Source organism: Maylandia zebra, linkage group LG6 (genome assembly GCF_041146795.1).
Source record: "Maylandia zebra isolate NMK-2024a linkage group LG6, Mzebra_GT3a, whole genome shotgun sequence".
Taxonomy (NCBI): Eukaryota; Metazoa; Chordata; class Actinopteri; order Cichliformes; family Cichlidae; genus Maylandia; species Maylandia zebra.
In genome coordinates, this window is record NC_135172.1 from 39,606,482 (window position 1) to 39,678,080 (window position 71,599).

Sequence of the window (71,599 nt, forward strand, 5' to 3'; positions counted from 1 at the left end):
TCTTTTTTCCTGGTCCTTTTCTTCGTCCATTCCTCCACTCCAGCAATATTATGAATTACTGTATAAAATGAAATAAATGAATGAAGCAAAAACATCAACAAGAAGAGTCTACTGTGCTCCTCTTGGGAAAGCAAACATGTTTGGCACAACAAAGCATTCGGACCATTATTCTGCTTGCTTCTGAGCAAGACAGGTTTAAAAAAAGAAAAAAAAACAAGGGTAGCTAGGAATAATAAAATAATAAATGGGAAACCTGGGCGAGATGAAGACAAACGTTTAGAGATGCTGACAAGAACACAGGCTCCTGGTTTGATGCTAGCATCTCTCAGATGACTCTTGGATCACTGACAAAAATAAGCATGAATAAACTCATATTTAAAAAAACAAGTTGTTCCTGTATTATGGTTTCTACGGAAACTGCGAAAAACAACAGCTACAACAGGAATCAAAAATTGCACATTTATTTAGTACAGCAGCATGCATAAGACTCTCTAGTCCAATCATCATATAAATCTCTGGGAGTAACAATCAAGGCAACCTCACTAATCAAGGTGTGATGTGGCTGACTGGCACACACAAGGTCACACACACAACAAAAAAAACCCCAAAACTTTTTTTAAAAAGTGAGAGGCAAGTTGGCGCAATAGTCCAGCTGACTACCTTCACTTTCTGCTGTCATGCAAAAGCGCTACTGGCTGAAACTGAACACGGGTTACCTCATGTAAAGAGGCTACATTTGTGTGTATAGTCGTTTCGCCTGATCTAGAATTAAGCTGCATATCTGAGCCCTAGTCTTTTAAATGTCCCAATTCCTAATTAATGTAGCAGAGAAGTAGGTAGACGTTTCACAGCTTGCCGAGAGAGGGTGCATGCGCAGACGTTTTATGTTGGAGACTCGGAGAGGTCCGTCAGTAACGTGATTCCCGGAACGGTGCTCCTCACGGACAGTCAGTTTACTTTACTGTTTAGACCTTACCGGTGTAAAGTATTTACTAAAACGCGCACGAAAGAGTTTACGTGTAAATACGCGCGTCACTTCAGTCGTTAGATAATCAGTCCATTTTAATGCTGTTAGGTTGCTCATTTAGTGGAGTCCTACGGTAAAATACATTAAAACAGCAGAATATTTTACATTACAGTTTAAAAACCCTACGCAGATCTAATTAAAAAGTTAATCCACGCACACACAGGCGGGCTCTCGATCAGCGCCCTCACCCTGCAGCCAGTCAGAAATAAGGTAAACGAAAACAAATGCAGCGAAAAATTCAAATCGCAAAAATTGTTACAAGCGTGATACCGGAATTACAGATATTTTTAAGAACACGTGAGTGTTGGTTTTTATGAGCAGCGACTTTATGAGCAGTTACTTGCTCTTCCCAGCTGAAAATTCCTGCGCGCTCCCAGAGACACCGCCGTATGCTCATTTGGAATTAATCAAAGGGATGTGCTTCTTTATGCCACTAGCAAATGTGGGGCGATCGTGGCTCAAGAGTTGGGAGTTCGCCTTGTAATCGGAAGGTTGCCGGTTCGAGCCCCGGCTCGGACAGTCTCGGTCGTTGTGTCCTTGGGCAAGACACTTCACCCGTTGCTTACTGGTGGTGGTCAGAGGTCCCGGTGGCGCCAGTGTTCGGCAGCCTCGCCTCTGTCAGTGCGCCCCAGGGTGGCTGTGGCTACAATGTAGCTGCCATCACCAGTGTGTGAATGTGTGGATGACAGGTTGTGTAAAGCGCTTTGGGGTCCTTAGGGACTAGAAAAGCGCTATACAAATACAGACCATTTAGTAAAAAGACAGCATACTGTCAGTGTGGAGGATGGAAATTAGCTGGGACAATTCATGAAACGTGCTGACATCTGGTTATATTCAGGAGTGTGGTTCTTAACACAACCTGTCGACAAAACAATGTCAAATAACACAGACTTATGATCTGAAAACACTGCATCTAAAATCATCAAGTTTAAAACAAGCAGGCTATAGGATGAGACAAGGTTCACTGTATGCCCACATGCATGTGCAGGCCCAGCCACCCACTGTGTGAGATTAAGCTAAGGCTTTTTAAAAAGTCATATAAGAAGTCCTTATTGTATTTAGGTGGACAGTAAATCACAACACATAACACTGGGTTAGAGCAGTCCTGCTCAAATAAGGTCAATTAAACACTGGAGGAAAATGAGGGAGAAAGCTGCTTACAGTCGTATATACTCCAAAAAACAATTTCTATTCCCCCACCTTGGCCTGAAGTCTGGGGAGAATTAAATTAAGCACAGTTAGGCAGTGCCCAGTAGTATTCACTTGTCTGTAGTCATACACAAATAACCTTAAGTAACATTCCAATCTTAATCCATAGGGTTTAATATGGTGTTGACCCACACTTTGCTAATATAACAGCATCAGCTCTTATATTCAGGCAAGAAGACCTGGCTTACTCTATTTCATCCCAAAGGTGTCCTATGAGATTGAGGTCAGGATTCTGCGTAGGCCCGTCAAGTTCTTCCACACCAAACATGCTCATCCATGTTTTTATGGAACTTGCTTTGTGCAGTGGGGTGGAGTTACGTTGGAATAGGTGTGAATAGACTGCACAATAGACTGGAGGGTGTTCGCTCTGTGTTGTAGCGTCCTGATGACACCCAGTTTGTGCTCCAGTGGATGATGAGAGTCAAACCTTAAATACTGTTCTGAATATGTTGGTTTACAGTACACATAAACTCTTACATGTCCCCCGTTACTGATAGAAATCTCAGAGTCTAAGAAGGCTAACATGTCATTTTTCATATCCTTCCTAGTGAAGTTGATGTGTTGGTCCACCGAATTAATGTTATCTGTGAATTTTTACCCAGGTGTCATCCACATACCTGAACCAATGACTTGATGGTGTTCCAGGGTAGGATAACAAAGCCCTCTTTTCCACTTCTTCCATGTACAAGTTGGCCACAATAGGTGAAACCGAGGAACCCATGGCACACCCATGTTTCTGCCTGTAGTACTGACCCTTGTATGTGACATTGGAGGGATTCGGACACAGTTCCAAGAGCAAACACACTTGGTTGGTGCTGAAGGTGGTCGTGTTTCTGTAATCTCTTACAAACTACCTCCACTGCTTCAGTGACTGGAACACAAGTGAACAGACATGTAACATCATACAAGACCAATATTTCATCTGCCTCCATAATGATTTCACTTCCCTTCTCAACAAAATCCAAGGTGTTCTGGTTGTGGTGTTTAGAGCTGCCTGCCAGCAGGTTGAAGATCCAAGACAGAAACTTGGGTGACCAAGTTGATCACGAAGACAATTTGTCTTAAAGGTACACCCTGTTTATGTATCTTCGGTAAACCATATAGACTTGGTGTAGCTTCCCCTGGGTATAGCCTGTGGTATGAGGTCTGGTCCATAGTATTGTCTTCGTCTAACTGCTATCACCTTCTTCAAGTTCTCATATTTTGGCTAAAAATTTTTCTGCTAATTATTGTTGCCCCATAACTGACTAGACCTAGATTCTAGTACAGATGAAGAAGTGGCGTTTTGATTGTGCCTTGTTATTGTTGCACATTTAATAAATAAATGTTTCTTCTTAGTAAGATTTTATTATCTAAAATTTGTAATTCTATATAATAAATTTTATATAATATATTCTTAAAATAGTTTGTAAGAAATTATTATATAATTTTGCTGACAAAAGCAAAGCTGTCATGGGACTCTGCAGGCCGGTCAAAAACGACACCCTTACTACTTCCATAGGAATGCAAGGTAAGTAACGGCCAGGTGCTGATAATCCAGTGCACTTGATTAACTGATTATCAGCATGTCTGGCCACGTGTATAGAAGCAGAGGATTTGGCAGTTTGGGCTGGTCTGCAGTATTCAGGTGTATATTAACACAATGTCGCAATCTTCCTAGGAGTGGATGTTCTAGCAAATTTGTTTGGGTGTTGTTTTGTGCTTGTTTTGCATCCACAGCATTCAGCATTCATTCTTGCAATCACTGAATCGACCATGAACTTTTTTGTATACCAAAGTTAGTCTGACACCTAAATCCACCGAAACTTGGTCTTGCAGCAGGACAATAATCCAAAGCACAGTTTGGCTGGAAAAAAAAAGAATCAAGGCCCAGTTCAGAACTCAGGGGACTGAAATGCTGTTGAGTGCTGCAATATCTGCATAACTGCAAGATATTGCTGGTAAGGAGGATTTCACAATGGGTGTACTTAACCTTTGTTTTATTTCAATAATGTGTAAAGAGCAATAGTTTCCACACACATTAAATATGTGTGAAGGAAGTAAAACTGGTGCGCATATGACATTGACTTTTTATATGTTCAGTATAAAAACTCAACGTCTTCATCTGTACAACAGTCTAGATCAGATCATAGACTGTACTAACCAAAGCCTGCGGTCAACTGTCAAAGTAAGACCACCAAGTCCTTTGTTTCTTTAAGAATGATTACATGCAGGGTTAACAAGTTTAATAGCCTTTTATCTATAAATTGTTGTTTGCATGCCCACACTTTATGAACGTGGAGAAATTCGATTTTTTTTTTAAAGATATCTTAGCAGCATTTGTTTTCTGGAATTTTTTTAGGACAGTAAAGTCTGTCTAAATGTTTTCAAAGTGTACTCAACTTCTCACCAGATCAAGAAAAGCAAGCAATTTTTGTCTTTTTTTCCTTTTATATTACATTGTTTTGCAGTGGTCTACTTTAACATTTCTCTTCGTCTCTTTTTGTATCTTTACTGTGCTAAATAAGAACTGGTACTTCACTTTAGTATGCACAGGTACAATAGAAAATCACAGTAAACACAACTTTACCACTGTTTGGTTTAATTTAAAAAGCTGCCAGGGTAGAGTGAGGTAGGTACTGAGGCAGGATATAGGTTGACCACTCATACTCATACCACTACATAGACACAAAAGTTTAACTGTGTGATTTCTGGTTTCACATACATCTCCACTGAGAAATGACAAATTATTTGGGGGTGAAGTGAACATTTGAAAAATACTCTATTATATTGGTCATTTTTTTATATTTAAAGTTTAATCATCATTTAATCTCTTCTCATTGTTCCATTCAGATGGCAAAGCTGTGGCACGTCCTGCTCCTGTGTTGGGCATGGAGTCCCCTGTGCCTTCCTTCCAGTGTGAGCTTCATTGGTACACCACAGGAGTGTGAAAAGGCTCACTTTGTCCCTGGTTACAACTTGGGTGGTGAAGGCTTTGACATTGTGACGATGGAGAGAAAAGGTGCCTATGTGATCGACACTGAAACATGGAAGATTGGAAATGGTAACTGTAGGATGTACTGTAACCGTTACATGAATGGCGAGAAACAGAAGGTCCCTGTTGCTGTGGTGGACTGGAGAACCCTACCCAAGTGCAGTTTGAAGGTCTCCAGTGTGGTCTATGATTCTGTTGAAACTCTTGTCAGTGACTCGACATCATCTGTATCCAACAACTGGACAATTGGCCTTGACGTCCCGGTAGATCCTTCAGCAAAGGTTGGGGTTGGCTTAGGAGGTTCTCACTCAAGAGATTCCACCTTTGCTATGAAAAAGTCAAAACAAGACCGCTACACCTTCTTACACCATTCGATCAACTGTAAATTCTATGGGTGAGTATGTCAGGGAATATTTATGGAAGCCCGTTTCCGAAACTCGAAATTTTGAGAAATGTAACTCGAAATTTCGAGTTAGCTCTGCCAATCAGTAATCTACGTGGAATGCGCACTCAAAACTGGATCGCAACAAATCGGCGCTTTCGAGAGTATGTTTGCTGATAGTAACACCATGTGATTCAGCTAATAACACAAGGATTTCATAATTTGTGAAGCCACACTGAAAATAATCAGCAATTTGTGCATTCAGGACTGACTGTAATAGTGGTAGCTTAGCTGTAGCATTTGTAGCTGAGGGCTTCAGCTTCTGGGTAACAAAGAAATGACGTAATTCACATAGATTACTGATTGGCAGTGCTAGCTCAAAATTTGGAGTTAATAACTCCAAATTTTGAGAAAAGTAAGTCAAAATTTCGAGCTACTTTTATTCTAAATTTCGATAAAATAACTCTAAATTTTGTGTTATGGATACATTTTTTTAGTGACAGAAATGCACTTTTTTTTATAATAACAAATTTTATTTCATTTGAATTTATGTGACGTCAAACAGATTTTCAATTATGTGTCACATATAGCCTATTTTAATTTTAAGTATGTAAAACATTACAGAAAAAAACGTCAGTGTAAAAAAGCCCTATCATATATAGAAAATGTTCACAGTTATTGAAGCACATCGTTAAGTTTGAGTTTTCCTTGTTTCTGTGTTTGGATTAATTATTGTTCCTCAATATGGCTGGCAATGGTTAATGTATTTGGCAGATATAATGTAAAACGGATGACGAACATCTAGTTGACATGAACTCAATATGCAAACTTATTATAATGATTTTTAAGACAATGCTCCCTGGTGCAATATACTGTGAAAAGCTAAAAATGATGCCCTCCTGCTCCCAGTCTGTATACTTTGCTAAGCCATCCACTGGATCAGATTGGCCAGTGAGTCATATGTTTGACAACACTGTTTCTTAATAGTTTGCTGCCATTTCCTCTGCGATTAATAAAGTATTATGATTTGACTTAAAGGAAACAAAATCTAAGGTGATTCACTTTTCTGTGATATGCTTTTCTGTTCCACAGCTACAGACTGGCAACAAGTCCTCCTTTGAGTCAAGAATTTAAGTCGGCTTTGGATATTCCCCCTTATTCCTCTAAAACTGCGCCATTATATCACAATCTGATTGACACTTATGGAACACATTACATCACACAAGTGTCTCTTGGAGGTGAAATTAAAGCAACCACTGCTGTCAGGACCTGCATGGCTACAATGAATGGACTAACAGATACTGATGTTAGTGACTGTTTGTCAGTTGAAGCTTCAGCTTCTTTTGCAAATTCTGCCAGTATTAATGCCACAATTGACCACTGTCAGAGAAAGAAAAACAAGTTGGGGTCTAATCAAACTTTCAGCAGTTCATTTAATGAGCGGCGCACAGAGGTCATTGGTGGAGATATTGATGGAGGTGATATCCTCTTTGCAGGCCAATCTGACCCCTCGGCCTATAAAAACTGGCTCATTTCTCTTAAAAGTATCCCTGATGTGGTCCAATACAACTTAAAACCCCTACACACCATACTGCCATTAAATCATCCTGCCAGGGCGGGACTGAAGCAACAAGTGGAGCAGTACATTAAGAAAAATGCAGTGCTGAAGAAATGTTCAGAAACCTGTAAGATTGGGCACCGATCAAACGCAAGAGATCCTTGTGCTTGTGTCTGCAACAGTAACCAGAACATCAAGTCAAACTGCTGTCCTGCTGGGAAAGGTCTGGCAACCTTAAAGGTGTTCAAACTTTATGCAAAGGGTCTGTATGGTGACAAGTGGACTGAGACAGATGGTTCAGTGGAGGTGACATATGGTGATCAGAAAAAGCGCACTGATATTATAAGTAATGATGACAACCCTAGATGGAGAGAAACATTTGAGTTTGGAACCATCACCATCAACATGAAAAACAAACTTAAATTTGCTGTGTATGATGAGGACACTTACTGGAACAGTGATCTGTTAGGCGAGTGTTCATTTGATCTGCGAGCAGGGAAGGTGAGCGACAGCTGCATGCTGAATCATGGGACCTTCTTCTTTTCCTACATCGTAGAGTGTGCACCAAGTCTTAGTGGGAACCAGTGTCAGGAGTATATCCCCTCGGCCATGAGTCCGTCTTTGGCTGAGGTTTTCCACACCAGAAATGGGGTTCTTCTTGGAAAGATGTGGAATAAGTATGAGGAGTCAGTAAATGAGTGATTTTAAACCAAATGTCATTGTTAGGAAATGAGTCAGGGGGAGATGATTATGTACTGGATATCTGTTTGCTTATGTTTTTGCTTTTTATTGCAGCTAAAATATTTACATTTATTTGTTCAGTGGGTGTAATGCATGAAGAAGTCATGACAAAGAACAGTTGCCCCAGTTTGTTTTAGGTGTGAAGGAAGTAAAACTAGCACACGCCTTTGTGGGTTTTAAAGTAGTTAAAAACAAAATCTGTGACAACAGCAGACTCAAGTCTCCACTTCTAGATCAGTTAGTAAAGCATAGGCCGAATAATAGATCTATGCTGCTCTATCGATCAGAGCCTGCTGTTCACCGTCAGTGTAATACTACAAAATGCTTTGTCATTTTTAAAACATTCTTGAGTAGCACAATTGTTCACATGTGCGTCTCCAGTGAGTAATGTGTGAAAAGGTTTAGAGCTGCAGTGCATGTGTGAAAACTGTTTTAATGTATTGGGAAAAAGTTGAGAATGTTTAACTTTTGTTATTTTTGTTTTTTTATCCATGTCATTTCATATCTTCTCATTCTTAAATGGTTCCATACAGATGGCAAAGCTGCGGCACCTCCTGCTTCTGTGCAGGGCTGTCTGGTTAGAATGTAAACTGCATCTGTCATGTTCATGTCTATTCAAGTTTCAGACATTGCATTTTATATCCAGACTGCGCTGCTTCTTCTGTATTACACTTTCACGTACTGCAAATTTGTAACTGTGCAGCTCATATAAGTTACAACTGTCCACTTCATTTGTGTCTTGCAGAGTACGGTATAAACTCAGGACATGGCTGATCAATACAAGCATCATTCCATACTTTCTGTGTTGGAGTTTACTGCAGACTAACCATACAGTTTAAGTTTGTATTTAGAATTTGTATCTTTTTACTTATTCTCTATGTCAGAGTACAGTATCCTGCCATTTGCACTATGTGTAAACCTGGAGCTTTATAATTTGTCTCTTTCCATACATTTACATGGCTGAGATGACAATAAAGTTCACTTTGACTTTTACTTCATGGGTCACATACAACCCAGTGTGAATTTAAGTGGGATCAAATTGTTGAATTACAACAAAAAACTATTTTAATAAAAGTACTATTGCTGAAAACTTTGACATTTAATAAATGATACTTTATAAAGAAAATTAATATATTTGAGTTCTTCCTGTTTCATTTTGGATAATGTGTTTGTCAGTAAGAAGGATGTAAAGCTGATGATGAGATTCACTCATGATGTGATCTTATGACTTGCAAGATCATTCTTCCTGGTTTCAAAACAATGAGAAGCAGAAATTGTTGCCCTCCTTCTCTGAAACTGTCCACTTTAAAAAGCCAGCAGTTGGCCTGTGGGTCAAATGTTTAAAGCTTATTTTGGAAATATGAAGTAAATCCATACATATGTGAACTAGTTGTGTTTGTGAGGTTTTAATTAGCCTTTGTAAAGGGGCCAAACAATAATACAGAGTACAACAGCAGTCTGCATGGCTTTTTACAAAGGTAAATAACAATCATAAAATCATTTAGAAACACAATTTATCTACATGGTCACAGAATACAGTCAGAACATTCAGTGCAGAATGTAACTTATACATTTAAGTATATTTTGTGTTAAAGGGCTTCTGTGGCCTTTGTTGCTCAGCTTTAACTATATGAGTCCTTCCCATCAACTCAGTTGCACCAGACTGTTATCTGTGTAGGCTAAACCTATTTCATGCAGAGGGCCTCACAATATCCGATTTTCACTGCACATTAATTCATTTGTAGTTGAAAGGTGAACTTACTGTAACATCAACAGAAAAGTATAGTAAAGAAGTAATTTAAAAATAATAACTATACAAGAATATGCCATATTGTGAGTGAATGGAATCTGGTAGGAAAGTTATCCAAACCACATAACACACACATCTGGGAATATCAGCAAGATCCCCGAAACACACGCACACACTGGTGTCAGGTTGAGGTGAGCAACAGCCTTTTTATTTGTGACAACATGGACTGCGGTTTCTTAGCCTTTCAGTTCAGCACGCAGACACACTGGATGGCTGCCACCGACTTCTTTCCTGCACACCTGTTCTTCCCGCCCTGTGACCTCACTGCGTCACCCCTCCTCTGCAGCAGGCCAGAGACTACACCTCCGCCACACCAGCAAAACTAATCTTTGATTATCTAAATATTATATGTTATGTTATATAGTAGAAGAGCAGGTAGACGTGTTATGACCTGCTGCAACCAGAGACGTGTTTATGACAGAGATTCGGAGAGATCCGTCAGTTATTTCATTGCTGTTCACGGCAGGTTAATGTGATTCTCAGACCGTTACGGACAGTCGGCTGCTGGCCGTTGAGGTTACCTCAGTCTAGATTTTAATGGTAGTAAATTCTAAACCAGTTTACGTTTAAATATACGTATCACGTCACAGATTAAAAAGAAGAAGAAGAAGTAAAAAAGTGTTCGATAGATAATCATTCAATTATAACGCGGTTAGGTCATGACTAATCTAATTTAAAAAGCCTCTTGTCACCTCTCGAGGCACTGACCTACTTTAAAGACCCACAAAGTTCTGAGCAAGTTGCAGTGGTGATGGTGGGAGGACCTGCGGACACTTTCAGATAGGAAACTTGGTTGAGCTTTACACTTACGTGAGGCTCGGATTAACAATTATTTTTAAAAGATGAAACTTAGATGTTTCAAAGTCTGATATTCTATGTTTGTAAAAGGGTATCATGTCTCTATTTCCTGTCAATCTTTCTTGTTCTTTGCCTATATGGATAACTGTTTGTGGATTGCTAAGAATGTGCAGTGCTGAGTTTGAGGTACTTTGATGAGCAATTCTCATATGTTGGCTAAAAGCTTTTCTGCTAATCACTGTTTCCCCAAGACTCACAAAACGTTTTTTTCTGAGACTAACAAAGAACTTCAGTTTTGATTGTGCCCTACTGTTGTTGCAGACTTCATACCTAACCATAGCTAATAATTATATAAATATGCATGAGCCACAACTCCTCCACAATGGTGTTAAGGACCATTAAAGCCATATACGAAACGATTACTGAAAGAATTTGCTGCTCAAAGTGGTTTTACAAGGGGTGTACATATTATTTTCCACAGGATTTTGTTACTCCTGAGAACATTTTCTTTCTCATATGACTGTCTTCACTTACTGGAACATATTAACAAGCCACAACAAAACAGTTCCCCCATGTGTGATATTGGTGTGAACCAGGTAAAACACGTCTTTGTGGGATTGTGGGTTTTAAATTTCTGAGGTATAAAGGAGCGTGGTGCAATCTAAACTTCACTCTTTCATCTTTACTACCCTCTAGGTAAGATAATAGAAGGTACTGACCAAAGCTTTCAGTCAGTTGTCAAGGTAAGACCACCAAGTCCTTTGTTCCGTATGATTTTCTTTTTGCCGTTTGGTTAATACTTTAGTGTAGTGGCTCTGAAAACATTGGTCATGCTCCAGTGGAGCTGCACGAAGTCACTGCATGACCAGTAGAAACTAGATAAGATGGTTAATGTAACAAAACTATGCAAAACAAGAGTTTTTTTTAAATTCAACTCCGTACAGTTTATTTTGTTATCGTGAAATATTATATGTTCTTAGTTGTTTACAAGGAGTAACATGTTTAGCCAAATATTCTATTTATATTGCTGGCTGCCTGAGTGGTGTCCAAAAAATGACACGGGCTTTATAGATAACTGCAAAACTTTTTATGTTTTGTTATTAGACACAGCATCCATCCCACTTGGAGGGAGCAACTATTATTTCTAGAAATGTGGCTTATCTGGGGGACACCAAAGTGTTCTGAGGCCGGCCGAGAGATATAATCTCCCTCACAGTCCCTGTTAGTAAATTATTTACTAGTTGATCATCATATTTATTTACTTATAATTTACATCATATTTAGCTCCTCAGAATTTGAAAGCCTTGAATCAGAAGTACTTGGCTTGCTGGTGTAACTCTTGTACTCACATCTTAAAGCAGATAACCCATTAGCTGGAGAGGAGATGGTGTCTGAGTAATTTAGAAGGTCTACAACAAATTTGGGTCTAATAAAGGTTATCTTATCTTATCTTATGTTATTTATGCTGGAAAAAGAGTTTCTTGCTTTATAAAATAAAACCCCCTGTAAAGCTACACCTTGCCATTCATCACTGATTAAAGAAAATAAGAACAACCCCAGGCTTCTCTTCAGCACTGTCGCCAGGCTGACATGGTGACTGCTTCTTCACTCTTGAGGATTCATGTACATTAGAATATCAAAGTAGACAAAGCTGCCTGGATAGAGTGAGGAAGAAGCAGGATATATGTTGACAGCTCGCTAGCTATGAATTCAAATGTTACCTGCACATACTTCACATGAGCAAAATCAAATGCAGTCAGAAAAGATAGGATCTTTGGGTGAGGTATAGTGGATATTTTTGGTGTTTAAGTTTACACTGGGGGGCAGCATGGCGGTTAGCACTGTTGCCTCATAGCAAGAAGGTCCATCAGTCCAGGGTCTGTGTGGTGTTTGCATGTTCTCCCTGTGTTTGCTTGGGTTCTTTCTGGGTACTCCGGCTTCCTCCTACAGTCCAAAGACATGCAGTTAGTGGGGATAAGTTAATTGGTAGCTCTAAATTACTTATGGGTTTGAATATGAGTGTGAATGGTTGTCTGTGTCTGTGTGTTAGCCCTGTGACAGACTGGCGACCTGTCCAGGGTGTACCCTGCCTCTTGCCCTAAGAAAGCTGGAATGGAATTTTGCACTGTTTAACTTCCCTTTTGTTCATGTAATTTAATCTCCTCTCATTGTTAAATGATTCCATTCAGATGGCAAAGCTGTGGCACGTCCTGCTCCTGTGTTGGGCATGGAGTCCCTTGTGCCTTCCATCCAGTGTGAGCTTCATTGGTACACCACAGGAGTGTGAAAAGGCTCACTTTGTCCCTGGTTACAACTTGGGTGGTGAAGGCTTTGACATTGTGACGATGGAGAGAAAAGGTGCCTATGTGATCGACACTGAAACATGGAAGATTGGAAATGGTAGCTGTAGGATGTACTGTAACCGTTACATGAATGGCGAGAAACAGAAGGTCCCTGTTGCTGTGGTGGACTGGAGAACCCTGCCCAAGTGCAGTTTGAAGGTCTCCAGTGTGGTCTATGATTCTGTTGAAACTCTTGTCAATGACTCGACATCATCTGTATCCAACAACTGGAAAATTGGCCTTGACATCCCGGTAGATCCTTCAGTAACAGTTGGGGTTGGCTTTGGAGGTTCTCACTCAAGAGATTCCACCTTTGCTATGAAAAAGTCAAAACAAGACCGCTACACCTTCTTACACCATTCGATCAACTGTCATTACTATGGGTGAGTATGTCAGTGGATATTTTTCTTATTTGAGTAATTTTTATTTATTTATTTTTTAATGTATTTCTTCTTTAGTTTAGCATCAAGAGTGATTTAAAATGTCACTGAAGTATTTATTACAATTACTGCAGTGGTGTCAAACATCCCCCCCCCCACACACACACAGGGTCAGGGAGTGTTCTGGAATAATCAAATCATTATATATATATATATATATATATATATATATATATATATATATATATATATATATATATATATATATATATATATATTTATTTATTTATTTATTTATTTATTTATTAATTATTTTTTTTACATGTTTTTATTGTATGATGTGAAAAGTAAGGGTAATTTTTAAAAATTGATTTTCACCCTTCAAATTGATTTTAGTTTGAATAATGCGATATCGATTTATTAAACCCCCGAATCGACTTTTAAATATTAATGTATTTTGCCAGAAACGCCAGAATCTCAGGTTAAAGCTCACAAAACTGGTTTAACAACTGCCAAATAGCTAAAACAGGTGAAACATCTTCAAGCAACTTAAAGAAGTGCGGTGTTTTTCTTTCCAAGCTCCTTAGACAGAAAGTTACACACACATAACAGGGGCGATAGCTTGTATAGCACACTGTATATTTCATACATAACATCTTCTCCCCACTAAGGTAAGCGACCGCAGCACTGCCCGCAGAAATATTTCACTTAACCTAAATGGTACTTTTTTCTTTTCTTTTCTTTTCTTTTCTTTTCTTTTCTTTTCTTTTCTTTTCTTTTCTTTTCTTTTCTTTTCTTTTCTTTTTTCTTCTTTTCTTTTCTTTCTTTCTTTCTTTTTTTTACAACACGGTAACAAGTGGGTGGCTTAGTGACCCTCACTAGATAATGTCTAACAATTTCTGTAACCTGTATACACTCAGTGTTTCAATAGACTGGTGTGTTTCTGGAGGTATTGTGGTCTGCAGAACTTGTTCAACAGTCTTTTCCTGATGAGATGTACCAGGGTGGAGCAAGGTGTCACTATCACTCTGGGCTGGTGACATTTAGAATAGAATAGAATAGAATAGAATAGAATAGAATAGAATAGAATAGAAAATTTATTGTCATTGCACATGTCACAAGTACAAGGCAACAAAATGCAGTTTGCATCTATCGAGAAAGTGCTTTAGCAATAATATAGATATATTACAAAATATATATATTAGCAATAAAAAATGGATCTATTATAGGTATGAGGGTACAAAATATGGGTCTATTATGGTATGTTACAATGTACACGGTATGAAGGTAAGTTATGAATATGCTATAACTACAAGTATGTACAGGCAGTAGTGAGTGTACAAGCTATGTACAGGCTATGAACAGGGTATAAATATGAAAACTATACAAAAATATGAAACTATACAGAAATATGAACTATACAAGTTATAAACAGTTGTAGAACTATAATTATTATTGTACAGAATGATTGTCTGTACAGAATTTACAGTAGTGCAGTTTAGATCAGTGAGATATGTGGCTAATTTCCACAGAGGTTATATAAAGTGCTAGTGTTTGTGAGTGGTGGTTCAGTCCATGTTATTATTGTGTGTATGATGGTACAGTTGGCCATTTGTTTGTTTTTGTCCATTGTGTGTTCAGTAATGGGTGGTTGTGGGTGTGTGTATTGTTCAGTCCATGAGTTTAATGTGGGTCAGATGTCAGGAGGCAGAGTTCAGGAGTCTGACAGCTGTAGGGAAGAAGCTGTACTGGTACCTGGTGGTCTTAGTCCGGTGACTCCTGTTGCACCTCGCAGAGGGCAGGAGGGTGAAGAGTGCCTGTCAGAGGATCCAGTGCAACCTGCTGAGATACTGGCTCAGGACATGTCAGCATCTGATCCACATGACGTTTCCACACTCCTTGTGCTCCCACATTCACTTTGTATGACACTGGCCCAATCTTTTCCAATATGAAACAACACTGGTGATGCCACCAAAATGTAAATGATTGATACGGAACAGCCCTTTTTGAGTCAAAATAGTCTGCAGCTTCTTAGACTCCTCTTCTACCTCCATCTGTAGATAGGCATTTGCTAAGCCCAGCTTACTGAAATGCTGACCCCTGCCAGAGAAGCAAACAGGTCCTCAATGCGTGGAAGTAGGTACTTATCCACACAGAGCTGTGAATTGAGAGTGACCTTGAAAGCCCCACACAGTCTCACTGAGCCATCCTTCTTGTTGACAGGCACTATGCCCCACTGGTGTGAAGACCCCAAGTTCAGTCAGGCGTTTCAGTTCAGCCTACACTCGAGGTCAGAGAGCATAAGGCATGTTACATGGTGGACAGAATTTGGCTACATTATCAGGCCTAAGAATCAATCTGGCTTTAATTCCTTTCATTGACCCAAACTCCTTAGAGAAAACAGCTGAGTGTTTTGTTAGCACAGCCCCCAGATTGTCATTTCCACTTTGCTCTCTGGCATGAATGTCTTTCAAGTTCAGTTTAATAATTCTCAACCACTCTGGTGCCAGCGGTTCCCCAGTGTATGTCTTCAGCATGATGTCAGTGGGTTGCAGCAGCAACTGACTCAGCATACTTTTGTACTGTTCTCATGGGAGCAAAGACACGCCACCCCCTGTATCCAGCTCCATCTTCATTTTCTTCCCGTTAACTACAGGCATCAGGGAGATAAGTGAATCCCTCTCTTTTCGAGACAATGAATACAGTTCCAACTCACTATCAGTGTCAGATCTGATTCATTCACTTTCACTTTCCTCACCAGCAACATGATGAATTCTTCTCTTTTTGTCCTTAACTCTGTGTTTAACTGCATTACCTTTCAGTTCAGGTTTTCCGTCTTTCTCTTTCCTGTTCCAATCTTGGCTGCTTCTGGCTCTACCTTTACGCATGCGTTTCGTGTGGCCTTTCCTCCCCAACTGGTGACAGTCACGGTCCTTGTACCAGCAGTCATCATCAGTATGATTCATTTTCCCACAGCGATGGCATCCATCACCTTTTTGCGACAGCACCGTGTTCACTTTAAGAGAGCCACTTAACTGCTGAATTCACGTGTTGCTGTCTCTGCCAACATGGCATAGTCAACTGCTTTGCAGAACATGAGATCCTTTTCTGTCAAAAGATGCTTCTCCACAGTTTCACACTTTAATCCACAAACAAATCTGTCCTGTAGAGCATCTTCCAGATACACACCAAACTCACAATGTTCTGACAGTCTTTTCAACACCACCACATACTGTGCGACTGTTTCCTGTTCCCCCTGATTCCTCTTGTGGAACCGGAACCTTTGCAAAACTCCCACAATATTGTCATACTGCAGGCTTGTTTGGAGCTACCAGGTTACGCAGCAGACCATACGTTTTGGGACCCATCACACAGCAGCACTGGCACTCGTTTCTCAGACTGAATGTCATTAGCCAGGATGCAATGCTCAAAACGTTCAATATATGTTGCCCACTGCTTACCAGCATCATCAAAGGGATCCATCTGCCCAATCATTCCAGCCATGATGCATCTACAGCCAACACTGTCGTTTCTGACTCGTTGTAGAAAAAGCAGCTCACCGAATCCACAGCTCGGAAGTCCTTTCACCATGCTATTGTTTGTTTTCCATCCACACTTGGCCACGCAGTCAGTACATGCACAGTAGACGGCCAAGTCTTCCAGACTTCACAGCACATAACAGGGCGTGGTGCCCACTACTGGTGATAGCTTGTATAGCACACAATATATTTTGGCTTATACATAACAAATTCCCTCTTGCTGTTTTGCTTGCACCAGGAAAAAAAATCACACTTCCTGCATGGCTTTCTCTCACTCTGTACTTCAAGACCAGTTTGCCATTAAAAATCTCTGTTTTCTGCATTACTCTGTTATGCACCAGTCTACCGTCTATTCAGTGCTTTCAGCCAAGAAAGCCGAATTTCTGCTGTTCAATAGCGAAGAAATATAAGCTTTTGCAATAATAATGACAAAACCGAATAAAACCTCTGTAACTTTGCTCTGCTTGACTTCAGCAGCATCAGATAATGTTCATATGTTGCACATTACCTGATCTACTGGAGAATATTTTTAAGGTGCGTATCTGCAATAAAAAGTCAGGATAGGAAAAACTCATTCATATTTTTCTGTTTTATCTTCACTTACTTTGACACAAAGGTATCTGCTGTGATGATTACACCACTGATGTGGTCTCACAAGTGTCAGCTTTGTTTTTATACATAGATATAAAAATATGGATATGTACTGATAAATGGTCAGAAATGAAATATTTATGAATGTTTGAGTCAAAATCGAATTGAATTGGAATCGAATCAGTTATAGAAATCGAAAGTGATAACCAGCCCTAGTGAAAAGCATTCACCATGTTACAAAACAGCTGATAATGTTACAGTTTTTCATTCTATGGCTTAACCATTATTAATTGGTGTAGATAGTCATGAGTAATGTGTTTGTCAGCAGGATTTAAAATGGATGACGAGTTTCCTGTTCAGTTGAAAGTATTATTTTCATCACTTGCAAGACAGTGCTTCCTGGTGCAAAATAATGTGAAAAGTCTAAAGCTTATTCTTAGCAGTTTTCCATTTTGAAAAGCCATCCAGTGGACCAGATTTTTGGTGGGCCAGATCTGGCCCGTGAGTCAAATGTTTGACATCTCTCTGATGTTGATAGTTGGAATCAATTTGAATTAAGTTAAACTTATCTATATGCTTTTCTGTTCCACAGCTACAGACTGGCAACAAGTCCTCCTTTGAGTCAGGAATTCCAGCCGGCAGTTGACTCCATTCCCCCTTATTCCTCTAAAACTGCGCCATTATATCACAATCTGATTGACACTTATGGAACACATTACATCACACAAGTGTCTCTTGGAGGTGAAATTAAAGCATCCACTGCTGTCAGGACCTGCATGGCTACAATGAATGGACTAACAGATACTGATGTTAGTGACTGTTTGTCAGTTGAAGCTTCAGCTTCTTTTGCAAATTCTGCCCGTATTAAAGCAGAGTATGAACACTGTCAGAGAAAGAAAAACAAGTTGGGGTCTAATCAAAGTTTCAGCAGTTCATTTAATGAGCGGCACACAGAAGCCATTGGTGGAGATATTGATGGAGGTGATATCCTCTTTGCAGGCCAATCTGACCCCTCGGCCTATAAAAACTGGCTCATTTCTCTTAAAAGTATCCCTGATGTGGTCCAATACAACTTAAAACCCCTACACACCATACTGCCATTAAATCATCCTGCCAGGGCGGGACTGAAGCGAGAAGTGGAGCAGTACATTAAGAAAAATGCAGTGCTGAAGAAATGTTCAGAAACCTGTAAGATTGGGCACCGATCAAACGCAAGAGATCCTTGTGCTTGTGTCTGCAACAGTAACCAGAACATCAAGTCAAACTGCTGTCCTGCTGGGAAAGGTCTGGCAACCTTAAAGGTGTTCAAACTTTATGCAAAGGGTCTGTATGGTGACAAGTGGACTCAGACAGATGGTTCAGTGGAGGTGACATATGGTGATCAGAAAAAGCGCACTGATATTATAAGTAATGATGACAACCCTAGATGGAGAGAAACATTTGAGTTTGGAACCATCACCATCAACATGAAAAACAAACTTAAATTTGCTGTGTATGATGAGGACACTTACTGGAACAGTGATCTGTTAGGCAAGTGTTCATTTGATCTGCGAGCAGGGAAGGTGAGCGACAGCTGCATGCTGAATCATGGGACCTTCTTCTTTTCCTACACCGTAGAGTGCGCACCAAGTCTTAGTGGGAACCAGTGTCAGGAGTATATCCCCTCGGCCATGAGTCCGTCTTTGGCTGAGGTTTTCCACACCAGAAATGGGGTTCTTCTTGGAAAGATTGGGAATAAGTATGAGGAGTCAGTAAATGTGTGAGTTCAATGCTAAATGTCACTGATGAGAGATGAGTCAATAAGAGAATAAGGATTTGACCATCTGCTGAATATCTATGTGCTTGTATTTCATGGCATTCTGTGTTTCTGTGTGCAAAAATATTTTTTGAACTCAAACATGCTTGTGAGAACTCAAAACTGTAATGCACTTAGTTCAAAAATCTAGCAATAAAGAATCAGCAAAGACAACATGTGTGTTTCATGTAATTATTCAAAAAATAATGTGTTACTGTTTATTAGGTTTCTGTAATGCATCAAGAGGTTATCACAAGCTACAGTTGCCCCATGTGCTTGAGGTGTGAGGGGAAACAAAACTAGTGCACATTGTTTCTGTGGGTGTGAGAGCAGTTAAAAATAAAATCTGTGAAAAGAGCACAATGAAGTCTCCACTTCTACATCAGTACTTTAGCATACTTTCAGATGACAGAAGCTATTGATCTGAGCTGGCTGTCAACTGTCAGGGTAAGACGACAGAATTATTTCTTGTTTAAAGAAATTTCTTGACTTGAGCATTTGTTGTATGTTTCTGGTTCATTTCTGGTCTCACTGCTGTTCATGTGTGAAAACTACTTTTCTGTATTAGAAAAAATGAAATATTCAAACTTATACATATAAAAAAAGTCATTTATTCTCCTCTCATTGTTAAATGATTCCATTCAGATGGCAAAGCTGTGGCACGTCCTGCTCCTGTGTTGGGCATGGAGTCCCTTGTGCCTTCCATCCAGTGTGAGCTTCATTGGTACACCACAGGAGTGTGAAAAGGCTCACTTTGTCCCTGGTTACAACTTGGGTGGTGAAGGCTTTGACATTGTGACGATGGAGAGAAAAGGTGCCTATGTGATCGACACTGAAACATGGAAGATTGGAAATGGTAGCTGTAGGATGTACTGTAACCGTTACATGAATGGCGAGAAACAGAAGGTCCCTGTTGCTGTGGTGGACTGGAGAACCCTGCCCAAGTGCAGTTTGAAGGTCTCCAGTGTGGTCTATGATTCTGTTGAAACTCTTGTCAATGACTCGACATCATCTGTATCCAACAACTGGAAAATTGGCCTTGACATCCCGGTAGATCCTTCAGTAACAGTTGGGGTTGGCTTTGGAGGTTCTCACTCAAGAGATTCCACCTTTGCTATGAAAAAGTCAAAACAAGACCGCTACACCTTCTTACACCATTCGATCAACTGTAAATTCTATAGGTGAGTATGTCAGGGGATATTTGTCTTCTTTTTTTTAAATTTACTGAGACTTTTTATTTTATTTTATTTTACAGCAGTGGTGTCAAACAATTCGTAATTATATGCCCAGTGATGGGGAGTAACGGAATACATGTACCGCCGTTACATATTTAAAATACAAAATATGAGTAACTGTATTCCGTTCCAGTTACCGTTTAAAAGGTGGTATTCAGAATACAGTTACTTTGTTGAATTAAATGGAGTACACGGTGGTCTTTTCCTGTTTCATGTGTTAGACTGTTCCCTATTTTTGGTAATTCCACGCTGGTGGAAACCCAAACAAAACACGCATTAAGAGGCTCTATTGCTTGTGTGTTGAATCAGGCCCCCCCATCATCTTTAAGTGACTGAGACAGGACTCATCACCACATTCTCATATCATCCTGACCCTTCTGGCCTCGCTAAAGCACAAGACACTTTAACGCCCTTCCCACGCAATGTACACAAGCTGTAAATTTCCACATTGTTTTATTTTATTTTATTTCTATTTATATAATTTGCATAACTCACCCATTTGCTGCACATAATGTCATCTTTGTATATACTCATTCACTGTATATAAAGTTCTGTCTGTCCCTCTCTCTTTTTTTCTTTGCACGGTCGAGGAGCGTATCACGTCACATTTCCCTGCGTGTTATACCTGTATAACCATGCACGTGACAAATAAAGAATCTTGAATCTTGAAAATCTTGTGTCTCAACCCCGCGCCCCATGTCACCCCTACTTGCAGCCCGCATAATGTCGTGAAGACATATTTTTAAAAATCATTATTCAAAAAAGTATTTAATATGAAGGCAATAGGCAGAGTGTTACAGGCATAGCCCTAAAGAATGTAGCCTTATGGGCAGTGTAGTCCGCGCTGCAGGGAGAATGGACTGCCATTCCCGTTATGTGTCTGTGAGCGCCAGGGAGAGAGGAAAAAGGAGAGTCAAAAAGTACGAGCTGTGACAAACCAGAAACGGGAGATGGAAGCATGTAAATATAATAATAACCACTGCAGCCAAAAAGAGTGCCCGACGAGCGCAGTTGTAAGTAAGCTATTAAGACTCGACTGTACACTGTGTTCGTCTTTTCCTCCGAAACAATAAGTTCAGTTGAAGCAGCCTTTCAACGCCTCTCTCTGTCTCTCGCTAGCAAAGTTGACCCAGACAAGAAAGTAAAGCTAGTTTTCGGTTACGAGCCTGACACAGAACCCGACGTATTAGTCAGAGGTCCCTTTACTACGGTTCGGAGTCGTGGACCTGTTTTATATACGCGCGGAATAGTTTTCTATACGAGCTGCAAAAAGTGCAGCCTTACCTAATGTCCCCCCTACTGTTACTCATTTATATTAAGATTTAAAAATCTAGTTGGTATTGATATGGCGAGTAACCTGCAGTAATAGTAATAAATCACACAGCAATAGTACATTCATGTAGTTGTAAAAAACATGATAATATATTAAGTAATCCAAAGTATTCAGAATATGTTACTCTCATTGAGTAAGGTAAAGGAATATGTTACAAAATATACTTTGGGGCATGTATTCTGTGGAATACATTTTAAAGGTGACCTTCCCAGTACTGTATATGCCATGTATAACCCAATTGCACTTTATGTGGCGTGGAGCAGCCAAACCATCGCATAAAAAACTATTAAAAACATTGTCAAATGTAAAGAAATGATATACTGAAAATATTTATATTCATTGTATCATACTTTTACTAATCAGATCATTAAGTCTGAGTTTTTCCTGTTTCTGTCTGTAGCTTAATTATTGTTCCTCAGTATTGCTGGCCATGGTTAAAATGCATTTTTCAGTAAGACGATGTAAAACTGATGATGTACCTCTAGTTAAGACTGAGTAAAGATGCAATCATTTCATAATGATTTTTTTTTTTAAAAAAATGCTTCCTGGTGCAAAACATTGGATCAGATTCACTTGTGGGTCATATGTTTGACACACCTGTTTCTCAACAGTTTGAGGCAGTTTCCTTAGTATTGTGATTCTGTTTTGAATTAATAGAAAGAAAAATCTAAAGTGATTCAAATAAAATGGTTCAGACATTAATGCATTTATATGCTTTTCTGTTCCACAGCTACAGACTGGCAACAAGTCCTCCTTTGAGTCAAGAATTTAAGTCGGCTTTGGATATTCCCCCTTATTCCTCTAAAACTGCGCCATTATATCACAATCTGATTGACACTTATGGAACACATTACATCACACAAGTGTCTCTTGGAGGTGAAATTAAAGCAACCACTGCTGTCAGGACCTGCATGGCTACAATGAATGGACTAACAGATACTGATGTTAGTGACTGTTTGTCAGTTGAAGCTTCAGCTACTTTTGCAAATTCTGCCCGTATTAAAGCAGAGTATGAACACTGTCAGAGAAAGAAAAACAAGTTGGGGTCTAATCAAAGTTTCAGCAGTTCATTTAATGAGCGGCACACAGAAGCCATTGGTGGAGATATTGATGGAGGTGATATCCTCTTTGCAGGCCAATCTGACCCCTCGGCCTATAAAAACTGGCTCATTTCTCTTAAAAGTGTCCCTGATGTGGTCCAATACAACTTAAAACCCCTACACACCATACTGCCATTAAATCATCCTGCCAGGGCAGGACTGAAGCAACAAGTGGAGCAGTACATTAAGAAAAATGCAGTGCTGAAGAAATGTTCAGAAACCTGTAAGATTGGGCACCGATCAAACGCAAGAGATCCTTGTGCTTGTGGCTGCAACAGTAACCAGAACATCAAGTCAAACTGCTGTCCTGCTGGGAAAGGTCTGGCAACCTTAAAGGTGTTCAAACTTTATGCAAAGGGTCTGTATGGTGACAAGTGGACTGAGACAGATGGTTCAGTGGAGGTGACATATGGTGATCAGAAAAAGCGCACTGATATTATAAGTAATGATGACAACCCTAGATGGAGAGAAACATTTGAGTTTGGAACCATCACCATCAACATGAAAAACAAACTTAAATTTGCTGTGTATGATGAGGACACTTACTGGAACAGTGATCTGTTAGGCGAGTGTTCATTTGATCTGCGAGCAGGGAAGGTGAGCGACAGCTGCATGCTGAATCATGGGACCTTCTTCTTTTCCTACATCGTAGAGTGTGCACCAAGTCTTAGTGGGAACCAGTGTCAGGAGTATATCCCCTCGGCCATGAGTCCGTCTTTGGCTGAGGTTTTCCACACCAGAAATGGGGTTCTTCTTGGAAAGATTGGGAATAAGTATGAGGAGTCAGTAAATGTGTGAGTTCAATGCTAAATGTCACTGATGAGAGATGAGTCAATAAGAGAATAAGGATTTGACCATCTGCTGAATATCTATGTGCTTGTACTTCATGGCATTCTGTCTTTGACTTTTATATGCAAAAATATTTCAGCCATGCTTGTGGGCAATGTAAGCCACTCTCTATGCTTCTTTTCCATAGTCGTTCAAAAATCTAGCAATAAAGCATCAGCAAAGACAATGCGTGTGTTTCATTTGAGTAATTAAAAAAATTGCCATGGTCTAAGGTGTTTTTGGCTGCCTGTTTTTGTGTTTTTGGACTTTTGGACGGTCATTTTTTGTTATTGTGTAGTTCCTGGTTTCTTTGTCTTGAGCTTTGCTTCCTAATTTAATCTTTTATATTTCTAGTTCCTAATTAGTTATTCATTTAGTCTTTTACCTTTTGTGCTCTGTCTTCGTCACTGGCCTCCTGGTTGCCTTCCAGATCCCCATTGCCTGCACCGCCAGCATGAGGTCGTCCTGCAGAGCTCCTTCGTCTGCATGGCTGTCCACACTGTTGGCTCCGTCTCCTTTGGCCACTAATAAAGGAACTAATAAAGGTTAATAAGAGAGGACTATAAACTACTGGCATACATGAAACAACTATCTGAAGTAATCATTTATTAAAAATGTACAAAATTTCATAGTAATATTTAAATTAAATTTACATTATAAGAATTATGTGTTGAGGAGTAAGGGAATTCCAATATACATGGACTGGTTCTTATATAGTGCTTTACTACTCTTCTGAGCACTCAAAGTGCTTCACACAACTTGTGCATTCACCCATTTGCACAATTTTCTTAGTGCTTTCTAACTAACATTCACACTCCAGATGGATGCATCAGAGAGCAATTTGGGGTTAGTATCTTAACCAAGACTAGGGGAAGCCAGGAATTGAACCACCAACCTTCTGATCAGTAGATGACCTGCTCTATTGCCCGAGCTACACCGTATATAACAAAGACATCCAAACAACCTCCCTGAGCGAGATCGTTTTCACATAAAAATAAAACTAATGGACTTACATACTTTTTATTGCAAGTTTATATTGGTGACTGTTTATTCAGTTTCTGTAATGCATCAACAGGTTATCACAAATTACAGTGGCTCTATGTGTTTTATGTGTGAGGGGAAATTAACTAGTGCACATTGTTTCTGTGGGTGTTAGAGCAGTTAAAAATACAATCTGTGAAAAGAGCCCAAGGAAGTCTCCACTTCTACATCAGTACTAGAGCATACTTCAGACGATGGCAGGTACTGATCTGAGCTGGCTGTCAGGGTAAGACGACAGAGTTATTTCTTGTTTAAAGACATTCCTTGACTTGAGCATTTTTTGTATATTAATAGTCTCACATGTATTTTCAGTAAGTAATGCCTGAAAAGGTTTAGGGCTGCAGTGTGTGTAAGAATGTTTAACTTTCGTTTTTTTTATCCATGTCATTTCATATCTTCTCATTGCCATACAGATGGCAAAGCTGTGGCAGCTCCTGCTTCTGTGCAGGGCTGTCTGGTTAGAATGCAAACTGCATCTGTAATGTTCATATCATTTCATATCTATTCAAGTTTCAGACATTGTATTTTATATCCAGACTATGACTTTCACGTACTGCAAATTTGTAACTGTGTAGCTCATATAAGTTACAACTGTCCACTTCATTTGTGTCTTGCAGAGTACGGTATATAAACTCAGGACATGGCTGATCAATACAAGCATCATTCCATACTTTCTGTGTTGGAGTTTACTGCAGACTAACCATACAGTTTAAGTTTGTATTGATATTTTGTATCTTTGTCTGTGTGAACTTATTCTCTATGTCAGAGTACAGTATCCTACCATTTGCACTATGTGTAAACCTGGAGCTTTATAATTTGTCTCTTTGCATACATTTACATGGCTGAGATGACAATAAAGTTCACTTTGACTTTTACTTCATGGGTCACATACAACCCAGTGTGAATTTAAGTGGGATCAAACTGTTGAATTACAACAAAAAACTATTTTAATAAAAGTACTATTGCTGAAAACTTTGACATTTAATAAATGATACTTTATAAAGAAAATTAATATATTTGAGTTCTTCCTGTTTCATTTTGGATAATGTGTTTGTCAGTAAGAAGGATGTAAAGCTGATGATGAGATTCACTCATGATGTGATCTTATGACTTGCAAGATCATTCTTCCTGGTTTCAAAACAATGAGAAGCAGAAATTGTTGCCCTCCTTCTCTGAAACTGTCCACTTTAAAAAGCAAGCAGTTGGCCTGTGGGTCAAATGTTTAAAACTTATTTTGGAAATGTGAAATAAATCCATTCATAGGTGAACCAGTTGTGTTTGTGAGGTTTTAATTAGCCTTTGTAAAGGGGCCAAACAATAATACAGAGTACAACAGCAGTCTGCATGGCTTTTTACAAAGGTAAATAACAATCATAAAATCATTTAGAAACACAATTTATCTACATGGTCACAGAATACAGTCAGAACATTCAGTGCAAAATGTAACTTATACATTTAAGTATATTTTGTGTTAAAGGGCTTCTGTGGCCTTTGTTGCTCAGCTTTAACAATATGAGTCCTTCCCATCAACTCAGTAGCACCACACTGTTATCTGTGTAGGCTAAACCTATTTGATGCAGAGGGCCTCACAATATGCGATTTTCACTGCACATCAAAACATTAGTAGTTGAAAGGTGAACTTACTGTAACACCAACAGAAAAAAGTAAATGAAAAATAATAACGATAAAAAAAATGTTCCAAAAGCTATGTACATGTTAAACTAAGATTTATTTAAAAATATATATATTATATTTTAAAAATTGCGAGTGAATGCTCATTTTCCCACTATGTTCATCTTGTAGGAAAGTTATCCAAATGACATAACACACATCTGAGAACATCCAGCAAACCAATCTCTGGTTATCTGAATATTTTATGTTATATTATATAGTAGAGAAACAGGGAAACGTTTCATGACTTGCTGCAACCAGAGACATGTTTAATGGTGGAGACACGGAGAGGTCCATCAGTTTATTCCTGCTTGTTATATTATGGTTAACGTGACTCTCAGCCCGTTACAGACAGTCGGCTGCTGAGTTTACCCTGGTTTAGATTTTAGTGGTAGTAAAATCGAAACTAGTTTACGTGTAAATACACGTATCATGTCAGGGGCTAAATAAAAAAAGAGAAGAAGACAAAAAAGTGTGTGATAGATAATCAGAGCATCTTAACGCAGTTAGGTTGCTATTTTAGCGCAGTCCTACGAACAAAGTACAGAAGACTATTTATATAACAGTTTAAAACATGATGTAAATCTAATTTAAAAGCCTCTTGTCAGACCTCCCGCAAAGTACAGACAGGAAACCTTGGTTGTACTTCACACTTACGTGAGGCGATGATTAATAATTATTTTTAAAAGATGAGACTTAGATCAGATGTTTCCTGTCTATATATTTTGGCTGAATGCTTTTTCACTAATCACTGTTAAAGAACTTGAGTTTTGATTGTGCCCCACTCTTGTTGCAGATTGTTGCAGACCTAACCCTAGCTAATAATTATATAAATATGCAGTCACATGCATGCAGCCTTCAGAGCTGGGGATGAGGTGAGCCTAAGAACAGCAAGGGCAAAACTGTCACGTGGCATCATAGAGGCAAAATGGCAGTACTCCAGGAGGATTTCTCAAAGCTTCAGTGACAGCAGAGACACTCGGAGGCTGTGGCAAGGGATATAGACCATCAAAGGTTACAAGCCCACTTGGCTACAAGCAGACTGTGGACAGAAGACGCCACCCCCCCTAACGATCGAGTGGTGACACTTTCCCATGAAAGTGTGTTCCTTGCCAGGATCAATACACACAAAGCCCCAGTACCTGACAACATCCCGGGACGAGCACTGAGGGACTGTGCTGCGGAACTCACAGATATCTTCACAGACATCTTTAATACGTCACTGAGTCAGGCTGTCGTTCCCACGTTCCTCAAAGTCTCCACCATCACTCCTGTAGCAAAGAAGTTATCTCCCTCCTGCTTTAATGACGGCCATCCGGTCGCACTCACCTCCATCATTATGAAGTGCTTTGAAAGGTTAGTCATGCTTCAAATAAAGACATCTCTTCCCCCCAACCATTTCGCATACCTGTCAAATCACTCAACCGATGATGCAATTTCAACTGCCCTTCACTCAGCCCTCACACATCTGGACACTAGAGACTCATACCTTAGAATGCTGTTCATAGACTTCAGTTCAGCATTCAACACCATCATTTCCCAGCAACTCATTCACAAACTGGATCTGCTGGGGATCAGTACCTCGCTGTGTAACTGGCTGCTGGATTTCCTGACAGAAAGACACCTCCAGCACAAGAACACTGAATACAGGGGCTCCCGAAGGATGTGTGTTTAGCCCCCTGCTCTTCACTCTCCTGACCCATGACTGCACACCATCACACAGCTCCAACCTTTTCATCAGGTTTGCAGATGACACAACTGTGGTAAGTCACATCAGCAACAACGATGAGACCTGCTACAGGAGTGAAGTTAACCATCTGGCAGCAACAACAACCTGTCCCTGAATGTGGAGAAGACTAAGGAGATCCTCATAGACTTCAGGAGAACTCACACCCTGCACACCCCACTAACCATCAATGGTGCTGCTGTGGAGAGGATAAGCAGCACCACGTTCCTGAAGTCCTCCTCTTGCTGTTTAGATGTCCTGCCAACAAGTTTTTTCAAAAAGTCTCAAAGACTTTGGAGTCAGACCTGTTACAAATCGTCAACCTTTCTTTAATGTCAGGTGTGTTTCCAGAACCACTAAAACCTGCTGTAATTAAACCTATACTGAAAAAGGACAATCTTGACAGCTAACAGGCCGATCTCAAACCTCCCATTTCTAAGTAAGATAATTGAAAAAGCAGTTTCTCAACAGCTCAATTACTTCTTAAAACAGAATAATTGCTACGATGCCTTCCAGTCAGGTTTTAGACAGAACCACAGCACTGAAACCGCTCTGACCAAAGTGTTTAATGACATATGTCTGAATACAGACAGTGGAAAAATGTCAGTCTTAGTTTTACTGGATCTCAGTGCAGCATTTGATACAGTTGACCACAACATATTACTCAAACGACTGGAGAACTGGACAGGTCTTTCAGGAACTGTACTAAACTGGTTCAAAACATACTTAGAAAACAGGAAATACTTTGTATCAATAGGTAACTTCACATCTGAGCAGACAAGTATCACATGTGGAGTTCCCCAAGGTTCCATCTTGGAACCTCTTCTGTTTAACATTTACATGCTCCCACTGGCACAGATTATAAAGAACAACAAAATAAACTATCACAGCTATGCAGATGACACACAAATATAAATCACAATGTCACCAGGAGACCAAGGCCCTGTACAGGCTCTTGGTAAATGCACTGAGGAAATTAATGACTGGTTGTGCCACAATCGTCTCCAGCTAAACAAAAAAACCAAATAAATAAAAGGAAGTAATAGTCTTTGGCGCCAAAGAAAAACGATTACAGGTCACTAGAAAACTTCAGTCTATACACCTAAAAACCACCAACCAGCGAGAAATTTGGGTGTAGTGATGGATGCAGACGTAAACTTAGAAAAACACATTAGGACAATAACAAAATCATCTTACTATCACCTCAAGAATATTTCAAGGGTAAAAGATCTGATGTCTCAACAGGACCTGGAAAAACTAGTCCATGCATTCATCTTTAGTAGGCTTGATTACTGTAACAGCATCTTTACAGGTCTACCTAAAAAATCAGTCAGACAACTACAGCTCATTCAGAACTCTGCTGCTCGAGTCCTCACTAAGACCAAAAAAGTGGACCACATCAGTCCAGCTCTGAGGTCTTTACACTGGCTGCCTGTCCGTCAGAGGATAGACTTTAAAGTTCTGATGCTGGTCTATAAAGCTCTGAATGGTTTAGGACCAAAATACATCAGTGACCTCCTGACCCAGTATGAACCTTCCAGATCCCTCAGGTCATCTGGATCTGGTCTTTTATCAGTTCCCAGAGTCAGAACCAGACACGGAGAAGCTGCATTCAGCTTTTATGCTCCTTATATCTGGAACAAACTCCCAGAAAGCCTCAGATCAGCTGAAATACTCAGTTTATTTAAATGCAGGTTGAAGACTCACCTGTTCTGCATTTGAATAAAGCACCAAATCCACACTGTTTTACTTTTAAGCTTAAAATTTAAAACGTACTCTTTTTTTTTTTTAATCATGCTTTTTATTTGTTTCTGTTTTTTAATGTCTCTGTAAAGCACTTTGAATCACCTTGCTGTTGAATTGTGCTATATAAATAAACTTGCCTTGCCTTACCTGGGTGCACACATCTCAGAAGATCTCTCCTGGTCAAAAAATACTGCATCACTGGTCAGTAAAGTTCAACAGCAACTCTACTTCCTCCGCAAACTGAGGAGAGCAAGAGCCTCAACCCCTACAACCTTCTACAGAGGCACCATTGAGAGCATCCTAACCAGCTGCATCACTGTGTGGTATGGCTCCTGCACTGGGTCCTGCTGAAAAAAAGTTACAACGGGTAGTGAGAGCAGCGGAGAGGATCCCTCCCTCCAGGACATCTACTGCACCCGCCTCATCTGGAAATCACAGGTGACTTCACTCATATGTCCAATAGCTTTTTCAGTTTGCTGATATTAGGAAGGAGACTGAAGAGCCTCCGGGCCAAAACAAGTAGACTGAAAGACAGCTTCCTCCATCAGTCAGGATGCTGAATTCACTCCCCTGCTCTCACCCTCATGATCTCCAGACCTGCATTCACTTGTTTCCTCTGAACCCCCCCCCCCCCCCATCCCCCCAAACATTCGACTCTGACCCACCACCATTGCCCCTTCACTGACTGGCCCACTCCCACTGCACATGCACTTGCCCACATTTACTATGATTGCTTTGGACACTACTGCTTAAATAATTAAGTATTGTATTGTATTGTACATAAGACTTTTATTTTATTTTATTTTTTTACTTTTTTATCTTTATATTTTTAGTGTACACTCAGGGCCATGGGAGCATTGCTATTTCAAATTCCTGTGTATGACTGTACATATGGTCTTTGACAATAAAGCTGACTTTGACTTTTGACCCTGACTATATGTGTGTGTGGGCATATACATGATAAAAAATTTTCAAGGCTCCAACGTGAGCTAGAATTCTTTCAAAATGATGTGAAGGACCATTAAGCCATATATGAAACAATTACTGCAAGAATTTGCTGCTAAATGTGGTTTTACAAGGGGTGTACATATTTCTTTCCACAGAATTTTGTACACTTCTCAGAACATTTTCTTTCTCAAATGACTGTATGTATATTTTTACTTCGCTTACTATTATGTATTAACAAGCCATAAAAAGACAGCTTCCCCATGTGTGAAATAGGTGTGAAAGAAGTAAAACACATCATTGCTGGATTGTGGGTGTTAAAATCGTGAGGTATAAAAGAGCGTGGTGCATCTAAAACTTCACTCTTTCATCTTCACTACCCTCTAGGTAAGATAATAGAAGGTACTGACCAAAGCTTTCTGACAGCTGTCAAGGTAAGACCAACAAGTCCTTTGTTCCATATGATTGTCTTTTTGTCCTTTGGTTAATACTTTAGTGCAGTGGCTCTGAAAAAAGTGGTCATGCTCCCGTGGAGGTGCATGAAATCACTGCATGACCAGTAGAAACTAGATAAGATGGTTAATGTAACAAAACTATGCAAAACAAGAGTTATTTCAAAATTCAACTGCTTACAGTTTATTTTGTAATCGTGAAATATTATATATTCTTAGTTGTTTAAAAGTAGAGTAACATGTTTAGCCAAATATTCTAACTAAATTGCTGGCTGCCTGAGTGGTGTCCAAAAATATGATGTGGGCTTTAAAGATAAATGCAAAACGTTTTACGTTTTGTTATTAGATTCCCCCACCTGAGCTGTATTTGTACTGACATTAGATTACACACAGGTGCACTCTATTTAGTCATTAACACTCATCAGGCAATGTCTATGGGCAACTGACTGCACTCAGACTAAAGGGGGCTGAATAATTACGCACACCCCACTTTTCAGTTATTTATTTGTAAAAAATGTTTGGAATCATGTATGATTTTCGTTCCACTTCTCACGTGTACACCACTCTGTGTTGGTCTTTCACCTGGAATTCCAATAAAATTGATTCATGTTTGTGGCTGTAATGTGACAAAATGTGAAAAAGTTCAAGGGGGCCGAATACTTTTGCAAGCCACTGTATATGTTGACAGCTTGCTAGCTATAAATTCACCAAAGTGTTACCTGCACATACTTCATCAGAAATGATAAGAACTTTGGGTGAGGTATATTGGATATTTTGGGTATTAAGTTTACACTGGGGTGCAACACGGTGACATGGTGGTTAACACCGTTGCTTCACAGCAATAAGGTCCCGAGTTGAATTCCACCATCAGTCCAGGGTCTTTCTGTGTGGTGTTTGCATGTTCTGCCCATGTTTGCGTAGGTTCTTTCTGGGTATTTCCTCCTACAGTCCAAACACATGCAGCTAGTGGGGATAAGTTAATTGGTAACTCTAAATGGTGCATAGGTTTTAATATGAGTGCGAATGGTTGTCTGTGTCTGTGTGTTAGCCCTGTGACAGACTGGCGACCTGTCCAGGGTGTACCCTGCCTCTCGCCCTAAGAAAGCTGGAATGGAATTTTGCACTGTTTAACTTCCCTTTTGTTCATGTAATTTAATCTCCTCTCATTGTTAAATGGTTCCATTCAGATGGCAAAGCTGTGGCACGTCCTGCTCCTGTGTTGGGCATGGAGTCCCTTGTGCCTTCCTTCCAGTGTGAGCTTCATTGGTACACCACAGGAGTGTGAAAAGGCTCACTTTGTCCCTGGTTACAACTTGGGTGGTGAAGGCTTTGACATTGTGACGATGGAGAGAAAAGGTGCCTATGTGATCGACACTGAAACATGGAAGATTGGAAATGGTAGCTGTAGGATGTACTGTAACCGTTACATGAATGGCGAGAAACAGAAGGTCCCTGTTGCTGTGGTGGACTGGAGAACCCTGCCCAAGTGCAGTTTGAAGGTCTCCAGTGTGGTCTATGATTCTGTTGAAACTCTTGTCAGTGACTCGACATCATCTGTATCCAACAACTGGACAATTGGCCTTGACATCCCGGTAGATCCTTCAGCAAAGGTTGGGGTTGGCTTTGGAGGTTCTCACTCAAGAGATTCCACCTTTGCTATGAAAAAGTCAAAACAAGACCGCTACACCTTCTTACACCATTCGATCAACTGTCATTACTATGGGTGAGTATGTCAGTGGATATTTTTCTTATTTGAGTAATTTGCTGATAATTTTTAATTTATTTATTTTTTAATGTATTTATTTATTTTTTAGTTTAGCATCAAGCGTGATTCAAAATCAAATGGTTTCTGTGTCACTGAAGTATTTATTGCATTTACTGCATTGATGTTAAACACTTTTTTTAGGGTCACCCAGAACACATACATACAGATCTGGAGTGTACTGGAATATCATATCATTTTATAAGCTGTGTATTAACATTTTGTACGATGTGAAAAGAGTGCGTTTAAAAAATTGATTTTCCCGATTCAAGATTTTAGTTTAAATAATGCAATATCGATTTATTAAATCCTGAATTTTGCCAGAGACGCAAGTATCTCAGGTTAAGGCTCACAACACTATTTCAGCAACCACCAAACAGCTAAAACAGCAAATGAGAACAGGTAAACGGATTCCCCCAAAAATTTAAACACAAAGCGCAGCTCATTCACATATGCAGACATGCCTTTGGGTGCTGAAAGTCAACATCGCACAGACTCTGAAGCTGCAGTTGGGAGTTTGCCTTGTAATCGGAAGGTTGCCGGTTCGAGCCCTGGCTTGGACAATGTAGCTTGCCATCACCTGTGTGTGTGTATGTACATGAGCTTTGGGTCCTTAGGGACTAGTAAAGCGCTATACAAATACTGGCCATCTTCACAATTAAGTTAAACTTATCTATATGCTTTTCTGTTCCACAGCTACAGACTGGCAACAAGTCCTCCTTTGAGTCAGGAATTCAAGCCGGCAGTTGACTCCATTCCCCCTTATTCCTCTAAAACTGCGCCATTATATCACAATCTGATTGACACTTATGGAACACATTACATCACACAAGTGTCTCTTGGAGGTGAAATTAAAGCAACCACTGCTGTCAGGACCTGCATGGCTACAATGAATGGACTAACAGATACTGATGTTAGTGACTGTTTGTCAGTTGAAGCTTCAGCTTCTTTTGCAAATTCTGCCAGTATTAATGCCACAATTGACCACTGTCAGAGAAAGAAAAAGATGTTAGGGTCTAATCAAAGTTTCAGCAGTTCATTTAATGAGCGGCGCACAGAGGTCATTGGTGGAGATATTGATGGAGGTGATATCCTCTTTGTAGGTCAATCTGACCCCTCGGTCTATAAAAACTGGCTCATTTCTCTTAAAAGTATCCCTGATGTGGTCCAATACAACTTAAAACCCCTACACACCATACTGCCATTAAATCATCCTGCCAGGGCAGGACTGAAGCAACAAGTGGAGCAGTACATTAAGAAAAATGCAGTGCTGAAGAAATGTTCAGAAACCTGTAAGATTGGGCACCGATCAAACGCAAGAGATCCTTGTGCTTGTGTCTGCAACAGTAACCAGAACATCAAGTCAAACTGCTGTCCTGCTGGGAAAGGTCTGGCAACCTTAAAGGTGTTCAAACTTTATGCAAAGGGTCTGTATGGTGACAAGTGGACTGAGACAGATGGTTCTGTGAAGGTGACATATGGTGATCAGAAAAAGCGCACTGATATTATAAGTAATGATGACAACCCTAGATGGAGAGAAACATTTGAGTTTGGAACCATCACCATCAACATGAAAAACAAACTTAAATTTGCTGTGTATGATGAGGACACTTACTGGAACAGTGATCTGTTAGGCGAGTGTTCATTTGATCTGCGAGCAGGGAAGGTGAGCGACAGCTGCATGCTGAATCATGGGACCTTCTTCTTTTCCTACATCGTAGAGTGTGCACCAAGTCTTAGTGGGAACCAGTGTCAGGAGTATATCCCCTCGGCCATGAGTCCATCTTTGGCTGAGGTTTTTCATACCAGAAATGGGGTTCTTCTTGGAAAGATGTGGAATAAGTATGAGAAGCCAGCCAATGAGAGACTTTAAAGCCACATGTTGTTGTTAGGAAAGAAGCCGGTATGGATTTGACGACATGCTGAATATCTATGTGCTTGTACTTCATGGCATTCTGTCTTTAACTTTTATGTGAAAAAATATTTTTTTGAACTCAGAACTGTAATGCACTTCCTATGCTTCTTTTTCCATATTGTTTCAACTATCTAGCAATAAAGCATCAGCAACGACAACGCCTGTGTTTCTTTTAAGTATTCAAAAAAATATTGCGTTATTTTTTTGGTTTTGATATAACACGGCAATGAAGGGTGTTCTATCCATTTTTTGCATAGAGAGTGCAAAAGTGTGTTATCTATATAAAAAGATTAGAATACTGAATTGAATCTAACATTCACCTTAAACACAAGTAAATGTTTCTGCCAGAAGCAGAAACATCCAATTTAGCATCTTATCGAAACAACCCATCATTAACTCTAATACTAGGAGACTCATAGATAACCTCGTGGCCATTAGGAGTTTAAACAGAAACAGTAATGAATCTACAAGGGTTTCACCAGTTTGGAATTATTAAAGTTTCAAAGGAAAGGACTATGAAGTATTTTTTTCTTATACTTTATCTCCTGTTGGGAAATTATTCTCAGCATTTAACCCATTCACTCAGGGAAGCAGTGGGCAGCCACCAATTCAGCACCAGAGGAGATGTGTGTAGGGAGGGTAAATTACTCAGTGGTACCTCAGGTTAGCTGTTCGGTGGATTTGAACCCTCAATCTTCCAATCATGGGGCAAATGCTCTACCTACTGAGCTATTGACATAGATGAAACAAAGACATAAAGTAATCATGTATTAAAAATATACAAAATTTCATAGTGGTATTTAAACTAAATGTACATGATAATTAGAATGATCAAAAATGTGTCACAGAATTAGTGAATTCCAATATAAAGACAAACAAAGACATCAAAACAAGCCCCCTGAATAAGATCCTTTTTACATAAAAATCAAACTAATCGACTTACAAACTTTTTATTGCAAGTTTATATTGGTAACTGTTTGTTCAGTTTCTTCTTTAAAAAAAAAAAAAAATCCTGACCTTTGGGTCAGGAATTAAAATGCCGGTAGAGGAGACAATTTTATGTTTGGTCCATTGGGCTTGGACATCTTTTAATTGTCTGGCAAGTAATTTATGGGGTTTATCTCCTAATTCAAAGTTAAGAATATCGCTTTTGACTTGGATCCCAAATCTGATTGTATTGAAGTTTTAGTTTTAGAATAGAATTAGAGATATCCTCAGTATTAGTTTGGAGAAGTGACTCCTTTAATGTTGATAATTCTGACTCGATTTGGGACAGACGAGTTAATCTCGATCTACGAGCAGGGAAGTTGAGTGACAGCTGCATGCTGAATCATGGAACTTTCTTCTTTTCCTACATTTTAGCGTGTGCACCAAGTCTTAGTGATAACCAGTGTCAAGAGCAGACATGGGCAGTAACGTGTTACAAGTAACACATTACTGTAATCCAATTACTTTTTTCAAGTAACAAGTAAAGTAAGAGATTACTATTGCAATAAAGTAATTAGATTACTACTACTAGAGAGTATGACCATGTAGCGTTTAATGTGTGGAAGTACTGACCTTACTTTGAGCCTGATTCCGTAAAAAGTGACAAAAACATTAGCATCCTGTACACTCTACTTGGGAGGAAAACTTCTTTCTACACAGAAAAATTTAACTGCAAATGTGAGCAAACACATAGCACGCTGCCACGAGAATGTGAAATTCCCCGAGAAACCCCCGGATCCCCCCCCGGGCAAATCTCCGACTGCTCCACTTCTTCTAAACAGGTGAAAATAGATTTAAGAACAACAGGACTTAGTGCCGCCGACTCTTTGATTTTATCTATTTTTTGCTGTGTTTTACTTGCATCTATTTGAAAGAGTGAGTGTAAACATAAAAAAATATTTTATTTTAAATAGGTTTAAATGTTAAATAAATTTCTTCAAGTCAAAGACTATCCATCCATCCATCTTCTTCCGCTAATCTGGGGTCAGGTTGTGGGGACCAGCAGCCTAAGTAGAGAAGCCCAGACCTCCCTCTGCCCAGACACCTCCTCCAGCTTGTATGGGGGAACACCAAGGCATTCCCAGGCAAGCCAAGAGATAAAATCTCTCCAGTGTGTCCTGGGCCTACCCCGGGGCCTCCTCCTGGTGGGACATGCCCAGAACACCTCACCCAGGAGGTGCCCAGGAGGTATCCTATTCCAGCTGAGGAACATGGCCTCCAATTTGGAGGTGCTGATTCTTGTTCCCACCGCTTCACACTCGACTGCACTCGACTTCATCGGGTGAAGCCATCACCCGATGAAGCCAACAGAGGCACATCATCCACGAAAAGCAGAGATGAGATTCTGAGACCACCCAAGTGAAAGCCTTCCGCCACTTGGCTATGCCTAAAAATCCTGTCCATAAAGGAAACCCGAGGGACACGATCGAATGCTTTCTCCTGTACACCGTACACTGGTTGGGCAAAACTCCCATGAAACTCAATTATCTTTCAGAGGATAAAGAGCTGATAAAGTTTTGACTCAACAGTTTCAGTATTAACAGAGAAGATAGGGCGTTCCCTTGAGATGACTGTCATGGGCCTTTTTACTTTTAACTCTGAATGCTATTAGCACTTCATTGCAATAATGTATACTATGTATACTTTATTAATCTCCATAGGGAAATTAGTCATCTGCATTTAACCCATTCACTCAGTGAAGCAATGGGCATCCACCAGTCCAGCGCCCGGGGAGCAGTGTGTAGGGACGGTACCTTGCTCGGGGTACCTCAGGGTAGCCGTTCAGTGGATTCGAACCCCTGACCTTCCGATCATAGGGTGACCACTGCCCTGGATGATATACTCTGAATGACTACATACTTACTGCTAAATAGTGTCATATGCAAATCATCAATAGGGATTTGCTGGAGAATCTCATGCTCAAAGCACTGATAGATGTAAATTTGAAAAGTCCTTTTTCTATTATCAAGACTCAAACCAGTGCGGTGTTAACAGTAGAAAAGAAAGCAGACTTCATTCACTTTTATTGCCTACTCAATAAAAATAACAATGATTCTGTACACTTAACAGCAAAAATGTATGCAAAGTGAAGTGAAATAAATTTACAGAGGAAGTGGTACGAACCTTTAAAAGAGTGACACATTTATTTAAATGTGAGCTGTTTTATATAGTGCACAGCTGAAATTCAGTTCAATTTAATTTTATTTATATAGTGCTAAATCATAACAGCTGCCTCAAAGCAAAACACATGCACAACGGCCTTACAGACAAGAACGCATTAGTCTGGAATCAGAATCAGAAAGAATGTCAGGTTACTGAAGGTTGCTTCCTTATCAGGAACTGGTTTCAGCAGTTTTATTGTAGAAGGACATATAGTTAAAACCTTAATATGCAACATAAAGAATAAATATAAATAAAATGATGTTTTTAATATCGTCACACATAAAAGCATTTTATTAGAAAACTGATAAGATCTCCTGCAAAATGAAGCTTCCTCATTCAAGTAAATGAGTCAGGCATGAGTCTCAGTGTGAAGTACTTAAACATGTGAGAGATAAACTAAAACAGACAGTTTGGTTAATGTGGTGTGAGAGCAAGGAGTCGTGGTCACTGAATCATGTTACAAGTATGTGTGCTAAGTTTTCTATGTGCCGCAATGAGCTACTTCTGCTTTTTATTTTTTACTGTTCAGTTACCTTTCAGTGTTTACTGGTTTCAGTATTAGTTTTAGTTTTTATTATTTTTATTAAGTTTTATAATATAGTGAGCATTTGTCTGGTGCAAAAAAGTGATTACCGGCAACACATTGGGATATCTACAAGATGACAGCCTTTACAATCAGAATTTGCACCAAACTGACCACAATTAAAACTAAGAACATTTCTTGTCTGTTTTATTCCTGTTATTTATATATTTATCAAGTTTAATGAGTAAATTTAATGAGAAACACACAGAGGTCATTAGTGGAGACAATAATGGAGCTGATATCCAATTAGAATCATCTCTATTCAAAAATGGGCTCAGTTCATTTAAACCCACAACTGGTGTGGTCTGATACATCTCAAAGTCCCTGCACACTACAGCACATTAAGAAATATGTAAGATTGGATGTAGATAAAAATTTAAGAGATCCTTGTGCTTGTGTCTGCAACAGAAGGTGCAGGTGACATATGGTGATCAGAAAAAAACAAACTAAACCAAAACAATGGTCCTTAAGGCCCAGCCAGCTTTAAGACACACTTGTATTTAGTATTTACAGATTCTGCCTGTTCGCCATTTATAATGAGAGGGCAATGCACCTGTCTGTGCCTCCTGAGCACCAGTGGGACAAGATCTCTACCTTGGCCCTGTACGCTGTCTCATCACCATCATGACCCCAACCATGGTGACTGAGGCCACGAGGAAATCTTTGATCCAGATGCAGGTGTCAGGGAGGGATTTGAAGGTGGCGAAGATGTCTGAGATCATGGTGTTGAATGCTGAGCTGTAGTCCACGAAGAGAATCGCCACATTGCTCTTCCTGTTCTCCAGATGGGTCAGTGCTCCGTGACGGGAGACGGTGATGGCATCCTCTGTGGACTAATTTGCTCTGTAAGCAAACTGGTGGTGGTCAAGGGAGCGGGGTAGACAATGTCTGATGTGCTGAGAGACTATCCGCTCGAAACACTTAATGACTACAGATATGAGGGCTATAGGTGAGTAGTCACTGAGGCTGTCTGTACCAGTCTTTTGGGGGACGGGAATGATGGTGGAGGCCTTCAGACAGGTGGGAACGATGGCACAAGTCACTCTCAGTCTCCACCTCCTTGCTATAGACGTGTGCTTCAAGGGGACTTCCACTGATTTATTAGCATCAGTTTCTTCTGCAATCACCACTTTTTGCTCATAATGTGTGTATATGAGACTACTTCATGTCATTAGCTTGTATCTAAACTTTGCCATAGTTTGTGGGATTTTTTTTTAATTCTTTTAAAATTTCCAGCAGGAAAAATCTATTTTTGTTTATGTAGTTTGCAATCGTCACTTTGTGTTGCAAAGCCTTAGCCTTTAGCCTTGAAATATGGTTTTATGGAGCAGTCACATTATTAATTTTATATATTTAACATTTTAAGACAGAAATACTTTTTTGGTTCTTTAACTGAAGACAGTTAAGAAAATTTATCAAATTATTTTCAATTCGTTGAATCAGCCTTGCAATGGATATCCCATAATTGAGAAACAAGAGCCGCAGAAAGTCCCATTTATGTCTACAGCACCATCCACTGGGCATCCATTAAAATATGAAGATGATACTCTCTGTGTGTGAGGTAGGAAGGAAGTAAAATTCACACATTGTTATCTTGGATGTTCTTAAGTTAATATTTGGGAGATTAGCGATCAGGTCTCCACCCCTACATTAAAACTATAAAATAGGTCAGAAGCTGCTGATCAGAGCAGAGTCAACACTGAAGGTAAGACTGCTAAGTCCTGCCTTGCACTATTTTTTTAAGTTGTGCACATTCTCATTTTAGTGCACTTGTTCTGATTCTTTATTTGTGCTTGATTTGTCCTTGATGTTATTAATACTGATTTGCGATGCTCTCTTATTTGTTGTGACACTTTCATGACTTCTGTAATGCGAATGTGAACCTGTGAAGTCTGACAATCATTGCTTTAGTGTACTGATTAATCTTTGTTTATCTCCATCATTTTTTTCTTCTCTTATTGTTTGACTCTTTCATATAGATGGCAAAGCTGTGGCACGTCCTGCTCCTGTGTTGGGCATGGAGTCCCCTGTGCCTTCCTTCCAGTGTGAGCTTCATTGGTACACCACAGGAGTTTGAAAAAGCTCCCTTTGGTTACAACTTGGGTGGCGAAGGCTTTGACATTGTGACGATGGAGAGAAAAGGTGCCTATGTCATCAACACTGAAACATGGAAGATTGGAAATGGCACTAAGATGTACCAGAACAGCTACATGAATGGAGAGAAGCAGAAGGTCCCTGCTGCTGTGGTGGACTGGAGAACCCTCCCCCAATGCAATCTGAAAGTCTCCAGCACGGTCTATGAGTCGGTTGAAAGTCTTGTCAATGATTCTACAGCATCGGTGTAGGAGCACATCCCTTCTCCTATGACAGTGGTTCTTAACCTGGGTTCGATCAAACCCTAGAGGTTCGGTGAGTCAGTCTCAGGGGTTCGGCAGAGCCTCCGCCATGACATGCATGGCTCATTTTGTGCACCAGTAAAAAACATATCTATGTCTTGAATTTGAAAAAAAATCCTATTTTATTTTTCACTAAAGAGGGGTTCAGTGAATGCGCATATGAAACTGGTGGGGTTCGCTACCTCCAACAAGATTAAGAACCACTGTCCTATGAGCTCCTCTTTGGCTTACGTTTTCTACTCCAGAAACGGAGTCCTTCTTGGAACGTCAGGGGAGAAGTATGGTGAGTCAGTCAGTGTAAGAGCAGCTGTTGATGTGAAATGAGTTGATGACTAAATAACAATCTGATTTTATGCTGAATATCTTAGGTTAATATGCTGGTTTGATATGTAAGATGACCTGATGTGCAAAAATTATTATTACTTTTAAAATAGGTCAGCTGTTCAAGAGTCTGATAGCAGTGGGGAAGACGGAGTTGTTGAGTCAAGATGTTCTAGATTTCACACTTCTAAACCTTCGTCCCGAGGGCAGAAGTGTGAATAGTCTGTGTTGGGGGTGTGTGGGGTCTTTGAACCTGCAGAGGATCTTGGCCGACATACTAAATTTCCTCAGCCTCCTCAGGAAATACAGCCGCTGCTGAGAACTATAAACTTATTTCACTAAAACTATTATTTATTTACATAGTGCCAACTTACAGATGAAGTCCCTGCAAGAGAAAACGCCTATGAGCAGCACTTGGTGATAGCGGAGAGTGAATAAGTCCATTTCAGCATGGGGAGAGCTCCAGCAGAACAAGAGTCAGGGACGTGTTCGAGTGAGGAAAAAGCTAAGAGAAAGAAATGATGAAAAAAGAAAAATGACACACAGCAAATGTGACAAACCACAAACAGTATAGCTACAGAGATAAAGGCCTGGTGAGAAAAGCACCAGAGGGGGTGGAGGGGTGAATAGCACCTTACAACCAGAAAAACAACCAGAGCGCTATTTTGTTGATCCCGTTGCCAGTTTGGGTTCAAACCATCCTTTGTCATTCAGCTCACCCTCAAACATATCTTAGTCATGTTGCTATAGACTCAGGCTGCTGGAGGACTTCCATTGATCTATTAGCATTATATTCTTCTGCATTCACCACTTTTTGTCCTGCTGTGTTTACATGCTACTACTGCACGCCATTAACTTGTATCTAAACGTTACCACAGTTTGTGTTTTCCTTTCTTTTCCGTTGGTTGTTTGTGCTTTCTATTTCCTGGCCTTCTGCACCATTCATAGCAAATCTTCCTGTTAAAAGGATGTAAACACCAGTAAAGACTCGAGTGTTGCCAGCACTAAAATTTGTAACATCACTTAGCATTGCAAGCCACGTGGTTTATTTACAAATCTTGTTCCACTGCCCTGTGTCCTCCACCTGTTCTCCCGCTCATCGAGGTCCCGGCATAACTGAAATAGAGAGACCACAATTACTGGTTTTCAGTTGCCCTGCCAGCCTTCTTGGCTCGGTCCCTCGAGCCCGCAAACCACACCTCCGTCACAGAGGGATTTCTTCTTTCTTACTATCGCCAAGTGTTTGACTCATAGGGAATCATCTGATCACTGTGATTCTCTCTATCTAATATGCTATGTGTGTTTTTTAACCTTATAATATAAAAAACCCTTAAGATGACTCATGTCAATTAGTTGTATGGCTTCAGTCAAATTGATTCATATATTAAGTCTGCACATATTACTGTGTTTGGTGTCCCATTGTGGTCATATTATAAAAGAAAATGTGGCAGTTCAAATGAACTGTAATTTTAATAATGTTTTTAGAAAATGAAGCAGAATCTTTTACCCTCACATGGCAGCAGGAAAAATCCAATTTTGCTGATGCAGTTGGCAGTCATCACTTTGTCTCGCAAAGTTTGCACAAACAGATATATAAAATATACGGTATGTGTCATATCATTTAGTTAACATACGGTTGTGATCAAATACTCGCCTATTTCTTTTTAATTTTTATTTTTTTTACATTTGGAAAAAATAATAACTTTATTTAACTAAAAACAAAGTTACTATTCTTAAAAAGTCAGGAAAAGTTATATTTGTCAATTCTTTGCACTAGGCTTGTAATGCATGTGCCATAACTGAGAAATAAGATCAGCATAAAGTGCAAATTTATATCAACAGCGCCACCTGCTGGACACTCATTAAAGTAACAAGATGAGAAGATGATTTTCCCTTTACGTACACTGCATTGACAAAAATACTCACTCGTCTGCCTTCACACACATATGAACTTGGGTGACATCCTGTTCTTAATCCATAGGGTTTAATATGATGTCACCCTTTCCACCTGTAACAGATTCAACTTTTCTGGAGAGATTTAGGAGGAATTTATGTGTTTATGGGAATTTTTCACCATTCTAAACTAAAAATGCTCCCGATAGAACTCTCAGGTCAGCTGATAAGTTGCTTCTAGTTGTTCCTAGAAGCAGGCTAAAAAACAGAGGAGATCGGGCCTTTGCGATTTCTGCGCCCGAACTTTGGAAAAGTCTGCCTCTTGAAATTAGGATCTCTCCAAGCCTTGACATTTTTAAAACCACATTTTTGATCTCTAGCTTTTAATTGTGACTGAGTTTTTTTTTTTGTTCTTTGTGTGTGTTTGATCTACTTTTTACTTGTTTACTATGTACAGCACTTTGGTCAACCTGTGTTGTTTTTAAATGTGCTCATAAATAAATTGATTGATTGATTCTTCAATAAGTGCATTTGTGAGGTCACACACTGATGTTACAGAAGGCCTGGCTTGCAGTCTCCACTCTAATTCCACTCAAAGGTGTTCTGTTGGGTTGAGGTCAGGACTCTTTGCAGGTCAGTCAGTTTCTTCCAAACCAACCATCATCCATGTCTTTATGGACCTTGTTTGGTCCACTGGTGCTCAATCATGTTGGAACAGGAAAGGGCCAACCCCAACTGTTCCCACAAAGTTGGGATCATGAATTTGTCCAAAATGTCTTGGTATGCTGGAGAATTAAGAGTTTCTTTCACTGGAACTAATGAACTAAGCCAACCTGTAAATAAACACAATTTGGTCAAATTATTTTACATTTACTCATATTTGAAAAACAAAAACAAAACTCATAGGAGTCTTTAATCTCCTAAAACATCCAAAGTCAAAACAAGATACAAAACAAGTACATCCTCACATAGTGACAGTGGGGTTTTTAACAGCATAACAAAATTTAGTCCCCATTGTTTAAAAGTATTAAACATTCTATTAAACAAAACAATATATAAGATTCAGAAACACAAAGTTGTAAATTTCCCAACATCAGGATGCAGGATCTAAAAGGTTAAAACCTTTTAGTTGGTTATTGCCATTTACATATTCTTCATACTCATATCAGCCTGCAGCATGCAAGAGCCTATAGCAATGAGTTTTTCTATTACAGCAGAGAAATATTGTAATAATACTAATATTATTGAAGTTTTCACAAAATGTTTGTAAAGCCTTTACTTTTTAGACAATTCTTATTAAGTCACTAGTTATATAAGAGTTTCTTAATTTAATTCTTAATTATTTTCAAGAAGTAAAAAGCCAAAGAGCTGAAAATAGACACGTACATGTAACTCAGTAAAGAGTATTTTTCCTCCTTATATTTTTTGATAAGTAAGTATGAAGTGACTTGAAGGTAAAATACTCAAGTATTTTGAACTGTTCTGGAGTCATTCTGCCTAGTGACGCTCCACCACTTCCCAGGACAACATGCTTAACATTTTTGAAACTGCGATTTTATTACATTGTTTTCAATTATATGCCCCTCGTTAATGCACATTCTAGAAGCATTGTTTCCTGTCTTGAAATTTTGCACATGGAAAAACAAACAAACAAATAAACAAGTGTGTTCCTGATGTGGGACTCCTGTGAAGTCCACACTGTCTGATGAGTATCGGAAACTGTCATTTTTGCATAAACAAGAAAACACAGATGAAAACTTTTGCAAAAGACTTTAACTGTGCAACACATTTGCAAAGCGTCAACTAAATGCAGGACTAATTTTCAACTGAACGGCGCTCTGTGAACATAAACAGCGTGTTTAAGAACTTGTAAGGGTGAGGTGTGAAGTGTTGGTGTGAATTCTTGCTCTTGCATCTGTTTATTTAATATTCAATGTTATAATAACATCTGCTCAGCCCAGTTACCTCTGGACAGAAGTCCTGAGTGTCTCTCCGTTCAAAGGGTCCGAGTCTCTGATTCGAGGGCTATTACTACAATACGTTAACAGAAACTTATTTAAGCTGATTACGGCACTAACTACCTCCATCTGAAAGCCTAACCAACTGTGAGCTAGCTGACGCACCCCACAAAACACCAATGTTTCTTTTATCCGGGATATATAAAAATATGCTTTCCTATTGTACTTCATAAACATGACAAGCAGGTTTATATTTCAAAATTCTTTGTACGTATCCTGGTAGGCATGTTGGAATTTCCTTGTGCCTGAATGTGTCTGTATTTTTTATCAAACATTAGGTACAGTAAGAAAAGGAATGATAACACTCATCTGTGTGTAAGCTATTAATATCCTTTCAAAATCACATTATAAGAAATTGTATCAAATTGCAACAGAGTTCTGGCAGCTGGGCTTGCCAGCAATAAACTCTGTTTTCATGGTTTGCACAACAGGTTTGCAAGAGCAAAGCTTTTTACTGGGTTATGATGCTGTGTTGTCAAGAAAATATAAGTTTTATGCTGTTAGCCATTGAATTTCAGTGAGTCTTTGCATTAACCAAAGGGGGAAAACCATTTACAATACAGTACTGTTCAGAATTCAAAATAGAACAATTACAATTAGATTTACAACTTAACATTCACTTTTGCTTCCAGGATGATAAATTGCTTGAATCCTTGTTTCTAGATATAAAGTAGATATAAAAAATTAATGTTATAAAACATTTAGGTTAAATGTAATAAATATTTTACAGAATATATAACCAAAAAATATTGACAGCAACTTAAAAGGAGGAGGTCAAACATGAAGATCAAATACACAAAACATAATCATCAACATCACCATAATTTGCTTTACACTTTACACTTCAGGTATTGCGTGATAATGTTCCAACCTCTCATTCTGGTCTCTGTTTGACCCTCTGGCTATTTATTTATTTGTCTTTAACAAGTCGCCTTCTTTCTTCTTCTAGTTCTTAGCAGAAGTTTAATTAATTATCGTCAACGCCTAATGGAGGGTGTGGGGTGTGTAAAAATGTGTGAACAAAACTGATTCAATATAAAACTTGTGAGAAATTTGTTGGAACCTAGTTTTAAATACCCTTTCAAGACTCCACCTCCTGGACACTAATATCTTAAGCTGTCCATTTTGAGGCATCAAACAGAACTTCCTGTTAATGCTGATGGTAAGACACCCAAAACCTTCATTCTGTGAAACTCTGAGATTTTCCAGTTTTCATGGCTTTAAATTTCCTAAGATTTTAACTTGTATTGCCTTTTATTATATTTCCTTCTATTGTTCTTTATTTCCTTCATATAGATGGGAAGGCTGTGGCATGTCCTGCTCCTGTGCTGGGCATGGAGCCCTCTGTGTCTTTCATCCAGTGTGAGCTTCATTGGTACACCAGAGGAGTGCAAAAAGGCTCACTTTGTCCCTGGTTACAACTTGGCTGGAGAAGGCTTTGACATTGTGACGATGGAAAGAAAAGGCGCCTATGTCATCGACACTGAAACGTGGAAACTTCAAGATGGCACTTGCAGAATGTACAGAAACAGCTACATGAATCAGGTAAAACAGAAGGTCCCTGTTGCCGTGCTGGACTGGAGAATGTTCCCCAAGTGCAGTTTATCAGTCTCCAGTACACTCTATGATTCTGCTGAAACGCTTGCTAATGATTCCACATCATCTGTGTCCAATGACTGGAAAGTTGGCCTTGATATTCCTGTTTCTGGTAGCGTTGGACTTGGGCTTGGTTTTGGAGGCTCCCACTCCAAAGAATCTACCTTCGCCATGCAAAAGTCAAAACAAGATCGCTACACTTTCTTTCGCCATTCTGTCAAGTGTAACTTCTACAGGTGAGTATTTGAACAGAATTAATTCAATTCCTAAAAACTACAAATAGTAAACAGTCCTATATATGCAAATCTTTCTATGTTATTCCAGTAGTTATGTTATTTGCAGACAGACAATTTTTTAATTTTTTGTTTTATTTCTGTCCTTTACAGTTACAGACTAAAAGCAAATCCTCCACTGAGTCATGATTTTGAATCGGTTGTGAAGGCCCTTCCTTATTACTCATCTGCAACCAAGCATTTATACCGGAATTTGGTTGAGACATATGGCACACATTACATCACACAAGTGTATCTAGGAGGAGAAATGAAGGCCGTCACTTCCATCAAGACCTGTCAGGCGGCCATGAATGGCCTGTCAGCTACAGATGTCAACGACTGTCTCACAGTGGAGGCCTCAGTTAATTTCATGAGCTCTGCCAGCATTAAAACCATGAACAAAAATTGCGAGGGAATGAAAAGGAAGTTAAACCATGGGCAAAGTTTCAGCAGTACATTTAGTGAGCGATTCACAGAGATCATTGGTGGACACATTAACGGAGCTGATATCCTCTTTCAAGGGCAATCAACATCCGTTATGACGGACTGGGTCAAGTCTCTTAAATCCATACCTGATGTGGTCCGATACAATATAAAGCCCATGCACATGATTCTGCCAAGCAGCCATTATGCCATTGCGGGACTGAAGCTAGAGGTGGAAAAGTACATTAAGAAAAACGCATTGATGAAAAAATGTTCGGAAACATGTAAGATTGGATCCAGATCCAGCAGAAGAGATCCTTGCGCTTGTGTCTGTAATGGTAATAAAAATATCAAGTCGAACTGCTGTCCTGCTGGGAAAGGTCGTGCAACATTGAAGGTGTTCAATCTTTATGCAAAGGGTCTGTATGGAGACCAGTGTACTCAGACAGATGGTTCAGTAGAGCTTAAATATGGTTACCAGATAGGGCGCACTGCTATTATACCAAACAATGATAACCCCAGTTGGTCGGAGGTATTTGAGTTTGGACCAATCACTATTAACACGAAAGACAAATTGGTGTTAAATGTATACGACGAGGATAGATACTGGAACAGTGATCATCTTGGGCAGTGTCAGGTTAAACCACGCAAAGGCTGGTTTAATTACAGCTGCATGCTTAATCATGGTACATTATTCTTTTCCTGCAAAGTAGAGTGTGCACCAAGCCTAGGTGGTGACTACTGTGACGAGTATATCCCCTCACCCATGAGTCCCTCTTTGGCCAAAGTCTTTCATACCAGAAATGGTATCCTCATTGGAGAAACTGGTGAGCAGCATGGCAAATTAGTCAAGCCGGGACTTGAAGTAGGACAAAGGGAGAATATGTGATGCATACATTACTTTTATATTGTTGCTTCTCATTTCTGCTTAACTGCTTATCATGTGGAACCATTCCTGCCTCATATAGTAATCGCAAATATATTGCAATATTACTGCATTCATGTATTCTTATTAAAAACGTGCCAGTAAAGCAGTCACAAAAACAACATCGGTGTCTGTGCGTTTGCTTCATTTGTGGTGATGTTCATTGACTTGAAAACATTGTGAAAAGATAAATAATAGAAAGAAGATCCAGGACTGTTGAGCAGCTAGAATCTTGTATGAGAAGTTCAAAAGACTCTGAGCTGGTCTCCTGAGTTCCCAGACATTTACGGGCCGATGTTAAAAAAGGGGGGTAAACGTGACCCTGTCTCAACTCTTTTTGCGATATGTTGCATCAAATTCAAAATACCCTTGAAATTTTTGTTTATGTTTTCTGTTTTATTATGAACAAAATATGGGTTCATGAGATTTCAGATGATAACACTTTATTTTTATTTAGATTTTACACAGCATCACTTTTTTTTTTTTTTTAGAATTGGGGTTTTATTTTTGCTTAATTTATTAATGACAAACATATTTGTGACACTTTCAAAACCCAGCATTCTTGTACTCTGTAAAACAACATCATTGCGTGCATTTGCATGTGTCTCTTGCATTGTTTGTCCAATAAAATCTACATTATCTATCTGAATTATTGTGTCAGTAGATGTCAGACTAAAAGCTATCCATGAGCCAGTTTTAAGGCATTAAAGGTCTGTGGGTAGTGATTTGACATGTGCCACTTTTCACTCTTAAATGAAAGAAAACCGAGGCAGTTCTCTCCGTGAGTATCTGTTAACGTGAAGTTTAAAGCTTCACGTGGGAAACTTATATTAGGTATGATATACACATTCACAGACATCATTGGTGGATATGATATGTGTGTATTTGTTGAGCTTCTTTGAACCTTTAAGGAAGAAAAAGCTCATTTTGTGCAGAACATCTTGAAAATACGTACGTATGCTTCAATAATGTGGGAGTGCCAGCAGCAAACTGTAACTCTTTCATTGTGAAAGTGTATAGGCATTAAAGCATACATGTGAATTTGTTTGCCTTCTTGTATGCATATAGGGCATGCATGAACACATCTGCAATCTCCAAAGAATTCATTTCGGTAGATCAATGCGTGGATGGTTGCATGCATACATGTTTTCACAGAGCAGATGCAACTATGTTCCCCATGTGTATTGCGTATTTACAGAAGCACAAAGAGTCCTCTGAGGATCCCGACCAATCACTTTGCCTCTGTGTGATGGCACACCTCCTGTCTGTGTTATAAATAGAGAATAGATGCATCAATTCCCTCGGGTCAAACAGCTCAAGTTCAAAAACTTCATCTGGCTGTTTTGACAGAAGGGAAAAGGCACACTCCACAAAGACAGACGGTAGCTGGTAAACAGTGTAACCCTGCTATTACAGAGTCACGTTATAATGTGTTAACTGCATAATGAAGGGTAAAATGCATGTTTATAGTTCTGACTGTTATGCAGCCAGCAGCATCCTGACCAATCATCGATTTCACATTGAAATATTAATAGCATTATTTATTCCTGCACAGAGAAACATGGAAGGTTTATAAATTATACAGAAAATCTAAAAAAAAAAAAAAGCTATGGAAAAGTTTGAAGTCTGTTATGTGTGTTTCCATCATTTCTACATGAAACTAGCGCCGCTTTGTGGTACATATGTGAACTGCAACTACTTACAGCACTGAAGCAGAAATCCAGTATGGATGTGTGCAGTAACACTGCAGCACAGGATGGACAGCAGCAGAAGAAGCCGAACATCTTTATGCAAACCAAACAGCCACATTTATGCAAATAAAGGAAACCTTTGTTCTAAATGCACATGTGCAAAATTCCAGATATTTCCCTGTACAAACCCCACCAGTCATGATCTGAACATACACACTGTCTTTGCAACTATTATGTCAACATATGTATTTAAATACAGAGAGATTCCTCCAATCCACAATTTTTTCAAAAAAAATAAGATGAAGGAAAATGAATAAATGGATGGATGAATGAAGAAATGTAAAAAAACAAACAAACAAAAAAACAACCAAAAAAATCAACCAAAAAAAAACAAACACATCAGAAGTAGTGGAATATAGCTGGTCTAGGTACTGGTAATTTGATAAAATCTTTGGGGCTTTTTGGCTTCTTCAGCCAGAGCAAAGACACACATGCTTGAGCGACTGGTGATTTTAAATTTGTTATAGGTGTGAAAACCCGCCTTATGACACCTGAGGCTCCAGCACACCTGTAACTCCAAACTGGAGAAACAAAAGAAAATGGATGGGCAGATGGATGGTTTTATTGTTTGTTTTTTTGATGGAAGGAATCTGTTTGGACTCATTTCTGTTTTTTATTGTGAAAATATTTTACAAAAAGGTCAAAGTAAAGGTGGAGTGGAAATAGTTTAACTCTCAGACGTTCAAGGATGTCAAAAGCTTACTTGATCTCACCAGCTTTAAAAAAAAATATATATATATATACACAGGATTAGGATTCCGTAAGCTTATGTACAAACATGTTACATTGATAGGAGGTTTTTCCTCTAACATTATGCAACACATTTAAAGAACACAGTATCACATTACTTTCTCAGAAACAGAACTACGCCCTGTGATCGCAAACAGGCTGTTTGTGTACGTGTAAGGGCGAGGCGAGCCATAGTGGTGTTAACTCAGCCCGTTTTCAACTTTTCACCCTCACATTTTTAGGTTCTTGTGTATAGTAGTTTTTATACGACCAACTCCTTTAAAAATGCGGAATCCAGTAGCGAGAAGTTCCACACATACCATTTATTTTATTCTGCACGCCCACAATCAATACTCTTCACATTTTTTATTTATTAAATACTTCTCTGGACTTCACATTTGTTCATTTTGGGTTGGGATACAGGACATATTAAAGGACACCTTTAAACAAAAGATGTCTTGAAAGATGCATTTTGCTTCTGTTTTGCATTCGTATTTATTTTCTAAACGAATCCATTTATTTGGGACTCAGTCTGACAAGTAAACATTTTCTTTTTGTTTTTGTTCAGATTGATAATTTCAGAAAATTCTTCATGTGAAACAAAAAACAAAAAAAACTGTTTTAAAAAAGTCTCTGTGAGACTTTTTGAACATGGTGAAGTGCACATAATGTGTGAATGCTGATAATTAGATGAGACAGTATTGACTCCACCTCCTGCATATTAATGTTACAGTATACAGTCAGTCGGACTTTGACAGCACGATCACAGTTTGCAGTTCACAGTCAAGGTAAGGTCTTCTTCATAGTCATTATGAAACTATTGCACTGGGCTGAAAGTGTCAATTTAAAGATTGCTTTGTTTAACCATTTTATTTTTGTTCTTCTGTTATTTTTTTATTTCATCTACACAGATGTTTATGCTGTGGCACTTCCTGCTCCTGTGCTGGGCTTGGAGTCCTCCGTGCCTTCCTTCCAGCGTGAGCTTCATTGGTACACCAGACGAGTGTAAAAAGGCTAATTTCATCCCCGGCTACAATCTGGGTGGAGAAGGTTTTGACATTGTCAAAATGGAGAGGAAAGGAGCCTCCATCATCGACACTGAAACGTGGAAGACTGGGAATGGCTCTTGTAAGCTGCAGAGAAACCCCTTCATGAAAAAAGAAAAGCAGAAGGTGCCTGTTGCTGTGGTGGACTGGAGAATCATCCCCAGGTGTGATTTGAAGGTCTACAGCATAGTCTACGACTCCGTTGAAAAGTTTGTCAATGATTCTGTGTCAGCTGTCTCCAATGACTGGGAAAGCGGCCTTAATTTCTCTGTAGACGCCACTCTGCCTTTTCAGCCAATTTATGGAGGTTCCCGGTCAAAAGAATGCACCTTTGCCATGCAAAAGTCAAAGAAAGACCGTTACACCTTCTTCCGTCATTCTCTCTCTTGTAATGTTTACCGGTGAGTGTGGTTTGCTCTTTACCAAATGTGTATGTTGCTTAACTTGGAAATCCTTAGCTTGAATTTTTCCATTTTTTTAAACCTATAGCAAAAGCAGTTAAAAAGCAAATTGGTTAAAAAAAGACAAAGAATTAACTTTTTCTTTGATTGAGATTTAAATTAAGAAGTTATAACCACTGTTTGTGATCCATGTCTTTTACAGCTACAGACTGGCAGCAAAACCTCCACTGACGCATGAATTTGAATCAGCTGTGAACTCCCTTCCTGCTTATTCACAAAAAACAGAGGAATCATATCGCATTTTGATCGATACCTATGGCACGCATTACATAACACAAGTTCTTCTCGGAGGAGACATGAAGGCCATCACTGCTGTCAGGACATGCGAAGCGACCATGAACGGCCTGTCAGCAACAGTAATCAATGATTGTTTGTTAGTCGAGGCTTCGAGATGCTTTGCTCATTCTAGTAGCATTAAGTCAATGATGCAGTACTGTAACTCAATAAAGAAAAAGCTGTCCATGCCAAGCTTTAGTGGTAAATTTCATGAGCGGTTCACAGAGGTCACTGGTGGAAACATCGATGGAGCTGATGTACTCTTTCAAGCGCAGTCAGATGCTTCTGTTTATAAGAAATGGCTCAACTCACTAAAAACTACACCTGATGTGGTCCAATACAACTTAAAGCCACTGCACACCATACTGCCAACTAATCATTCTGCCATTGCTGGACTGAAGTTGGAGGTGGAGAAGTACATTAAGAGAAATGCTCTGCTGAAAAAGTGCTCAGAAACTTGTAAGATTGGCCACAGAGTGAACAAAAGAGATCCTTGTGCTTGTGTCTGCAACAGTAACCAGAATGTCCAGGCGAACTGCTGCCCTGCTGGGAAAGGCCTTGCAACATTGAAGGTGTTCAAACTTTATGCAAAGGGCCTGTATGGTGACTGCTGTACTAAGACAGATGGTTCAGTGATGGTTAAATATGGTAAACAGGTAAAGCGCACTGCCATTATACGGAACAATGATAATCCCAAATGGTCAGAGGTATTTGAGTTTGGACCCATCAAGCTCAACAGTAAAAATAAACTAAGTTTTGTGGTTTATGATGAAGACACATACTGGAACAGTGATCTGCTTGGCAAGTGTTCAATTGACCTGCGTAGCGGAAACGTGACCGAAAGCTGCATGTTTAAGCATGGCACCTTCTTCTTTTCATACAAAGTGGAGTGTGCGCCAAATCTTGCTGGTAGGCTTTGTCAAGATTATGTGCCGATACCTTCTAGTCCCTTTTTGACGGAGGCCTTCGCCAACAGCTATGAGATGCTTGTTGTAGAGCCAGGAAAGATTTATGCTAAAAGACTGAATGATGATACCGAAATCTGATTTTTCATTAACCTTTGATGTTATTTCTTTGCTTTTTCATTTTGCTTTGTCTTTTATGTAAAAACATATCTTTGCAATTCATCAAATGCATTCAGAGGCAGCTTTATGAAAAGAATTGTTGATTCTTTTTCAGGCTTTTCTTTGTACTATCAATGTTACAAAATCTGCAAATTAAAGCACCGGCAAAGACAGCGCTGCTTTTGTGTGATTTTCTTATTCAGTGCAATTATTTCAATAATATTGCCAAATCACAGCTAAATGTTTTTATTAATAATAGCACACTAACGTAATAGCCTGCAGATAGGTCTTGTTTTAACTGCTTAAGCTCAGTGTTAGGTTACAGTGTTAGGTTAGTTAGTGTTAGTGTTACCAACTAACTAACTAGTGTTAGTTAGTTAGTGTTACCAGTGTTAGGTTACAGGTTTATTTTTCTTACTGCATTCAGAATGTCTTACTGCGTGTGAAATAAACAAAGACTTAGTTAATAAATAAAGACATGTTTACAACAAAGACTGTGTTAAAATATTCAGTAAGATTCTGACAGGCTTCATGGCATTCGGCTTTTTTACACAATGACAACAAAACATTTAACAAGTAAATCTAAACAGGTTCATATTAGAGTTAGTTCTCATACTGTGCTCAGCTTCTTGGGTGTTTGTGTGTGTGTGTGTTATGTAGTTGAATAACACCTTTCTCTATACGTTTGGCCACCATCGTTAAAATGACGTCTACGGTATTTGTACATTTTTGCAGCCTGCTATGAGATGAACTGCAGTTTTGACACTTCCATGTTGGCTTCATTTTTCAGTCTTGTGGATGCTTGATAACTACCAATATAACTGTCCCTCAATCCTAACAAACAGGCTTGAAAAAGAATCAAGAAAAAATTAAATAGTAAAAATAAAATAAAATAAAAATAAAATACCAGCTTTGTGGTGCATTAACTTTTAAATATAAACCATCCTTTAATGTTAATATGTAACATCAAAGACCCTTTTAAGCCTTCTTTAAAAGAACTAATAAAGCTTTTTTGAGCTTTCTTTTCCTTTACAGTGCATCGTCTCTACAAAGGGATCTCATCTTTAAATACTTTAAAATAAATAAATACAAAAATGTGTGAATGCAATTTATTAAGTATAGACAGATTACACTTGCAGACGTGACTCCTACTTGCACATATAAATAGCCCAGATACCAGCAGCTTTAGCCTGTTACCATTAAGCAGTCAGGGCAGGCAGTAACCTCTGTGCTGCAGGCTTTGAAAAAGACTGGGTTTCAAGGGCTACAATTGTGTGTATTCAAGGTCCATCAAAGCTTTTGCACCGTATAGAGTAGCAGCATGCATCAAGCGTGCACACTCTGTGTTGTCCTCGGTGCTGACAGTCATAACTTCAGAATCTAAAACATGAGGCGATGTGTTGCCACTGAAGCAACCTCCCCCATGGGAAGTCCCTGCAGGGACCAAGAAGCTTTTGAAGAATTCAAATTGTCTTCCTGTTTCAACCAGAGGGACCAGGGTCCAAATGAAGCTCTAGGGACATTGTTTTACCCCAAGAAAGTCCCTGATCATGTGGCAGTATTTGAAGGATCAGGAACCTTTCCCGCTAGGGCTTGTAATGTTGAATATTTCTAGGCAACTTCCCACTACATGATTTTGGAGCTAGCGTGAGATGGCACAGTACACAACAGATGCCTAAAGGACCGTTTCAGCATTGGTGTTTGCGCTGTGGTGCAGGAGTCAGCTAAACTGGGATGGACTGTTATCTCAGCCTACTGCAGATTTTATATTTCAAAGGTGGTGTGTTTCCATGTTTTAGGAACTGTTGGTGGCTATACAGACATGTATACCATTACACAGATTTACTTTGGTACATTTTAATTTATGGCTATATTTAGACTTCACAACACAAGTACTGCTTGCCCTGCTTGTCTTAAAGGAGTGCCACAGGAATATGTAGAATAAGTACCTTTTAAAAATATATTTGCATTGCTGAACAATAACGAGCAGACCAATAAATGAAGAGGTAAAACCAGAAGCCCGAAGAGTCTGCCAGTGCACTTCCAGATTCATACAACATTACCATATGTTTTGGTTTTGATAAATCTGTGGAATTAAAATCCCTATTCCAGACTCTTAAGTGGATGGTTACACAAATCAAAGAGTCAGTAATAAATAATCGAATTATTTTATGCAATCTGATCAGGGATGCAAGACAATACAGAAGAAAAAAAAATAAGAAAACAGGAATTTATTTACAAAAGCAGTTCTCACAGAATGCAACATTTAAATGTTAAACTTTATGGAATTAAATGGATATTTAGAGAATGGTACAAATGATGAATTTGACCTGCATAGTTTGCCTCTTCATAACAGTGGGGGTGAGTTTTGTAATCTACCTGGTGAGCTACCTGGAAAGCATCTGCTTGACACAATTCTGCTTCATGCCATTGAAGTGGACGTCTTTCCACTGTTGGACCCTTTTTCATGGAATACGTGACAAAGATTATTGCTCGTACAAACCATCCAAGAAGTATTTCAGTTAATGTGGTGAAATTCTCATATTTTCATAATACATTATTTAGTAAATAGTAATGTAATTAGTGCTAACTACATCTGATATGTAACTTCATAACCAACCTAAGTGGTATTAGCTGATAAAAATAAGCACACTCACAGCAACATGTAGGTTGTCCACTGAAAATTTCATTGGTTCAGATTAAATCCATTTTAAATCAGTAAACAGTGTGTATTATTAAGAGTAACTATACTCATGTTTCTTTGAAACGGGTGATGGTCTAATATCATTTATAAAATCTCTTTGTTTGCCCACAAACTCCTCCTACAATCAGAAACAAGCACATGAGCTCTTTGGTGGAGGTAAGATGAGGAGCTGAGCAAATAAAATTGGCACACAGGTATATTTTAGGACTGTGAAGGGTCCAACCTGTATCAGAGGTGATGGTGGTGATGATATGTATTGTATTGTATATGGTTGTGTTGCCTAGTAACAAGTTATTAATCCAAATCTAAAACTTAATATGATACAATGCTTTTTGAAGCATTTTTTCATTTTCATTTCATAACAATAGCATTTACCTAAAATTTAAATGGCACACGATACATCATCATGTTTACTGGTAACCAACCACAATGGACTAAAATCACAGACCAAATGATACTGTCGAATGGGTATATTAGTATACGTAACTGACCATACATAAACGATGACGGGTTTACTCCTTATCTTTGTCAGAATCAACGGATTTACTAGAGTGATACACTCCTTCCTCTCAGACTGTGCAGATATTAAAAAAAAAAACACACAGTAAAGAAAATGAGTCCAGTCCAGACAAATACTTTGACACAGAGTTCATTACACAGTACAGTACTGTTATGTATAATAAAGGAAAGTACATCAAAGTGCTGAGATCTATACCTTTATCCTCAATTTCTTGCTATCAAACAATGACCCCTTTACCAGCAGCCATTATTCAGACTCACTCCCATTTCCAAAACAGGTCATCTTAGTTCTTCAACTTGACAGTCTCCTGCTGGTCTGGCTTATCCACACCCCATTCCTTCCTCCTTCCTTTGCTCTTAGAAGAAAAGAGACAGAGACGAGGGGATTTGCCTCACGGTAGGTAGCTGTTTTATGTGTAGCATATGAAAAAAGAGGTTTTTTGGTGAGGCTTGGCAAAGAGAGCCAGGAGCCCACTTGACGAGCAGCGGGTCTTAGAGCTGGATGATTTGTTTGGAGAAGCCCTCTCCAACCAAAAGGGGGATTAACTGCACACAGGTTCCCATGGAACCACAGCGAGATGGAGAGGGTTTGTAGAGGTCGCCACACCCCCACTTGACTAGATATGCATGCATGCATGTACACACACGTGAACAAAAACATAGATATGAACAGCATGCAAGACTTTGCACCTGTCCTCAAAGTACATTCCCATGGGCACAGAAACAGTAAGTAAGTAGGTGGGTCTTGTCTAGGCTGGTTTGCTGTTTACGTCACAACCTCTGGTCCTTCTTAACTCGCAGCGCAGGATTTAATATCTGGTCGATCTATAGTTAACCACAGTTAAACTTAGGATGGTAAAATAAAGATCCTGAAATGCACAAGTAAATATAATCAATTTCTCTTTATAGCTAAAATAAATCATCTTGCTTCTGAAGCCTGTTGTATTCGCCTCTTGTGTGAGATACTCTAAACTGACTAAACAGTAGCAAACATACTTTAGGTCCCAGTAGGAATTCATCAGGGAAAATAGAGATAGAATTACCTCAACTAAAGAGGTTATGTACCTAGTTTGATTTATGTGTTTGTTAGTTTGTTTCACACAGTAAAAAAAAAATTGTGAGAAAATTCTAAAAGAATTGGAGTTTTTGGTTTTCTGTATTTGTATCCTGTATCAGAAATTTTGAAGAGAGATTTTGCTTCATATTTTCACAAATACATCTCAAATTACAGTACAAAAAATTGGGAGAAGTTGTCTCCATGTTCTCTAGAAAATACCACAAATCATTCTGGAGCCAGGGAATCAGTTCATGGACAGTGTGAATGGATGTTTTATGCAATATAAAGCTGCTCTTGCTGATAAGCTGCTTCAGGCTTTATCATTATCCATCAATTTTTTTAACTGCTTCTTCAACATAGGCGTCGAGGCCTATTCCAGCTATTCCAGCTAGAAGGTAGACCATAGACAAACTGCCTTTTCCACTGCAGGGGAACTGACAACCATCACATCCACACTTATAGTCAGCTTTTGAATCACATGCATGTATTTGTAATGTGGGAGCACTCGGGAAGTGCAAGCAGGCCAAAGAAGACAAGTTAACTTTACACAGAAAGACCCTAACCAACCAGGAAGTTTGAAACAAGAAATCTCGTCACTGTGCTGCTGCATGGTGCTTTGGTGAATTCATCCTCAGACTGTAGTGGCTTACTGGTCCTCTCAGGTTTTACTTAGTACATCAGTGATGCATCACACTATGGTATGATAAGTCAAAATGCCTGGTGTGGTTTTTGTTTGTTTGGTTTTCTTTTTAGAAAAAAGCAAAATGTTTCTTTATATCCAGACTACGGCCACCATGAGCTGTGATCTCCAGCATGCCCAAGAAGAATTCAAGCAAAAAACAAAAGATGAATTAGTTGGTTTCAAAAACTTAGAGCTTGTGACCGAACTCTAGATCTCAGATGTCCTTTGTAATTCTAAATGTAATGTCTCTGTTTACAGTATTTTATGGCCCACACAGAGAAGCACAACATCCTGTGTTATTTTCAACCTGCAGACCTTTGATCACTTCTACTGTATCTAGCTGCACCTGCAAAATAAAAGTAAAATCACTCTCTTTACTTTCTTGAATCTATGTATTTGTTGATTTGCTTTTTTTTTCTACTTCAATAAATATGCCCTTCAGTTGAGATAAAATATTATAACTTCTCACCTTGGGGACGAGGAACATTTTTAACACACTGCATACTCAGGTGATAAAAATATTGCAGATGATCTCTTGTTCGTGAAATCACTTGGTCAGCAGAAGTGAAACAGTGGTGAGAGCTGTGCTCTTCTGAGTGGGACGAGTGTAGAAGCAGTGTTCTCACAGCCTGTTTGCAGTAAGATGAGGAGGTCACTGATGCTCCATGCTGGTGCTGAGCTGCTGCCATCTGCTGGTGCCAAATGTATTTTCATTGTTTATGTACCAAGAATCTGAAGTAAATGTTTGGTACATTATCTTTTTGCATTTAAATTAAATTTCTTTCAAAAAATTATAATTAGGGCAAATAAGTTTTATAGTTTTGCTGGAAGATTTAATCAGATAGCACCCCAAGAAGGAGTGGTGTTGGTCTTAAACTTAATGCTGTGTAAGCTTATCAAAAAAAATATACTTCATATATTATATTTAGGTAAAATTCATTCTGTATTTCAAATTTAATGTAACTTAAATGTTTTATTTTAAATTCTTTTTAAAGTACTTTGATTAATCCTGTTAACTCAGTTAAAGCCAGTTAAAGCATGCCCTGTGTCTAACAAAGACAACATGTTAATACCATCGGTTTATGAAGCCAGCATGCAGAAATACACCACAAATATGCATGTTCGCATGTTCGTTCATTTTCCCAGTTGAGTTGGATTTCTTTCAACTAAGAAAAAATATATTTTAAAATTATTTCCATTGTTATGAAAATAAATAACCATGATTTACTTTAACATGTGTTAGAGACACAGAGCTACTTTCCAGTATGTCTGTTTTTTAAACTTATAAAAAAAAGTAAAGTAAGTTGGGAGTTAAAATTATTTGATTATATGTTAACTATTTGAATGAGTTAGTTTTACTTGTGAATTTATTATTTATTTATTCATCTTATACTGTTGTAAGCTAAAGACAATCCCCTATATACAAGGGAAAGTGGGGAGGAAGAACGTCCAGGAAACCATGGCTAGGGAGGTCAGCCATCTGCTGCCACTGGTTAGATAATCACAATTTGACAAAATGATCTTATTCAGTTCAATTCAATTTCATATTATTATAAAATGATAAAATAATTTTCTCGTGCCAAATAACAACAATAGTTGCCTTAAGGCACTTTATATTGTAAGCTAAAGAAATGACACTGAGAAAAGAGAAAAAACCCCAACAATCAACAACAACCCCAACCTATGTGCAAGCACTTTGGTGACTGTGGGAAGGAAAAAAGTCCCTTTTAACTGGAAGAAACTTCCAGCAGAGCCAGGCTCAGGGAGGAGTGGCCATCTGCTGGTCTGTTGCTTGGTTGGGGCTGAAAGGAGAAAGACACAGACATGCTGTGGAAGAGAACCAGAGATTAATAATAACTAACTTAATGTTAACTGTTTCTAAGTTTTAAAACTCATAGTTTTAAGTTTTTGAATTGACTCTAAGACAATACCAAATTAAAAGGAATTTATGAGAACACACATATTTATTTTAAGCACAAACTCATCAAATTGTCTGTAGATTTAACCTCTACAGATTTTATTTACTGAAATAAAATTAATCTAAACAGAGAAATAATAAATGAATAAAAATAATTTTTTGTTGCCAGATGCAACTAACATGAACTCCCAGGTTTGATTAATAGTACAATTAGACTGAAAATAAAAAGCTTCATTCATTCATTTCCGTGCGTGGAAATGAATGAATGAATACTGTCAGTTCTGTGTAACGGAGGGCAAACCTTCAGTAACGTACACATTGGTGGTTTGGAGATTAAAGTCAACTGTCACAGAAACAGATTCATCACCGTGGCAGCTGAAGTGTGAGCTAACTTTATTAATGTGCTCTCCAGACAATGATGACGTCTGTATTTCACACAAACCCTCATTATGTGACATGCAGCACATGTGGGTATATGACTGAATTAGTGTAGCTTGCAAGCTCCATGCTGGTGGACCCCCATGGTGATATCACTCATAAACCAGCTGCTGCGGCTACCGCCCCTGCTATTAGACTCACCCAGTTGTTGTGACCGTCCATGGTAACCTGGGAAATCAAAGCTCCCTTTTATCTCCCAGTACCACCCCAGTGGTGAAGCCTGAACAACTGGTAGCACTACTGTCAGCACCTCGCTTTATTTGCCATGGACTGCTCAGTTCAGCTCAGCCTTGTGGCAAACATAGCACAGATTAGCATGCCAGCAGTTCTCTTCCCAAACATCTCTGACAGCTTTAGCACATGCTCAGTGTAGGGCGTACGTGAGAGCCAGCTGTCAAGTGGAGGGAATTCCTAGTGCTTCAATGAAGGTCGCTCCCACCATTCAAAGTAATGGTGCTTTGCCAGGACTCCCACGCAAGGTGTTAACTTGGTATTGCTCACAGTTTAGCTTGGACGTCCTGGCATTTCTAAGAGAGACTTAATTGCTGCTTTACATTTACACAGCAGGGCTACAGTGTGCGATCGGCACCTGTCGCACCACACAGGGGGGTCGCAGCAAAGGCATCTGCAGCTTTATTTAAGGAAAAGCAGCAAACACTAAAAGGTAGATTTTAAAAAAAAATCAGCTAAGTGCTGATGAATAAATATTACTCCCAATAACCCATATGGAAAAGAAATAGTAAAAACGTACATGATTTACTCATGAAAGTGACCACTTTCTCAATACTTTCATATATTGCTTTAGTAAGTATCCACAACATACAAGTTTCATTATATAATTTTTCAAGGGATCTTATATCTGTTTTCACTCTTGTATGCTTTTCATACAAGTTTCACACAAGACAGATACAAACTTTATAAGATTTATATATATCTTTTCCATATGGGAACAAAGCACAACTGAGAGCATCGTCTACACAAAACAGCAGACACTGCTGAATCTTTAACCTGCCTCCGTTAGTTTTTTGAAACACTAGCTACCCTGGATTAGTGTTGGGTTGTGTTGATTTGTCCAATATATCACTGAGGATAAAATTGCTAATCACAAATGTGTCTTTTGTTGGATTCTGTACTTTCAAAGGTGACAATCTTTACTTTGCATGCAAATCCAAAAAACAAAGCTCGTGTGGTATGTTAGGGTGTGAATAGAGTGGGGGGGCCTTTGGACAAATTCAACAATTCACGCTGATTTTAATTAAAGCCAACAGGGTACTGCATGCAACATTAAAGGCACAAAACACACAGGGCTACGTTTCAGACAAGTCGTCCTCTCTGTATTTTTCTCCTTTGTCACTCTTTCTAGTCCTCCCACCCTTGGTTGCCCCCTCCTTCACTTTAATCCAGTGGCAGAATTTCACTCGACAAGTGATCAAAGACCAGTAGCACGATGCCAGGTGCGGCTGTAGCTTCAACTGTTGACAACCACCAAGCAATTTTTCCCCCCTTCCTTTTTCTCTTCTCAGAAACCTAAACAAAGCTGGGCGAACTGCTGTGTGTGTTTGAGTCTGAGAAAAACAGTTTCTCCTTTTTTTAAGACTTTATTCGATTTTTTTTCCAGAAGGAGAAGTAGAAATGTTTTTTTTTCTTTCTTTTTGACGGTGATCTGTATTACCTAGTCTCCTGTCCCCCTCAGTGCACGGTGTGGTGGCCGGTTTGAGGAGTTCTGTGACAGTAAATTACAGCACTCTTGAGACAGACAAGCAGCAGGAGTTGAGGTACAGAGAGAGGATGCACGGCGGGGATTAGGCTTTATTAAGACTCAGCCACCACTCATAGGCACAACAACACAACATGCAGGTGTGTGTGTGAGCGAATAAGTGAAGGATATACAGCTCAAAGCATCTTTCTCAACCTATAGGTGGTCGGCAGTGAAAAAAGATACACATCAGCTCTAATAGGGATCTCATGTCTGAAAGTGTTCACTACTTTCTTGAAGAATGTTTCCAAACTGTACTGTTACATTGCTCACCAACATATACTGACAGTATATATGGAGTATATGGTGATTTCTCATTATGTTTAGGCCTGTAAAGGATTTGTGTGTTCTGTTAGCAATTTTTACTTTTATTTTGTTTAAGTCTCATAATATTTAAAATTGTGATACATACCTATTTTTATTTAAATAGCAGAACATGAAAAAACATTGTGAGGCCTCTAACACTTTGAGCAATGCTTTATTAATGCCATTTGGAGTGTATTGTTAACAAAGGAAAAGCTTCGTTTTAAATTACTTTATACAGTACAAGTGAAAAATGTACAAACACTCCAAGCAAAGTATGACAGGTTTCATGGACAACAAGAAAATAACCTAATTGGCTTCTTAAAGTCACCTCATCTGCCCTAACAAAGAAAAGAAAAAGAAAATTACGAGTTTTCATAAACACAAAGCAATAATTGTGACTGAAGTAACTACTGTAAATATAAACTCTATTGTTTTACATTTTACTCATTAAACAGAAATAATGGGAAATTTTCACAAAATCAAATTACTTAAAGTCAGTATTTTGAGCATAAATATTATTTTTGAGTGTATAAGACACAACACCATCACAGATGGGAGCCAATAATGCAACAATCCCATATGAGAAAAAAAAATCAATATAAGCACAAACATCTGTTGGCTGTCAAATCTGTCTGTGATAAAATGCTGTTGGTGCAAACGGTGTAACATTATTACAGCAATACTGTACTGCAATAAGAAATATTCTAACTAGAATGGATGGAAGAAGCCTGGCTGACAATCTGGGTGGAGAAAAAGGTTCATCCCAAAGCAACAAAAAGGAAAATGCCTCAGACCCTTCATGTGATAACTGCTACGGCCATGAAGATGGTTTGGGATGAACTGTGATGCACGAGTATAAAACATTTGCACTTTTTCAGCAACGCTGCAAAGACTTTTCCAAACAATGTTTCATTTTCTTGATGAAAAAAGAGTACTGCACGGTGCTGCTGGATGATTCCTTTTGATTAAATTTAGATTTTGAAATTCTACAATTCCTTTTTTAAAAACTTCTTCAAATTCAACCACACAAAGGTAACCCACTCTGTAACAACATTAAAAAACTGCTGATGTGTATCACAAAGTCTGCTCTTAATCTGCTGTTAACATGCTTTGTGATTTATAGAGAACCTTTGTATGCAGAAATGAAAAGTATTTTTAGGTGCTGCATATATTGTGGAAAAGAAATGCTGAAGAGGATCTCTTATCTGAACGTCCTGTTTTGAGCTCAAATTTACAAGAATTTCACTGAGACGTACATGGTGGGTATACAAATTAGAGTCTCCCAGGAGAGACTACAGCTTGGATATGGACACAATTTGCAAGTCCAAAACCCATACTTGAAATAACTCTGTTATAACTTGACTCTGATGAAGCTCTGAGTTGCCCTTTGCCCTTTGTGATCAATATGCATACGTTTGTGAATGAGCCAACACTGCATATATTTTCATATTAAAACTTTCTTCATGTGCGTGTGGGTGGATATGGGGACTTACTGACAGGTGGGAAAGCAAGTGAAGCAATGTCAGGCTCCAGCTGTCGTGAAACGCCTCCCAAACACTCTTTAACACATCCACATCATCCACCCCCTTCCCCCATCTTTGCTCTCATGCCTTAACTATCCTCTCTTGTCCGAGCACTGCTGCGTCCAGCTGGAAGCTTTGAACTGGTCCAAACACACACACACACACACACACACACACACACACACACACACACACACACACACACACACACACACACACACACACACACACACACACACACACACACACACACACACACACACAGATGGATTGAAAAAACAGTAGTAGAGATCTGTTCAGACTGATCAAAAGATCAAAAGAGTGACTAAAGAAGACATTTATTTCAAAGCCTATTCCACTATTTCATGAACAGTAAGAGAGTTGTAGACAGAGATTTGTATCTGTGATGATTAGAACTGTCATTTAGTGGTCTGGGGTAAATCTCAGCATTTGCTTCTTAGTCACCACCATGTAGATTTTTTTTTTGAACTAGTAGTGACCATATTTAGATGAATGAGTGGACTCCCCGAGCTTGATTAGCAGGCTGCTTCCATGTTTTATAAGATTGTCCCGATGCCTGCAAATTAGCCCCAATTAATGGAGGGCTGCTACATTCACATCCACCTACCAGTCAACGCAGTGTTATGTTAAAACTCTATAAAGTTTAAAAGTGAAGGAGTTACAAATAATAAACCTCCTGTGTAGTTGTTAAAAACAAGGCAATAGTTTATACTCAATCAAACTCAATCAAACAAATACAGCTGAACCTAGCATTCCTGATGACTGACACAATTTGCACAGTGAGTTTCACTTTCTTCACCCTGGACAAACGTTTCTGGTACCAAAGTGCAAAGCAAAGAGGTTTAAAAACAGCTTTGCTCCAGCATCCATCACGCCGATGAACAATTTATGTCTATATTGTTTTATCGGTAACATGATGATGTGCTTTCATGTGAGGTTGGTTGATTCATGACTGCAGAACAAATCAATTGATCTGATCGAGAAATCGAATACAGACCAGGTTGTAACGTTTATTTTTTTTTGCCTAAGTTTTTAGGGATTTACTCTCTGTCGGAACTAACCTCAAGTGGCCATTAGTACAATAGCAATTTTTTCTGTGTTGGCTTCACTTTTCAGCCCCAAGTGTTGCAGTTTGAGTGGCAAGGATTAGCTGTGACAGAGGCGTCTTCATTAAAAGTCACAAGTTTGCAGCTCCTCTTGACGCCATCTCTTTTCTTGAAAAATGAAGGGTGGACTACTTCCAGCAGAGCAACTGTTGGTGCTGGAAATAAATTGTCTGTTCCTGCATCGTCTAGTATGAGCATATATAATTACTACAGACACAGAGATGGTCAGCATGTAGGCTTACCACAACACAGGCCTTAGAATGAGCCTCATCATTTTTAAATATCTTTGCTGACTGACAATTTAATGGAGGCTGCCAGAGCTGTTTGACCCAGTAAAAATAGGGTTGAAAGAAACCCGGAAACTTATTTTCGGAGCAGTTGAAGAAGTCTCGTGCCGCATATGAAAGAAAAGGTTACCCGAGTTGGTTTAAAGTGAAAGAAAAGGCGATACGCAAGTACTGAAGGTTCTGTTGTCCTTTTGAGAAAATCACTTGTTTTCTCCCTTTGAAGAATTGGTTATGAGAGTAAATCTGACAGAAAATTATCTGACTAAAACAATATAACTCCAACACGCTGAGCGACTGGAACAGTGATGATCACATTAAAGAAAATCAAGCAAAAATATTCAGCCAATTCCTTTCAAGTTGATATGAAAATGGATTGTTGCGAAAAAGAAAAAAGGGGGCCAAAGAAGTCTTTTCTGGCTGTTAAATTGGATGTGCATATGACAAATTTCAAAGGCTGTCAAAATAAAAAAAATGGAGGGGGGGAGAAGAAGAAAGGGCTGGAAAAAAATACATTTACATCATAAATGCACAGGTTCCCTTTCAATAGGCCTCTTCAAAACTCTGTCAGGCTTTTAATGGTAGGCAAGTTCAAAGTGGCACTAGACTCCCACTGCTTCCACAGATAGAAGTAGAACAGTGTGTGTGAGTCCGGATCCCTATGTGGACACACACACACAGTGTAGCATGTGAACTATTACCTCTTCTGTCCGAAGTCCTCACACCAAACCCTATTGTGTGTGTGTTTGTGCATGCACTTGAGTGTACAAGCGTGCGTGTGACTGACAGGTGTATACGGAGAACTGATAGCGGGAATTCTTCCTCTTCCTCCGCTCTACCTCTTTGATCCACCCATCTCCCTTTCTGCTTTCTTCCATCCACTTTTCTTTCTCTTTTTCTGCATTTCTTCCGCTTCGCTCCTGGTTTGTCCTAAACTGTTGGCGAGAGATTGCTCGAAATGGTATCTCGGGGAGCATTGCAGACATTCTGAAAGCGCTCCGGATCCCGGTACCAGCCAGCCCCAGCCAACCAGCCATGCCCCACGGTGATATCCCTGCATCAAAGCCACAAATCTTCCCCTCTTTCTTTGCCTCCCTCCCCTTTTCTCTGTCTCTTTTTCTACGGTGGCACTTCCAGCAGCTTCGAATGTTTAAACTTCATATATCAGCCTCATTACGGAGCCTCAAAGCCTTCCATCGATTCTAAAGGCGCTCATTTGAATTTTTAATCACACGTATGTACGAGTGCTGCGCTCAGCAACTATCCGACGCAAGCATGCACATACACACCCTCGCGCTCTCATCTCCGCTCCTTCAGCTCTTTCAAAGTGCTCTGCCTCTGAAGTTTTGGAGTTCAAACTTCCACTTAGAAAAAGTCTCAGTTAATATTGCTCCGATGAGTTTGAATTTAGAGCGATAACTGTGGGCACACAGTTCAGGCTCCATTGTGGGCACGGTCGCATTGCTTGTGGGCGGCAGGGTGCTTGACTTGAGTTAACACAGGTGCTTCTTTAGACTTACTTTCCTCTTTGATGTCAAATATGTAGTTCGAGCGTAGAGAATATTATATAAAAAATATACAGTTATACATCACTCGGTCCTCTTGGTGCACATACTGTAGCTATGTAGGGCCTTCTCACGCTCAGTTACAATGTGCATACAAAGTCCTGGCTAAGCTACAGAGAGACTTTGTCACTCAAGCAATAACAGGGAAAGGGAGAAAGAATCCTTTAGATCTTCCTGCAAGAAGTACACCTTTGAATCTGAATTTCCTTGCAGAAAAAAGCACTTTGAAAATCTAATGCATAAACATTATCTTCTTTCCCCCCACTTCCACCCCTCTTCTACTTCTTCCTCCCTCCATTCCCTCCCTTCACCTAAAGCGCACAAGCTTCTGAGCGACTTTGGAATAACTTCCCTTTTTTTTAGAGTCCTCAGTAACTTAAATAAGAGGCGGTCGGGGATTTGGATATTGTTACGTCTCATCAAAGGCAGAGATCTTCAGCTATCCTCCCTTGCCTGTTCGCTTGTTATCTGTCAACGCCCAGTCTTCAAGAAAGATGCTTCTCCTCAAGACTGATGTACTGTAATTTGATATATCCCCACCCCCACTCCCCACTCCACCTCCCCTACTTTTTTGAAAAAAATCTTTGTTAGGGCACAAACTAGCTCAGGGGAGCACAGACGAAGACGTTAGCACTGGTTCAATCAGTTAGTTATCGTTTTTTAAATGACAAAAGTAACTAAAAAACACAAAAACCCCTGCAGTTGGTTTCTTTACCTGCTGAATACTCTCACAAACGTGGTCTGTTTTCACAAAAATATGAAATTATTTTGTTTAAAGGTTAAATATCTAATTTCCACGTGCCTTAAAAGGTTCAAAGCCATATTTCAGAACCAAATTGTAGAGCTTCATGCTTTGCAGAAAGGCAAAAGCAGAGAGAAATGGGACTTTTGTGGCTACATGGTTCACATATTTCAAGCAACATGGAAGATTTATGGCATGTGATTCAACAAAAAAAAGACTGCACTTACAATCTTCAGCTAGGTCAAAAGATATTTCTTGATGTGCCTTTTGACAGCCAGTCGCTGCTATCTGCGCTGTTTACCTTCACACAGCGGGCAGCAGACAGCAAAGCGTGTGCCTTCCTGCTGTCGGCGGTGTCGGCTCAAATGCCGCTCGCAGTCCGGAGCGTCATCAGAAGTTCAATGGATCATAATGAAAAGCTTCACGCTAGCACAAAATCAAACAGGGATTCTATTTATTGAAACCCATGTGGGGACTCCGTCTCATTGGCTTATAAGCAGTGAGTATGATTTAGTGAATGCTACCCATATGTTACCCCCCCTACCCACGAACCCATCACATGCTCTTTTTTCCATTCCACAAAACCCCTGAACCCCCCCTCCCCATCACTTCTACCCCCTTCCTTTCTCCCCGTGCACCTGCTGCTGTGAACAGCAGGATCCCAGTGTGTGATTCTGTTCATCCCTCGCTTTTCTCCCCTGCGCTCACCACTCCATCCCTCCATCCCTTTCTTTCATGTGTGCTTTGCTGTCAAGCCCAGCTGGATCAGGCCTGCCAGTCTAGTCAGATGCAGTCTTTGTTGGTGTTGAAACAGGCAGTGCTAAACCCATGTCTTGCAAGGCCTTTTATGTCTGTAGCATTTATGTAAGATATTAGCATTTATGTTAAAATGATACTCACAGGGTGCATAATAGACATATTTTCATTTCTTTTTTATTTATGATAAATGGCAAGTTTGGACTGAGAAAAAAATCTTTCTGTACAGTCTTTAAGGGAAGTATCACACAGGTCAGTGTTTTTGCTGAATCAAATTTCCTGAGTCGCGCAACTAACAGAAACTTTTTATTCAAAGCTGCTTTAGTGCGCTGTAGACATGTAGGTCAGCAACACCTAGCTGTGAAAAGTTTTAGGGACTATTTTCCACGAAACTACATCCATCTGTTGTATCATTGTGTGTAAGGAAGTCGGTGCCTACCCATGAGGAAATCATGGCAACCACAGTATACTTTGTTTTTTGGATGATAAAAAAAGGTACAGTCAGTTGTTTGTTCAGTTTATTCAAAGAGAAAAGTGTATTCCTGAATATACAATTGGTTAATGTGTAATTAGATTTTCCAGTTTGTGGAAACCGCTGTGTTGCCCCACCATCTTAAATACAGTGACCGTGATGGACACCTCATCTCATTTTGTGTATGTGGCTAGAGCCATAAAACATCATCCTGTTCCTTTTTGACTCGTCTCTTAATCTGAAGTCAGGGTTCCAACACACACAAAAATCTGCATAAGAATGCTTATTTGTTTCTGATATTGTCACATAGTGGCAGCAGATGAGACATGCGACCCTTCCATTTTCAGATAACGAGTTAGCTAAACTGCTGGTTATAAGCTAGCACTATGCCAGCAAATGTTAGCTGCTATTTAGTGTCCTAAAAATCCCACTTTCTCTTTGATAAACAGTTTGATTACATTCTCTCATCATATAAGAGTTTATTCCCGAAATGTCCAACTATGTTAGATGTGCTTCACTAATACTGGGTAACAGCAGTTAACAATGGTAACAACAGCAATGCTTACCAACAGAATAGTTCAGGATATCCTCAACAACTCACCTTAGTACATATCTATCATCAGCCAGAACTGAGATTCACTGATTTATCAAGTTGTATCAGATTTCTTTTTACAACGTTTTACAGCCTCCTCCTGAGATGTGGATACTTCTCACCCAGCATATTGACAACTGAGGTAAACAGCCTACACTAACAGGGAAAAACTCAGATCCAATCTGGACACACCTCTGGGTACACTCACCTAGGTGAATGGTGGACAGATTGTTTGAAAGGCGACCGGGATACAAGCTTAAAATACCATAAAATATTTGATTTACATATATCTGTAATTTATTCCAAAGTTATTGCTAAGTGTTGATATTATTAACATATGTTACAAAACAGTGTGTACAAATTTTGTACATAAACAGAAGTAGAAACACACTGGCTGGTCGCGGCTGTTATGAGGTTATGATCTTGGCTGGTTAAAACATTGTTTGTCATATAGCGGCCGCGGTAGCTAAGAGGATACACTTGAAAGTTGACCAAAATCTGCAATCTGCTGACATCTAGTGGTGACATTTAAACACTAACTTCAGGGTTACCGTTCTGTAAGCAGCCAAGATTTTAAAGATTCTCCATCAATGGGTTTTTCCATCTATTCCTACTGTGAACGGAATGCTGCATAAACCGTCCAAGAATTCTATGCTCCAGTTTTTGGTGAGTAAAATCTTAGTAGGTGATTTTTCTTACGTATCACTATAGGTATCTGTGATATTGCGTTGCATTCATATAGTCAGGAATAGCTGATAATTTAACACATTAACGTCATGTCCAAATACGGTAACTTCAGGCTGCTGAAAAACCAAGATGGCAGCAATGCATCGCAGTGGTTAGTCCATCGTTTATATACAGTCTCTGGATGTTCCGTCTTTAACACACTTTCCCACCTGATTTAAAAACTTTACACTCATACATGCACGTTAGTAGATGCTTACACACACACACACAATCCCCTTTCAAACTTTGTCTTAATTCCTTGAAAACACCTGCCACTTTCTTGATGTTAAATTAACATGGGGGGGAAAAGGAGAAAAAAAAACATCAAAGATGAACACTTCAGCAATCAGCTATCACTCAATTAGTGCTCAACAATTTTTTGTCTAATGCACTGCAGAAGGAACGCGTGGAGAATGTTGAAGAGAGGAAGAAAACTCTTTGAAAAATCATATTTTTTCCTTTATTGCTTCATCTCATAGCAAAACAATTTCTTCCTATTATCCTCCCAGTAGGTGGTCCACTGTCCTGTAAAGGGGTACGGTAATGCTTTATAGGCAGAGAGGAGAAGATTCCTTTTTTCTTTGCACCTTGTACCCTGGATACATTAAACAGAATCAAAGACGACATT

At 39.3% G+C, this 71,599-nt stretch overlaps 6 protein-coding genes across 7 annotated transcripts; all 6 read left to right on the forward strand.

Annotated features, from left to right (window-relative positions):
• Positions 1–3,791: 3,791 nt before the first annotated feature.
• LOC101471605 (perforin-1-like) lies at positions 3,792–8,967 on the forward strand. 2 transcript variants are annotated; one of them, XM_076885484.1, is made up of 3 exons: positions 3,792–3,863; positions 5,069–5,604; positions 6,685–8,967. In XM_076885484.1, the coding sequence occupies exons 2-3, from the start codon at positions 5,069–5,071 to the stop codon at positions 7,850–7,852; spliced, it is 1,704 nt and encodes a 567-aa protein (XP_076741599.1). In that variant the 5' UTR covers positions 3,792–3,863; the 3' UTR covers positions 7,853–8,967. The 2 variants fall into 2 exon arrangements, with proteins under 2 accessions (XP_076741599.1, XP_014267434.3); XM_014411948.4 differs by lacking the exon at positions 3,792–3,863 and adding an exon at positions 4,371–4,403.
• Positions 8,968–12,688: 3,721 nt separating this feature from the next.
• On the forward strand, positions 12,689–19,114 carry LOC143419106 (perforin-1-like). Its single transcript, XM_076885397.1, has 2 exons — positions 12,689–13,224; positions 17,944–19,114. Exons 1-2 carry the CDS (start codon positions 12,689–12,691, stop codon positions 19,112–19,114), a joined length of 1,707 nt encoding a protein of 568 aa, XP_076741512.1.
• A 437-nt stretch (positions 19,115–19,551) lies between these two features.
• Positions 19,552–23,809, forward strand: LOC143419211 (perforin-1-like). Its single transcript, XM_076885485.1, has 3 exons — positions 19,552–19,593; positions 19,792–20,327; positions 22,445–23,809. Exons 1-3 carry the CDS (start codon positions 19,552–19,554, stop codon positions 23,610–23,612), a joined length of 1,746 nt encoding a protein of 581 aa, XP_076741600.1. The 3' UTR covers positions 23,613–23,809.
• Positions 23,810–32,410: 8,601 nt separating this feature from the next.
• On the forward strand, positions 32,411–35,027 carry LOC143419212 (perforin-1-like). The gene is made up of 2 exons (XM_076885486.1): positions 32,411–32,946; positions 33,682–35,027. Exons 1-2 carry the CDS (start codon positions 32,411–32,413, stop codon positions 34,856–34,858), a joined length of 1,713 nt encoding a protein of 570 aa, XP_076741601.1. The 3' UTR covers positions 34,859–35,027.
• An 11,315-nt stretch (positions 35,028–46,342) lies between these two features.
• LOC101485479 (perforin-1) lies at positions 46,343–48,599 on the forward strand. The gene is made up of 3 exons (XM_004538827.3): positions 46,343–46,423; positions 46,558–47,093; positions 47,244–48,599. Exons 1-3 carry the CDS (start codon positions 46,415–46,417, stop codon positions 48,439–48,441), a joined length of 1,743 nt encoding a protein of 580 aa, XP_004538884.3. The 5' UTR covers positions 46,343–46,414; the 3' UTR covers positions 48,442–48,599.
• Positions 48,600–51,634: 3,035 nt separating this feature from the next.
• On the forward strand, positions 51,635–53,977 carry LOC101485209 (perforin-1). Its single transcript, XM_004538826.4, has 3 exons — positions 51,635–51,745; positions 51,869–52,404; positions 52,607–53,977. Exons 2-3 carry the CDS (start codon positions 51,869–51,871, stop codon positions 53,784–53,786), a joined length of 1,716 nt encoding a protein of 571 aa, XP_004538883.2. The 5' UTR covers positions 51,635–51,745; the 3' UTR covers positions 53,787–53,977.
• Positions 53,978–71,599: the final 17,622 nt, after the last annotated feature.

Bases quoted from the DNA above. Each gene is read 5' to 3' on its own strand.
- LOC101471605 (XM_076885484.1), top strand. From the start codon at position 5,069: ATGGCAAAGCTGTGGCACGTCCTGCTCCTGTGTTGGGCATGGAGTCCC. The intron at 5,605-6,684 runs GTGAGTATGTCA...TCTGTTCCACAG, and splicing joins ATCAACTGTAAATTCTATGG to CTACAGACTGGCAACAAGTC.
- LOC143419106 (XM_076885397.1), top strand. From the start codon at position 12,689: ATGGCAAAGCTGTGGCACGTCCTGCTCCTGTGTTGGGCATGGAGTCCC. The intron at 13,225-17,943 runs GTGAGTATGTCA...TCTGTTCCACAG, and splicing joins ATCAACTGTCATTACTATGG to CTACAGACTGGCAACAAGTC.
- LOC143419211 (XM_076885485.1), top strand. From the start codon at position 19,552: ATGACAGAAGCTATTGATCTGAGCTGGCTGTCAACTGTCAGG. The intron at 19,594-19,791 runs GTAAGACGACAG...GATTCCATTCAG, and splicing joins GCTGGCTGTCAACTGTCAGG to ATGGCAAAGCTGTGGCACGT. The intron at 20,328-22,444 runs GTGAGTATGTCA...TCTGTTCCACAG, and splicing joins ATCAACTGTAAATTCTATAG to CTACAGACTGGCAACAAGTC.
- LOC143419212 (XM_076885486.1), top strand. From the start codon at position 32,411: ATGGCAAAGCTGTGGCACGTCCTGCTCCTGTGTTGGGCATGGAGTCCC. The intron at 32,947-33,681 runs GTGAGTATGTCA...TCTGTTCCACAG, and splicing joins ATCAACTGTCATTACTATGG to CTACAGACTGGCAACAAGTC.
- LOC101485479 (XM_004538827.3), top strand. The intron at 47,094-47,243 runs GTGAGTATTTGA...TGTCCTTTACAG, and splicing joins GTCAAGTGTAACTTCTACAG to TTACAGACTAAAAGCAAATC.
- LOC101485209 (XM_004538826.4), top strand. From the start codon at position 51,869: ATGTTTATGCTGTGGCACTTCCTGCTCCTGTGCTGGGCTTGGAGTCCT. The intron at 52,405-52,606 runs GTGAGTGTGGTT...TGTCTTTTACAG, and splicing joins CTCTCTTGTAATGTTTACCG to CTACAGACTGGCAGCAAAAC.